The sequence below is a fragment of the Lepus europaeus genome, chromosome 6 (assembly GCF_033115175.1).
Source record: "Lepus europaeus isolate LE1 chromosome 6, mLepTim1.pri, whole genome shotgun sequence".
Lineage (NCBI taxonomy): Eukaryota > Metazoa > Chordata > Mammalia > Lagomorpha > Leporidae > Lepus > Lepus europaeus.
Genome location: NC_084832.1, coordinates 100,507,703 through 100,578,769, shown reverse-complemented (window position 1 = coordinate 100,578,769; position 71,067 = coordinate 100,507,703). Strand labels below are relative to the sequence as shown.

General features: G+C 47.1%; 1 protein-coding gene and 1 pseudogene across 1 annotated transcript; one reads left to right on the top strand and one right to left on the bottom strand.

The window, feature by feature from the left end:
- The first annotated feature begins 13,486 nt into the window (after nt 1-13,486).
- On the top strand, nt 13,487-57,633 carry GALNT8 (polypeptide N-acetylgalactosaminyltransferase 8). The gene is made up of 11 exons (XM_062195459.1): nt 13,487-13,691; nt 18,891-19,185; nt 33,459-33,625; nt 39,372-39,555; nt 40,253-40,450; nt 40,957-41,071; nt 47,610-47,795; nt 49,614-49,751; nt 50,311-50,406; nt 51,424-51,591; nt 57,481-57,633. The coding sequence occupies exons 1-11, from the start codon at nt 13,487-13,489 to the stop codon at nt 57,631-57,633; spliced, it is 1,905 nt and encodes a 634-aa protein (XP_062051443.1).
- LOC133762566 (pre-mRNA-splicing factor SPF27-like) lies at nt 21,279-27,602 on the bottom strand (annotated as a pseudogene).
- Nucleotides 57,634-71,067: the final 13,434 nt, after the last annotated feature.

Genomic DNA, 71,067 nt, shown 5'->3' with positions numbered 1-71,067 from the left:
GTACAACAGGTTTAGCCATCATTTGGGACGCCGGCATCCCATGTCAGAGTGGCAGTTTGGGTCTCAACTGCTTGGCTTTCAATCCAGTTTTCTGCTAAGGCAGTGGAAGATGGGCCAAGTACTTGTGCCCCTGCCACTGCAGTGGAAGACCAGGATGCAGCTCCAGGCTCCTGGCTTGGCCTGTCCCAGCATTGCCCACTGTGGCCATTTGGGGAGTGAACCATTGAGTGGAAGATGTCTCTGTGTCTCTCCTGTCTCTGTCAATCTGTCTTTTAGATAAACTAAAATGTCAAAAAAGAAGAGCCCTGGGCACTCCGACGTGGGATGTGGGTCTTCACAGCTTGCCAAATGCCCACCCTTCATGTATGTGTTACTTCTTTTATTCACATTTATTGGGACACTACTGTGTCCAACTCTATGCTAGGTAATGCACATCAGAGGTAAGGAGATACTTTCTCAGTCTTCAAGGAGTGAAAGTCCAGTGGAGAAGTCAGGTACAGTGGAGAGGTACAGCCAGCCAGTGCTGTTTCAAGGATAGAAGCAAAGCCACATGAGAACACAGGAAACATTGCAGTGGCTGGACAGGGAGTCAGGTCAGCATCACAAGGATGTGTGCATGAGAGCTTGCAGGAGAGGAGTTTGACACAACATAAAGTGAGAGCACAAAGGAAGGATGCTTTAAGTGGGGAAAAAACCTGGCTGGACAGGTGGCAGAGTTCCATCATGCAGGCTTTTACAGTGTCCAGCTGGAAACGGGCATGCAAAACCGTGATATAAGACTTGTGTCTTAGAAGCATTGCTCTGATTGCACCATGGAATGGGGCAGAATTGGAGGCAGGGGGAACACTGGGTTTGGGGAAGCCATTCAAACAAGACCTGCTGATGGCTTGGGAGAGTGGATGGTGAGAAGAGGATCAGTCTGAAAGACACTGAGGAAGTGGAACTGACGGGACTGGTGATCAACTGGATGTGGAAGAGGAAGGTGAAGAATGAAGGATGCTTCCAAGGCTTCTGGCTTGGGAAGCTGGCTTCCTAAGGCATGCAACTTTGGAAGCAGATCCAGTTTACAAAGGGAAGATGAACTTTGGAGATGTCTGTGGAACATGTAAGTGGAAATAATCAAATGTAGAAAGATACTTAATAAGCGCATGAAAAAGTTTAACTTAATTAGTAACCAAAGAAATCCAATTTTAAGTGACAATGAGATATTTCTCGTTTATCATATGTAAAAATAATAGAAATAATAATAACCTGAACATCAGAAAATTATTGGTTGCAGTTTTGCGGAAATGCACCTGTTTTTAGACATTTTTATTTATTTTATGTATATGAAAGAGAGAGAGATCTCCCATCTGCTGATTCACTCCCCAAATGCCTACCACAGTGGGGACTGGGCTAGGCTGAAGCCAGGAGCCAGGAACCCCATCCAGATCTCCCCTGTGGGTGGCAGGGGCCCCAGTACTGGAGCCATCACCTGCCACCTCCCAGGGTGCACTTTGACAGAAAACTGGAGTGGAGAGAATTGGGACTTGAACATGCATGGGGTGTGGGTGTGGTAAGAGGCAGCTTAACTGCTTTGCCAAATGCCTACCCCTGGTTGCAAATTATTTTTTTTTCTTTTTTGTAAGCAACTCATCACTTCTGTAGGTTGAAATCTTCCTTTTGTAGTAGCTCATACCTAGGAAACGGACATGAACAAGGTACTCAGGTGGGAGCAGGAAGGAGTGAGGAAGACCGAAGCGTCCCTGCTCTGCTAGGTCAGCGTTCGTTTTCTGTCATCTCCATCATCCCCAGATGCATCTGGATGCCATCCTAGTCTTTCAGGGGATAGTGGGAAAACCTGCTGGCATAAAGCACTTCGGAGAAAGCTGTCTAGAAAGGTAGAACTCACAGGGCCGGCGCTGTGGTGCAGCAAGTTAAAGCCCTGGGCTGAAGAGCCAGCATCCCATATGGGCTCTGGTTCTAGAACAGGCTGCTCCACTTCCAATCCAGCTCTCTGCTATGGCCTGGGAAAGCAGTAGAAGATGGCCCAAGTGCTTGGGCCACTGCACCCACGTGGGAGACCTGGAAGAAGCTCCTGGCTCCTGGCTTCGGATCGGCACAGCTCCGGCCGTTGTGACCATCTGGCGAGTGAACCAGCAGATGGAAGACCTCTCTCTTTCTGTCTCTACCTCTCTCTGTAACTCTTTCAAATAAATAAAAATAAATCTTTAAAAAAAAAAAAAAAGGTAGAACTCACCCTAGTAACTGGTAGGAGAGGGCCCTCCTGACGTAGTGCCCAGGAGAGGGAAGGAGGGGCCGAAGGCTTCATCTCTGGTGTTGGGGTGGAAGCGGGCACATAGGGAGTGGTGAAAGTTCTTTCCCAGACCCACCTCAGCCCTGATGCACAGAGCCTTTAGGAGAGCTGCTCTACCAGTTTGAAAGTCATTGCCATTACTTGTCTGATACATCGGCCACATTCCCATCAAGCTAGGATAGCAGTCGTCTGTGTATTCACCCGCACCTGAAAAGAAAACCGCACACGATGGCATACTGTGGCTCACGCTGCTTTCCTGAAAAGGGGTGAGAAGATGTAAGTGTGATAGCCTCAGAGGGACAGATGGGAGGCTAATCCCAGAGAGCTAGAAATACGACACAATCTAAATCAGTTGTTGGGTACATTTCTCTCCTCGTCTGCCACGTAATCCCACTGTGACGTGTCAAATGGCTAAAAGAAAGCACAGCAGTAGTGAGAGTGGCTCCAGACGCACCCCCGTGCTGACCCCCTCCATACCTGTGTGGAAATAGCGCTCTTCAGTCACTTGACGCCACAGAGACATATGGCCACGGCTGCGTGTGTGTGCAGCCCCTCTGCCGTCTGGAGGAGCTTCTCTCACTGTCTCTTCCTGCCTGGATGACATCATGCACTAGCCCCACTGCGGATACACCTGGAGTCCTGCCTGGGCCATGGCTAGTCCAAAGTCTGCAGCTAAGAGTTGAGTGCCAAGGAAGCCGGCAAAGAAGAAGAACACCGGGAAATCATTTTAAGCATTGAGTTAGCAGCCAGAGCCTCTGACTCTCAGGTTTCTTCAATGATGTCAGGAAAAGGAATTTTCCTGGAGTCTCTAATTGCCGTTACATACATTTATATATTGAATTCTGAAAACACAATGCTTAATTGTATCATCAGAATCTTCCATTTCGTTATATAAATATTCATGTAAATGTCTTACATGGATATACATTATTTCTCTTGGGTCAATAGCTAGGAGTGCACTAACCGGAACACAGTATAGGTCTAAGCTTAGCTTTGTGCGTGTTCTGTGAATGCCAACTGGCCACGCTGATTGTGTTGTTGGAATCTTCTATGTCATCACTGTGGAAGGCAGAACTCTAGATGAGCCCTATGACCTTTGCCTCCCGATGCTATTCTTATGATGACTTATCCTGGAGAAAGAAGATGTTGCAAGTTCAGTTAAGGTTATCAATTGGTTGGCCTCAATACAAGGACACTGTCTGAGGGGACCTGCTCCACACATCTGAGCTATTGGAAGCCATCTGAGATTCCAAGCGTGAGGAGGACGTGGGGTGTGAGTCTCATTGCTGGCTCTGAAGATGGAAGGGGCCAGGTGGCAAGGAATGTAGGCAACTTCTAGGAGCTGCTAACCTGGCTAACATGCAACAATGAAATGCCTACTTATGTGCAGGAACTGCGAGGAATTAAATTCTGTGTGTGATGTTCAAATTTCAGAAAATTGAAGATAAAGAAAAAGGTTCTTAAAGCAGAAGCAAAAACAGAGGAGCAAAGATAAGAATTACAATCTACTTCTCATAAACTATGCTAGCATGAAAATGGAGTAAAATATTTACTGTTGAAAAATACCTCCAGCTACCTAGAATTCTGAACTTTGTCAAATTATTCTTAAAAAGTGAGAGGGGCCGACACTGTGTTGCAGCAGGTTGATGCCCTGGCCTGAAGCGCCAGCATCCCATATGGGTGCCGGTTCTAGTCCCGGCTGCTCCTCTTCCAGTCCAGCTCTCTGCTGTGGCCTGGGAAAGCAGTAGAAGATGGCCCAACTCCTTGGGCCCCTGCACCCACGAGGGAGACCCGGAAGAAGCTCCTGGCTCCTGACTTTGGATCGGTGCAGCTCCGACCGTTGCAGCCAATTGGCGAGTGAACCATCAAATGGAAGATCTCTCTCTCTCTCTCTGCCTCTCCCCTCTCTGTGTAACTCTGACTTTCAAATAACTAAATAAATCTTTAAAAAAAAGTGAAAGAGAAATGAAGTCTTTCTCAAGCAAATATTCAGGGATTATGGTGCCAGCAGACAGACTTGCCTTGTAAGATATTTTTGAAGTTCTTCAGAGAGAAGGAAAATGATGCAAATTGGAAACTTAAATCCTCACAAAGAAAGGAAGAGCATTGGACAAGGAATAAAGGAAGGAAGTAAAACATTTTTAATTGATCTAAGAGATACCTGTTTGTTCAAAATGAAAGAGCAATCTTTTCATATTACATGTCATAAGATCATATGTTATAACATGTATTGTGTACAAGGGAAACGAATGAAAGCGAGGATACAAGGGACAGGAGGGAGGAAAACAGAATATTTTGTTATTAGATATTTGCACTATCTGTGAATTGGTATAGTGTTGTTTTTTTAAGATTTATGTATTTATTTGAAAGGCAGAGTTACAGAGAGAGAGAGAGAGATTGATCTTCCATCTATTAGTTCACTCTCCAAATGACTGCAACAGCTGGGGCTGGGCCAGGAACTCCATCTGGATCTCCCCTGTGGATGGCAGGGGCCCAAGGACTTGGGCCATTCTTCTGCACTTTTTGCGTTAGCAAGGAGCTGGATCGGAAATGGGGCAGCCAGGACTTGAACTGGCCGCCACATGGGATGGAGGCGCTATGAGGCAGTGGTACCAGTGGCAACCCCCACAGTATAGTGTGATCTGAAAGTGAACCTGGATTGCAGATTCTACAGCACCCACTGACAAGAAGTAAAAAGGAACTGTAAAGGAGAAGTTTAAAAAAGAGGGAAAATGGAATTGTGTAAATGCTCAACTGAAACCACAAAAGGCAAAAAGAGTGGAAGGTAAAATGGTCACAAAGGACAAGACCAACAAAGAAACTGAGACGACTAAGGGGTTATTAATCAAATTATATAATTACTTTCAAACATCAGTGATCTAACTGCGCTTATGAAGAGACACAGACCATCAGTGTGGATCAAAAAGCAGCACTCAACTGCATGCTGTTTACAAGAAGTAAAAAAACACTCATAGACTGAAGGTGCATGGGTCGGAAAAGATACACCATGTGTGGGTATGTTAAATTTAGAGCAAACTTCAGAGCGAGGAAAATTCTCAGGGACCATGACAGACACTGCATAATGATAAAGTGATCAATACTCTGGGAAGACATGACTGTTTAATATGTATGCACTTAAAAACAGCATCAAAATATGTGAGACAGACTTAGATCGCTGAAAGGAGAAATCGATGAATCCCCCGTGATAGCTGGAGACTGGAGCAGTGTTCTATCAGTGATGGACAGATCTAGCAGGCAGACAGGACGAAGTCGAACCCGTGAAACATCACTGTGCACGACAGTCACCCCATAGTTGTGTGGAGCGCTGGTATGTGTTATTTTGATCTGACTATGGTTGGTACCTGCTATCCAAGCCCTGGTATTTTAATTACAGCATTTGAGTCATCCTGTGGTCAGCTTCTATTGACTGCTTTTCCTACATTTTCTTGCCTCTGCACATATCCAGCAATTTATGATTATATCCTGAATTGTTTGAAAGCATCTGGTTTATGTTGTCTTTCCTTAAAGAGGCTGAGTTTTGTTCCAGCTCATGATGCTCTTGATAGTTGCTTTTAGGCTTTGTTAGCATTGGTTTAGAGTGACCTTGACCCTGGGATGCAGTCCTTACTCCTAAGCAGAGCTCCTCCTGGTATCGTGTCAGTATACCCTAGATGTTCAATCAGATCTTTCCCTTCTTTTTTTTTTATTTTTAAAGTTTTATTTATTTATTTATTTATTTGAAAGTCAGAGTTATACAGAGAAGGAGAGGCAGAGAGAGAGAGAGGTCTTCCATCTGATGGTTCACTCCCCAATTGGCGACACTGGCTGGAGCTGCGCCGATCTGAAGCCAGGAGCTTCTTCTGGGACTACCTCACAGGTGCAGGGGCCCAAGGAGTTGGGCCATTTTATACTGCTTTCCCAGACCTTAGCAGAGAGCTGGATCAGAAGTGAAGCAGCCAGGACTCGAACCAGTGCTTATATGGGATGTTGGCACTGCAGGCAGTGGCTTTACCCACTACACCACAGCGCCGGCCCCAGATCTTTCCCTTCTGATTTACCCAGAACCCCTGTGTCTCCCAAGGCTGTGGGACCTCTGGTTCTCCATTAGATCTCAACCCTGTAGCACTTGCTGCAGGCTAGACCTCCTGTTGTTTCTCCCTGGGCTGATTCAGCCTTGTGCTAGAATCCAGAAGGAATCCCCAGACAGACTTCTGGGCTCCTTCTTTCCGTGTAGCTCCTTTAACTTTGGTGCCATCCACTGCAAGCTCTGGGTGCTTCAGCAGTTCCCAAAGTGTGCTCTTGACCCTCAGCTTGGTGGGATTGTCACACTCTGCTTGGGGTTCACTGTCCCCTGTCATGACTGTGGAATTGAGAAATGGTTAAGTGTAGAGCTTCCTCTGTGTTTCTCTTCTCTCAGGGATCACAATCTTTGGCTTCCTATTTCCCGAAAACAGTTGTTTCCTGTATTTTTTTTTTCAGTTTAAAGGTGTTTTTGGCAAGAGAGCAAATCTAGTCTCAGTTGCTCCATCATGCCTAGAAGTCAAAAGATTTTTGTTCTTCTTCCTCAGTTACCAGCTGATTCTTCAATTTAATATAATACAAAGATATCCATCTCTCAGACCTATCAAACCAGACCTTACTTGCCTGGAATTCCAGAGTATCTTTTTCTAAATGCATCTTCTAATTTCTGGACAGCCTGAGAATTTCACCTTGAATTATTTAAAGTCTCGCTGGAATGCCTAAATGAAATGGAAGCTGAGCTGTTGACTGGCAGGTGGCAGCTGCTGGGTGAGGCGGTGCTCCAAATCTTCATGCATCAGGTAACATAGGAAGAACTGTGTTTGAAGACTTGCAGTGGTGAAGTGTGTGGACTGGCATGGGCCATATGAAAATCGCGTCTCCTCTAGAGGAGTCCCGAGGGTAGGGGCCGGATCTTCCTTAGTAGGTCACTGATGAAAGGCCACCCATGAGCGGTGAACAACAACAAAAGAAGCAAATAGACAAAACCCCTATATTTTAGTTTTGGTTCTAGTTCTCTCTCTCTTTCTCTCTCTCTCTCTATTGTTACTTTGTTCTGCAATCCACCTATGTCTACTTTCTAGCCTAATAGTTTTCCTTGGAAAATGCTCTTCTTTTATATGTACTCAGGGCAGATGAATTAATTGCAAAGAATTCTGTTTGTGTTCCGTTTCTCAGTATTTGTCAACTACATTGACTACCCCATTGGTGTGTCCCAATTTGTACTCTGTGCAAACCCATTAGGTGTCAGGATGGTCTCCAGTTCTGCAGTGAGTTTTTCCTCTTCTGTTGCCATGGTGGAAGAGATTTGTTGAAGGTTCTTGATTATTGTAGGGAAAAATCATGTTTCAATTGAGTTATAACTGAAAGCTTTATTATTCAGTAATCTTAAGATTCCTTTCTGGGTCTTCCCATCTCACTTTCCACCTCCTGGCTAAGCTGTCTGTACTCACCCCCAAAGCTATAGTATAAAGATGTGATTAAACGACTGCAAAGGAGGCCGGCGTCGTGGCTTAACAGGCTAATCCTCCGCCTTGCGGTGCTGGCACACCGGGTTCTAGTCCCGGTCAGGGTGCCGGATTCTATCCCGGTTGCCCCTCTTCCAGGCCAGCTCTCTGCTATGGCCCGGGAAGGCAGTGGAGGATGGCCCAAGTGCTTGGGCCCTGCACCCGCATGGGAGACCAGGAGAAGCACCTGGCTCCTGCCATCGGATCAGCGCGGTGCGCCGGCCGCAGCGCGCTACCACGGTGGCCATTGGAGGGTGAACCAATGGCAAAAGGAAGACCTTTCTCTCTGTCTCTCTCTTTCACTATCCACTCTGCCTGTGTAAAAAAAAAAAAAAAAAAAAGACTGCAAAGGAACGAAGACCATATGAGGGTGGTTCAGCTGCCGGGGGGACACCTGCATCCCATATTGGAGTGCCTGAGTCCGAGTTCTGTCTCCGCTCCTGACTCCAGCTTCCTGCTAATGTGCACTCCAAGAGACAGCAGTGATGGCTCAAGTAGTTGATTGCCTGCCGCCCATGTGGAAGACCAGGACTGAGTTCCCAGCTCTTGGCTTTGGCCTGGCCCAGCCCCTGTCATTGCAGGCATTCAGACAGTGAATCAATGAATGGGAGATCTCTCTCTCTTTCTGCCTTTCAAAAAGATGAATTTTAAAGATTTGAAAAAGAATGCAGCATTGTCTCGAAGGAGTATTAGCTAGTGGTCTTGTCCTCAGTTTCCTCATCTGTCCCCTTCCCTGAGGAGTCTCATCTCCTTTGTGGAGAAGGACAGGTACAAGAGAAGTCTGCAGAGAAAGAAATTCTTGCTGGTCTCTCCCGTGGAGTGAACTTCTGTCCTATTCTAGACAGCTTTAAAGTGACACAAATTATGATGCAATGCGTTTCAAGTTATTTTAATTTTGACTAGGCAGCTATATGACCTGGTACAAAATTTTAAAGTATGTGAAATGTCATGCAGTGGGAAGTCAGTCTCCTTTCTCTGAACTCCTCAGTTCTCCAATCCCCACCACCTCCAGTGGTGACCATGATTTTAATAAGGTGTCATTTCAAGGAATGATCTACTGCGGAAGTTTGTGTAGGGTTGGGGTCATGCTTTGGTAGAAAACTTTCTATTTTGCGAGTACTATAGATTCACAAAAATTTGCAAAAATAATACAGAGCAGTTCTGTGTCCTCCTTATCCAGTTCCCCCAGATTATCTATGTCTTTTTCTGAATATCTGTATCTATGTGGGTTATAACTACAGTGTAAAGGCAAACCCAGAAAAGTGACGTTGGTATGGGAGTCTGTGGTTCTGTGTCATTTTATCTCGTGTGGATTCATTCATCCACCGCTGCAGTCAAGAAACAGAAGAAGTCTTCCATCAGCACTGTATTCATACATACATAACTGTCCCAGTCTACCGGTGGTGTCGTCTTACCCATTCAAGTGAAATGTACAATGCTTGCCTTAAGTCCTTTTAACCTCTCCCGCATCTAATATAACTGTCTCAAATATCTCTGCTACATTCTTTGAGAACCAATCAGATGCTTTGTGCTTCAACTGTCAACACCATTGAGAAAACGCAAGAGGAGACAGGAAGTTTTTTGTATTTATGGATATTGTATTTATGGATATCTGTACTCTTCCTAGGTTTACTGGCAATAGATTCTCTTAGTTTTCTTGTCTGGGCATGTCTTGATTTTCCCTACCTTCATGAAGAATATTTTTGATGGATATGACATTCCACATTGACTGTTTCTTTTCTTTCAGCACTTGGAAAATGCTGGGATACTTTCTTCTGGTCTTTGTAATTCAAAGGACATCTCTATCCTTTCAATTGTTTTCCCCAATGGGTGTTGTTTCTCTCTGCTTTTAAGGATTTTTTCTTTGTAGTTTTCAAGCTTGATTGTTATGCTCTGGGAATGTATATCTTTGAGTTTCTTCTATTCGGGGTCACTCAGGTGCTTGAATCTGTAGGTTTATGTGTTTTGTCAACTTTGGGAACATGTAGCCTGTATTTCTTAATTTTTCTTAGCCTTCCACCCCCACTTTGCCCTTCTTTTTAAGGCTCCAAAGACATGAATATTAGATATTGTGTTATAATCTCTTAGATCCTTGAGGCTCTTTTGTTTGTCTTTTTTTTTTTTTAAGATTTATTTATTTATTTGAAAGTCAGAGTTACCAGAGTTAAACAGAGAGAGAGAGAAGGAGAAGCAGAAACAGAGAGGTCTTTCATCGGCTGGTTCACTCCCCAAATGGCCGCAATGGCCAGAGCTGGGCTGATCCAAAGCCAAGAGCCAGGAGCTTCTTCCGGGTCTCCCACATGGGTGTAGGGACCCAAGGACTTGGGCTATCCTCTACTGCTTTCCCAGGCCATAGCAGAGAGGTGGATCGGAAGAGGAGCAGCCGGGACTCAAACCGACACCCATATGGGATACTGGCGCTGCAGGTGGTGGCTTTACCTGCTGTGCTGCAGCACCAGCCCCTGTTATTTTCCTTTCAGTCTGTTTTCCCTCTGTGGTTCAGATGGGGTGACTTCTAGTATTCCATCTGCTATGTCACTGCTTCTTTTCTCTATTCCCTTCTTTCTGCTATAGATGCCTGTATTCATCAGCTGTTTGTTACTTCAACTAAAATACATGAAAGGAGCTACTTAGGAAGGAAGAAGCATCAACCCACAATCCAGTTTCCACCCTTGTTCCGCCAACCATTAGCATTAACCGATTAACCATCGACATAAGGCACTGGGGTTTCGATGTCTGCATGAGCTGGGAAATCAGATTCCATTCAAATCATAAAAAGGCTCATCCAGTCATCTAAAAATTTCATTTACTGCGTTTTTCAGTTCTGCTTGGTTTTTCTTCAGATCTTCTGTTTCTTTCCCGAGATTCTTTGCTGAGGCATTTTCTCTCCCGGTTGATGTACTGTATCTTTCATGTGCTTGAAGCGTGTCCATAATTACTCATTGAAGCAATTTTGCTTTAAAATCCTTGTCAGACAGTTCCAGCATCTGTATCCTCTTGGTGTTGGTGTCTGTTGATTGATTTTCCTCATTCAAGCTGAGATTTTCCTGGCTCTTGGCCTACCAAGTGCTTTTTTTATTGCATGCTGAGCCTTCCGAATGTTGCATTAAAAAAAATCTTCTGTTTTAAACGCAGACATTTCTGACTCTTGTGGGGAAACAGAGGAGCCACCTCATTACTGCCAGGTGGGAGTGAAGTCAGTTTCCCCAGTTGGCCTCTTTTGATACCTGGGCCTTCTGTGTGGGGAAGGCTGCCTCATTGTTGATAGGTGAGCAAGGAAGTTCAGGTCCCCTAAGTGGCCTCAACTGATGTCTCACCTACTGAGAGTACAGGGGTCACTTCATTAGTGGCCATTACTGACATTGTGGGGGCACAGGGAGGAGAGTTCTGGCTCCCTGCTAGAACTTCCCAGACATCACCCTGGAGGGGGTAGGAGGAGGGGTGTGGTGCTAGCAGAGGCAGAGAGAGAAAGAGAGAGAGAGAGAGGGAGAGAGAGAGAGGTTTTCCATCTGCTGGTTCACTCTCCAAATGGCCACAAAGGCTGGAGCTGAGCCAATCTGAAGCCAGGAGCCAGGAGCTTCTTCCAGGTCTACCGTGAGGGTGGAGGGGCCCAAGGACTTGGGCTGTCCTCTGCTGCTTTCCCAGGCACATTAGCAGGGAGCTGGATTGGAAGTGGAGCAGCCAAGATTCGAATAGGCGCCCATATGGGATGCCGATGCTGCAGGCCAGGGCTTTAACCTGCTGTGCCACAGCGCAGGCTCCAGACCCTAGGCTGTCTTTAGCAAGAGTCTTGTCAGCAGAGATAGGGGGTAAACATAGGAGTGTATGCTTCCCATATGGCCTTTGTTGAAGGGTTGGGTGTGACGCAGCAAGGTTTTCAGTGGTGTTTGGCTGGAGTGGGGCAGTTACTGTCTAAACCTTTTCTGTCTTGCCAGCCTACCTATTTCCTAGTCCTTTGATTATCGTTAAAGAAAAAAAAAATCCGGTGATGCTTGTGAAAGCACATCCAGGGAGACTTCATTCAAGCCCAGAGTGGTAATAATAGGGTCCATTGCAACAAGGTCTTGCAGTGGAGGCAAGAAATTGGGCCCAGCTCTGACTATAGCACAGGCAAGAGGTAACTGAGCGCCCAGGAGCAGAGCAGGGGTCAGTGGGTAGAAACAAAGAAGTGGTGGGGGGAGGGGGGAGGAGGGTGGTGGTTCTGGCGAAGTCCACCTAACAGGATTCTGGCTGGAGGCAGGCCAGGGTGGAGGAGGCTGAGAAGCCGGAGCAGATACTGAGGTTGATCAGAGGTCACCATCTAGCACGAGGTTCCTGGCTACTGTGACTTGGCAGCGTTTTTATGCTGACACTGGATTTTACAAGGAAGTGCACAGATAAACCTAGAAGAGGATTCAGAACCTGACTTAAGTTTGGCCAAGCAGAGAATCTTTGTCCCCAGAGACAAAAATTTTCCTGGGGCATTTATTGTCTGTACCTACTGGCCTTTCCAGGTTTCTGATTTCTCCAGCATCCAGATGAGGCAAAAGGAAAACCTGGGAAACTCACGCCTGTGTGCTCCGGGTCTCAGGATCTCTGTCCTGTTTGCCTTTCAGGGCCTTCTTGTGCTTGTTTTATATAATGTCCAGAGCTTTTAATTGACCTATGGAGAGGAATAGAGATCCATGTGTCTATTCCATCTTGTCCAGAAACAGAAGGGGTCATGCATTTTTTATTTCTTTGCCCTGGGATCCTGGGAAAGCTTTTCTCTTAAGGAAAAACAAAATAGCTGATTGCTTTTCATTCTGTCCTTTTTCCTAAAGCCAAAATGCATTTCTTTGTCTTAATCCACAGGTCTGCCTCTGCCCTCGCTTGTGTGTGCTCTATCTGGGGACCTCGTAGGTAGTCCGAGGGGCTGGGACCAAGTGGGAGCTATGACTGTGGAGGGACCCAATGCTAGACTGAAAATTTTCAACTTCTATCTTTTGGGAACAATTTTAAGTGTTTCATCTTTGGTGATGACAATTAGGGGATTTGTTCAAAACACACAGTTAAGCGTGAGGTGTGGAGGCAAGCGAGTTACTGGAAACTGAGGCGAGTATGGAGTTGGGCAGAGGACAAGGGAACCAGGGAAGCAGGGTCGTCCCCGGGGCTTCACCCTGGGGCTTCTTCCAGTCACCTCCAGTCAGTGAGACCCCAAGAACCAGCGAGGAAGTCTTTCAGTTCTTTGAACAAATCTATCTTGTGCACTTAGTATGTTCAGGACCCTGTGGAGTTTCAAAATCCGTGGAAGATCCTTGCTCTTGGAAAGCATGCAGTACCGCCGGGTCATTCTTGAAAACCAAAACGCAGCCAGCCAGATGGACAGACAGACAAGTGCTTCTCCCTCGGGAAGCCTGAGCTAGCTCCAGACGTGAGCATTCACCTGACTTCTGAGACAATACCAGGTGTGCCCAGGTGACCTAACAGTTGCTAGGTGGCTGCTACAGCACACTCCCCTCACCTGATGCAGCTCAGGGAGAAGCCAGGCAGTGAGTAACAGCTTTCTGGCCCGAGAACATGTGGCTCAGCAAACAGCGTGTCATTCTTGCAGCCAGCGGGCGGAGACAAGGCTCAGCCTATTCTGATCTTCCACCTGCCTGGGCAAGGACGCTGTCAGCCCCACAGGGGAAGCCATTGGCAGAAGATGATGTCCAGGAGAAAGATCTCCAAAGTCCTGTGCATCGGGCTCTCTTTGCTTGTTGCCTTCAATCTCCTGCTGATGTTTTACACCAAGGGGACTTTACAAAAGTTGCTTCTGGCTGGCGTCCCCAAGGGGCTTCATTTGCCTGAATGGGAAGGGGCAGTGATCCAGAGACTCTCCCACCTGGAGGTGGATTTGCAGCAGCTGAGTAAGTTCCCGATACTGACTTGGAGGAGAGGTTGTCCATGTACCGTTGTGTTGTGTGTGTACATGTGCATGCTATGAGATCCAGAAAAAAGGAACATGAGGGCAGAGGAATAGGTGAGAGGCTTGGTTCTTATCTCTTAGCATCTTATTTAAGCATCCTTTACATGCCTACAGATGAGAGGGAGGTGTTGAGAATGCAGGGGGTGGGGAAGATAAGCGTAAGCAGTTTTAGGTAGGGGAGCACGTGTGTGTGTGCTTGTGCACCTGCATGACCATATTTATGTGCATGTAAAGAGGGAAACTCAGGGTAAGACTCTCTGGGGTGCTCAGGGATGCGTAGACATCTACTTTCATCTCACCCTGAACACGCCTGATCTCAGAAGCCGAACAGCATCGGCCTGCTTACTACCTGGGTGGGAAGAATGTGTAGGAACAGCTCTGTGCTTCTGCTGCCGTGTCTCAGGCCCTACTGAAGAGAAGTGGCATCTGCTCCCTTAGAGGACCTCAATGGAATCCTGCCATGGCCATTGGGATTGTGTGATTCGGGGCGGGTGGTTATCTCTCAGCTTCAGTTCCTGTTCTGTAAATGGAGATGATGATAATGATGACAACACACACCTACTGAGGTTGTGAAATATATGCAACACACAACCTTCTGAGGTTGTGAAATATATGCAGAAAGCAATCTAGAACCTGCTATGTGCCCAACTGTAACTTGTTCACTAGAAGTCCAAGGTGAGACTTCAGCCAGTTCTGGGGCTTGTGTGTGATTCTGGCTCCCCATGGCACTCTCTGAACTTCATGTGCCTTTGCATCTGACCTCCCGCCAAGGGAGAGGGCTCCGTGACACCGGAACCCTGAAGGGAGGTGCTGAGGCTGTGAGTGGGCATGGGGCTGCGCGGATATGTGTACGTGGGGCTGGAGCTGGGGAGATTGTCTTTTCAAATGAGAACTGAGTATTTCCAGGGTTCTGGGTAAGGCAGAGGGATGGACAGAAAGAAAAAAAAAAAAACAGAAAAAGAGATGGGGAGAGAGAGGAAGAGAGAGAAAAGAGAAGAGAGGAGAGGAAAGACAAGGAAGGACATAAAAAATGCAGACTGAGAAGAGCAAAAGAGAGACTCCAGGGACAGCATATGTTGTTGAAACACCGTTTTTTGAAAAGCAAGTTTCGTAAGGGTTGATTCCATCAAAGTCATGTTCACCTCTTGTCTCTATTCACCATAGAAACGATAGATCCCAACACGTGCATGAGTGAGTGTCAGAAGGAGAGAAGAAAGGACAGACAGGAGGGGAGGGGGGAAGGGGAGTGACACTGAGCAAGAAAGTGACTGCAACAGAGAAGGAGGTCGCCTCCCAGGGCGGTGACCCCAGAGCCACCGCCACTCCCTGGCAGAATGCCCAGAGCACACCAGGGTGCTTGCCCAGCCTCCTCATACTGACTCAGCCTCCTCAAGTCTTGCCGTGGCCAGAGTTCTGCCCAAAGCTCTGCCATTCTTTCCTTCAGTGGGGGCAAGACAGGCTGCCAGGAGCCATCCAGGGCCACCCCGTGTACTTCACGTCCTGTCTTTGCAGTGGTGAGTGCCTCTTCCTTTGTTCTGGATGCACCCTCTGTCTGTTTACTCTGATATAATGCAGTGTCAGAGACTCATGACCAACTGACCTGGGATGAGACGCAAAATGCTTTCAGGGCCCTGTGTCCAAATCTCAACTTCTTCCGTGCCCTGCAGTGCTTCCTGAAATGGAAAGTCTGTTCCCTGTTGGTTGCTCATTCACAGTCATCTGGTTGTTCATTTGCCTTCAGGGTTCCTGAAAGACAAAGGAAAATCATAGGTCAAAAAGAATACCCACGCAAGCCATACGGACAACTAAGACCAAAAGCAAACAAAAAATTACGACAGGGATCAGTGACTATAAACCAGGTCGCTGGAATCTCCCTTGGTTCTTAACAGCCCAATGGAGATGTTGCCTGTATCCCCTTGGGGGCCTGGAACATTTCAGCGACAGAGATGGCGATAAGCTAATGACTGGATATTCTTCCTGCTGGACTCTCTGTACTTCCTCAAGTGGCCTCCAGGATGCCCAGCCAGAACCATTTCCCAGAGACCATACAACTCCCAGAGAAGAACATAGAGGGTCTGGAGGCATGGATAACTCAGTACCACGCAGTGACCTCCGTGAGCTTAGTACAGAAGAGCATGGACAATAGCCCTATGCAATTTGAAATGCTGCAAACTTTTGCTTACACTGCCAAATACATACAGTGTTCACCTGAACCTTCTCTGATGGATCCATTGCTTTTCTTCCCAAGCAGGCTTTGGCTGTCCTCTTTTGTCTTCAGCGCTTCCAGAGCTGTTTCTGCTTCTCCTTTTCTTGGGACCGGCCTCCTTATCACCTCCAAACACATTCTCCCCTAGTTGTAGGACTGCTCTGCTTCTCTTTCAGGGGTAAATCCAGCTCACATTCTGCACCCCCACCCCCCCCAGACATGTGCTGTCGCATGGCACTGAATCCACCCAGAGAAAGTTCACCCAAGGGGCTGTATCCTTGCCACGCTGCTGACACTGGGTTGCACTCATCCAGAAAAGAGAGCCGCCTTCTAATTTGCTGGAAGATGCTGCATGAACTAACGGTGACCCTGCCAGTGTGGTTGGAATCAGGTGTGGACAGGAGAGGATCAGTGGGGACGAAGCAGGTCCTCTGGCAGGGTGTCTTGATTCCCACTAGGAGATCTGAATGCTGAGCAGTGTTACCATCACTAAGCACTCAAGTGACTTTTGCTCTTTTTTACTGAGTTCATGAATTGAGCTTAATGGAGTTCAAGGTGCATATGCTAAAGCTCTCCAGCTTAAAAGGTGAGAAATAATGAATGGGGGCCAGTGCTTAAGATAGTGATTGAGATACCCTCATTCTATATTATGAGGCTTGAGTTCAAGCCCTGGTTTCACCTCTGATCCAGCTTCCTGAAGGTGGGCACCCTGGCAGGGAGCAGGTGATGGCTCAGGTACTTGGGTTGCTGACATCTCATAGGAGTTCTGGATGGAGTTCCAGGCTTTTGGCTTTGGCTTGGCCCTGCCGTGGGTATTGTGGGCATTTGGGGAGTGAACCAGCAAGTGACAGGTTCCTGACTCTATGTCTTTCAAATAAAAAAGAAATATTGGATGCAAAAGGGCTCTGCCATTTGTAGGCCATTTTCCAAACACAAAGCTTCATTTTTATGGGTCTAGAAGACCTCTTCTGTATAAAAGTTGTCTACTTGGGTCTGTCTCGTTCATTTGCGTTAAGGCAGTTTCTCAAATTGATGTGACCATTAAATTTATCTGGAGCAAATGTTAAAAATCAGATTCCTTGGCTCTACTCCAGACCCACCCAGTTAGAATCTCCATGGAGGACCTGGAGTCTGTATTTCTTTTTTTTTTTTCTTTTTATTTATTTATTTTTGACAGGCAGAGTGGACAGAGAGAGAGACAGAGAGAAAGGTCTTCCTTTTGCCATTGGTTCACCCTCCAATGGCCGCTGCGGCTGGCGCATCTCGCTGACCCGATGGCAGGAGCCAGGTGCTTCTCCTGGTCTCCCATGCGGGTGCAGGGCCCAAGCACTTGGGCCATCCTCCACTGCACTCCCTGGCCACAGCAGAGAGCTGGCCTGGAAGAGGGGCAACCGGGACAGGATCGGCGCCCCGACCGGGACTAGAACCCGGTGTGCCGGCGCCGCAAGGCGGAGGATTAGCCTAGTGAACCGCGGCGCTGGCCTGGAGTCTGTATTTCTAAGAATCATTTGAAGACATTCTTATGAGTTAAGTTAAGGCTAGTTAAGGCTAGGACATCACTGAAAGCTCCAGGTAAGTAGAATACCAGGGGTGTTCTAAAAGCTCATGGAAAAAGCGTGTTCTGGAAAGGCTATGGAGGGATTCCAAATTTTTTTGCACCAAAGTATATTTATCTTTGATTCCATTTTCCATGAACTCATTGCAGTTCCCTTGTACATAAGAAGTGATAGAATGAATGGATGATGGTGGGGAGGGGTAAGATATATTCATTTTGACTAGCCACCAGTATAGTACGATGTTTTACACATTTTATAGTACAAAAAGAATCACTTCTCAATGTGTTAAAATGCAGATTTTTGTAACTTCCCCTGCTCATATCTTGACCTTGAATCTCTGATTTTAGTAAATAAGGAAATGTGCCTTTTATCTACATTTTTAAATTTCACAACAGTGATTCTGAAGTGAGTGATTCTTGGGCCTCATTCTGAAACAAAATTGGCTTATTGCCAACATTTTTTCTTTTCTTCTTCTTTTTAAAGATCTATTTATTTACTTGAAAGACGGAATGACAAAGAGAGGAAAAGACAGACAGAGAGAGAGACAGAGAAAGATTTCTATCCACTGGCTCACTCCCCAAATGGCTTCAATAAACAAGTCTGGGCCTGGCTGAAACTAGGAGCCAGGAACTCCATTTGGGTCTAGCACATGGGTGGCAGGAGCAAAAGCACTTGGACCATCACCCGCTACTTTCCCAGGCCCATTAACAGGAAACTGGATCAGAAGCAAAGTAGCCAGGACTTGAACCAGCATTCATATGGGATGCTGGCATTGGAAGCAGTGGTTTAACCCACTACTCTACATGTCAGTCTTTACCTTGGGTCACAGTGAGTCAGTTCCTAGAGGACCCTGAACGGTGAATGGTAGATCTGTTTTGATGGAGCTGAAGAGACAGGTGTATCCCTTGACATATTTATCATATTGTCTGGGGAAAGAGCTTGGAGAGTGAACTATCAGAATGGAAATGGAGGCCGGCGCCTCGGCTCACTAGGCTAATCCTCCGCCTTGCGGCGCCGGCACACCAGGTTCTAGTCCCGGTCAGGGCACCGGATTCTGTCCCGGTTGCCCCTCTTCCAGGCCAGCTCTCTGCTGTGGCCAGGGAGTGCAGTGGAGGATGGCTCAAGTCCTTGGGCCCTGCACCCCATGGGAGACCAGGAAAGGCACCTGGCTTCTGCCATCGGGTCAGCGAGATGCGCCAGCCGCGGTGGCCGTTGGAGGGTGAACCAATGGCAAAGGAAGACCTTTCTCTCTGTCTCTCTCTCTCACTGTCCACTTTGCCTGTCAAAAAAAAAAAAAAAGAATGGAAATGGAAAGCAGTGCCCAGGTATCTAAGGGTTGAGGAAGTGTTTCTCTTTATTTTGTCCTGTTCCTTGGCAGGAGAGAGCATGAAACGGGCTATGAAGCAACAAGAAGACGCAATCCCCACCCTGCAGAGTGTGAACGAGGAAGAATACCCCCGTCAGCCTGCAGCAAAAGCCAAGGCCCACGAGGCAAAGAACAAAGCTCCAGGGAAACTCTTCCCAGACTCGCCACTCTTCCGGCAATGGGGTGAGGGTCTTTCCAAGGCCCAACAGCTAAAGGCCCAGGACCTCTTTGAGAAGTTTGGCTACAACGTGTACCTCAGTAACCAGCTGCCCCACAACCGCAGCCTCCCCGACACGCGCGACTCCAGGTGGGATGGGCCAGGCTAGGGCTCCCACGGACCTCGATGTGGGATGAGCTTTGGGAAGTGTGAAAGTCAAGGATTGAGGGAGTGGGGAATTGAGGGTGAAAGGGCTCAGGCTGATTGATCTTGTTCTCAACCCATTTGATGACGGTAGCAGACAGAAGATAACCAGATATTGACAGCCCCATGACGATGATCAGAGGTGTCAGAAAAACAGAGCATTGGAATTCTGGAGTAACAGGTGTAATGCATAATTCTTTTTTTTTTTTTTTAAAGATTTATTTATTTGAAAGTCAGAGTTACACAGAGAGAGGAGAGGCAGAGAGAAGTCTTCCATCCGATGGCTCACTCCCCAATTGGCTGCAACAGCCAGAGCTGTGTGGATCCAAAGCCAGGAACCAGGAGCTTCTTCGGGGTCTCCCACGTGGGTGCAGGGGCCCAAGGAGTTGGGCCATCTTCTACTGCTATCCCAGGGCACAGCAGAGAGCTGGATCAGAAGAGGAGCAAGCCAGGACTAGAACTGGCGCCCATATGGGATGCCGGCACTTCTGGCCAGAGTGTTAACCCGCTGCACCACAGCGCCAGCCCCCATGTAATGCATAATTCTATAGATGCAGAAACTGAGGCTGCAGAAGGACTTGTGAAAGTCCCTCCCACGTTAGCTATGCTGTTTGCTGCCCTTGTGTTTTCCTCAAGTTCTCTGCTCGGATTCCTCTTTATTCCACCTAATTTGAAGAGCCTTCTCTCTCCCTGCGCTATCTCCTTTTTCCCATTGTTTTCTGCCTCTACCACCTTCCTTTGTAATTTTAAGGAAGTAACAGCTTTGCTCAGATATGATTCATGCACCACTCAACTCATCCATGTAAAGTGCACAATTTGTGGTTTTTAGTCTATTCACAGAGTTGTGTACTGTTACCACAATCGATTTTTAAAATACTTTCATTTCAGAAAAAAAAAAACAAAGACAAAACCCCATACCCATTAACAGGTACATGTCATTTCCCCACAACTTCCTTATCCCTAGGCAAGCACTACTCCCTAGGGACTTACCTCTTCTGGCCCCGTAATATAAGGGGAATCATAATATTTGTCCGTCTGTGACTTGCACTGTTCTCTTATCATGATTGCAGGTGTTACCCATGTTATAGCATATATCAAGTCCATTCATTTCTATTGTCCAATAATCCCTAAAATTTTGTTTATTTTTTTATTTGAATGGCAGGGTTAGGGGTGGCAAGGGGAGAGAATCCTCCCATCCACTAGTTCACTCCCCAAATGCCTGCAACAGCTGTGGCTGGGCCATGTTTAAGCCAGGAACTGGGAACTTGATCCATGTCTCCCCTGGGGGTAGCAGGAGCCCAACTACTTGGACCACCACCTGCTGTCTCCCAGAATGTATTGTCAAGTAATATTCTATGATAAGGATTAGTACATTTTGTTCACTCATCACTTGGTGGACATATGGATTGTTCTAGTTTTGGGTTACTATGAACAATGCTGCTATGAAGATTCATGTACAGCTTTTTGTGTGGACAAATATTTTCATTTCTCTTGAGTGTAACTTGGGAGTAAACTTGATAGCCCATCTGATAACTATATTTAACCTTTCCGGGAACAGCAACAGTGTTTTCTCTCCAATGGTGCCTGAGAGTCTTAGTTTATCCACACATTCATACACATTTATTATTTGTCTGTTTGATTAGTCACCCTACTGGGTATGAAGTGATAGCTCATTGTAGTTTTGATTTAAATTTCTTTGAAGCCTAAGGAGGTGCCTGGTGGCCGTTGATGTATCTTCTTTGGCAATATGTCTATTCGGAGACTTTCTCCTTTTATAAAAATTGGTTTGACTTTCAATTACTAACTTGCAAGAGTTCTTTATATATGTTCTAGAGACCAGTTCCTCTCAGAAATATGATTTGTAAATGTCTTTTGTTGGTTGGGTTGTCTACTCCCTTCTTTGATGGTGTTCTTTGAAATGCAAAAGTTTTAAATTTTCATGATGTCCACTTTGTATGTTTTCTCTTCAGCTCCTTGTTCTTCTTTTAAGTCTAAAAAAATTTTTAGTAGCTAAAAAAATACAACCAAGTGGAAAATCTTTATTTTGCTAAGAAATACAAACAGGACAAAACACTTTACACATCTTGTGTTTCCTGAAGATTTAACAAGCATCAGTAGTTTCTGTGACAAGTTGTTGTCCTCTGTGGTTCAGAGAAAGCTCAGATGCCTGACAGTTTATGAAAACCAAACTTTTTTTCCTTTCTACTCACCAAGTCAGTTTTTTCAGAAGTCTTGCTGGTGTTTTCTTTGTTTGCCTCTCTGTGTTGCTGCTTAATTTTTTGTTTAAATTTGTTTATTTTTATGCGGTTTCATGTGTGTCATATGGTGTGCACACACAGCCTATATATATATATTTTGTTATTTAGTTATTTATTTGAAAGGAAGAGTTACAGAGAGGTAGAGGAAGGGAGGGAGGAAAGGAGAGAGAGAGAAAGAGCGAGAAGAAATCTTTCAGCTGTTGGGTCACTCTTCAAATGGCTGCAACTGCTGGAGCTGGGCCAGTTCGAAGCCAGGAACTTCCTCCAGGTCTCCCACGCAGGTGCAGGGGCCCAAGGACTTGGGCCATCTTCTACTGCATTCCCAGGCCATAGCAGAGAGCTGGATCAGAAGCAGAGCAGTGAGAACTTGAACCGGCGCCCACATGGGATGCCGGCACTGCAAGCAGCGGCTTCACCTGCCATGCCACAGCGCTGGCCCCCGCTGCTTAATTTGGTGGATTTCATTTTCTAGTTGCACAATAGTTCGTTCAATCTCATAATTCTTACTGACCAGGGATTTCCGATTTGACTCCATTTCTCTTCATTTAGACCCAGCTGTGTGAGTTGCATGTTTTTTGCTTAAATGTGTTTCCTTAACTTCTGAAGCTCTTTCTGTGCATGTTCAATCATGGAACTAGATTTTCATTACATACTTTCCAGACATCACATCCATGCTCTGACATCAGTTCCAGATTCTCAGTTCGAACTTGGTGCTCTAAACTGGGCCATAGAATTGTTTACACATTCTTGCCACGCAGTAATGTTATTTTCTGACTTGAGAATGGGGCTGGAAATCTCATATTGTTTCACACTGAGCAGAGCAATTGCTTTGTGGAGCAGCCAGTCTTTCAAATTCATTTCTCAGTATGTCAGTTTCCAAAGCAGAATAAGCCCGGGCTGTCAGGTAGCTCAGTTAATTTTTAGTGAGTCGGTATCCCGGAGTTTCCTCCTTCACCAGGGCTGCAGCCACTTCCCGCCCACCAGGCGCTTTATAACCTTGACAAATACGATAGCAGGTAGTGCGTCCACGCCTACCTCCCTGCTGGGGCACACGGGTTCACCTTGCTTGTTCTTTAGATGTCATATCTAAGAGACCATGGATAAATGCAAGGTCACAAAGAATTAAGCCTGTGTTTGATTCTAAGGGTTTTACAATTTTCTGTCTTATGTTAAAGTTTTTGGTCCATTTAAAATTATCCTTATTACACAATGGACGTAGATGTTCGACTTAATTCTTCAGGGTGTAGCTAGCCAGCTGTCCTAGCGTCCTTCACTGAAGAGATCACTCTTTCCACATTAAACTGTCTTGGAATCCTTGTCCAAATTAATTGCATAAAAATGTAAAAGATTTAATTTTGGATGTCAGTCCTGTTCTATTGATACGTAAGTTTATCCTTATGACATCACACACTGTCTTAATAACTATGGTTTTGTAGTAAGTTTCCAAATTGACAAATGTGACTCTTACAATATTTTTCTTCTTTTTTCAAGATGATTTTGTATATTCTGGGAGCTTGCATTTCCATACAAATTTTAAGCTTAAGTTGTTTACTTTTGCAAAGAAACCAATAAGGTATGATTGGAATTGCATTGAATTTGTAGCGTATTGCATTTTAACAATTAAGTCATCCAATTCCCAAACATGGGAAATCTTTCCATTTATTTAACCCTGCTTTAAAGTCTTTCACAACATTTTGGATTTTGAGAATATGAGAATTTTGAGTAAAATTGAATTTTGAGAAATGCAAAACATTTCTTTGCATTTGTTTGCTAAATTCATAAATATTTCTTCTTTTTGATGCTATTAGAAGTGGAATTATTTTCTTGATGTCATTGTCACATTTGCATCCTAACTATAGAAACGCCCTTATTTTTTACATATTGATCTTGTATATTGGAACTCTAACTGTGTTAGTCAGCTCCCCACTGCCATAGTGAGCTAGCTGAGGCAGCTACATTGATAAAGGGAAAACGATCCTGGTGACTCACCTCTTTCTGTGTGGCCCCTGGTGATGCCTTTCCTGCCAGTAGAGTTCACAGTGGCCCAGGGCATCATACGGCAAGGAGCAGGGAGCGCACAAGTGTCTCCATCCCTGCTTATATGACACCAGCACTCAGCCACGGGCTCCGCCCTCGTGACTTCACTCAGTCTAGTCACTTCCCAGCTTACAACATCACAAGTGGATTACACTTCCGCCCTTTGAATGGCCATTGACTTACGACTCTGGAGTTTAAGCTGCTGTGCGAGGTTGGAGCCAAAAATTCAAACATTCAAACCACAGCACTTATTATATTCATTTCTTAGTTCTAATAGTTTTTAAGTGTATTTTAAAAGCATTTCAATATATCAGATTACTTCAGCTGCAAAAAAAAAAAGTTGTACATTATTTTTTCCAACATGATGCCTTTTATTTCATTGTCTTCCCTAATCGCCTGGCTAAAACCTCTGATAATGATAGTTCATAGGATACTTCCTTTAATTCTCATTATATGGGGGAAAGCATTTAATATTTCACCATTAAGCATGATGTTAGGGGCCAGCATTGTGGTGCAGTGGATTAAGTCACCACTTGCAATTCCAGCTCCCATACTGGAGTGTAGGTTTGAGTCCTGGCTGCTCTACTTCTGATGCAGCTCCCTGCTAACGTGCCTGGGAAAGCAGCAGATAATGGCTCAAGTACTTTGGCCCCTGTCATCCATGTGGGAGACACAGATGGAGTTCTGGGCTCCTGGCTTAGGCCTGGACCAACCCCTGCTGTTGCGGCAATTTGGGGAGTGAAGCAGCAGGTGGAAGATCTCTCTCTCTCTCTCTTTCTCTCTCTCTCTCCTTTATCACTCTTTCTTTCAAATAAATATTTTTTTAAAGTGTGATGTTACTTCTGAGTTTCTGTAGATTAACAAAAATCCCATTCTAATCCTAATTGGTTTAGTGTTTCTCTCTTTTATCATGAAAGGGTGTGAACTTTTGTCAATTTTTTTTCTGTGTTTTTTAAGATAATCATGTGATTTTGGTCCATTATCTATTGATATTGTGTAATGCTTTACAAATTTTGAGATGTCAACTCAATCTCATATTCTTGGCATAAATGCTACTTGGTCATGATATACAATCATTTCTGTATGCTGTTGGCTTTGGTTTGACAGTATTTTGTTGTGGATTTTTTTTATCTCTATTCATAAAATATATTGGTTTTCATTTCTTTGTGATATTTTAATCTGCTTTTAGTATCTGGGTAATACTGGCTTCAATGAATGAACTGGTAAGTATTTCCCTATTTTCTATATTTTGGAAGAGTTTGTGAGGATTGGTATTAATCATTTTTAAATATTTGTTAGAATTCATCAGTGAAGCCATCTGGGCCTGGTCTGGTTTTGGTAATTTGTTTAATTGCATATTCAATATCTGCTTGATGTCAGTCTGTGCAAACTTACATTTCTTGAGTCAGTTTTGATGATTTGTATCTTCCTAGAAATTTGATCACTTCCCTATGTTATCTAACTTGTTGGCAGACAGTTGTTTTACATATTCCCTTATAATAATTTTCATTTCTCTGAGGTCATTGGTGATGTCTGACTTTTTTAAAAAAAAAGATTTATTTTATTTACTTGAAAGATTGACAGAGAGAGAGAGAGAGGGTTGAGGGGAGAGAGATCTTCCATCCACTGATTCAATCCCCAATGGCCCCAACAGCCAAGGCTAGCCTAGGAGCCAGGAGCCATAAACTCCAACCAGGTCTCCCATGTGGGTGGCAGGGGCCCAAGTACTTGGGCCATCCTCTGCTACTTTCCCAGGAACATTAGCAGGGAGCTGGATAAGAAGTGGAGCAGCTGGGACTCGAACTGGTGCCCCTAGGGGATGCTGGTGCTGCAGACAGTGGATTAACCTGCTGTACCACAGTGCTGGCCCCTACTCCTCCTCCTTCTTCTTTTTAAAGATTTATTTATTTATTTGAAAGTCAGAGTTACACAGAGAGGAGAGAGAGAGAGAGAGAGAGAGAGAGGTCTTCTATCCGATGGTTCACTCCCTAGTTGGCCACAACAGCCAGAGCTGTGCTGATTCGAAGCCAGGAGCCAGGAGCTTCTTCCAGGTCTCCCATGCAGGTGCAGAAGCCCAAGGACTTGGGCCATCTTCTACTGCTTTTCCAGGCCATATCAGAGAGCTGGATTGGAAGTGGAGCAGCAGGGTGGGTCTTGAACTGATGCCCCTAAGGCATGCTGGCACTGCAAACAGTGGATTAACCTGCTGTACCACAGCGCTAGTCCCCTTCCTCTTTTTTAAAATGTATATATTTACAGTCAGAAATGTCCTTCTGCTTTCTGCTTTAGTTGTATTCCATAAGTTTTGGTATTTTTCTTTCTAATCATCTTAAGGTATTTTCTAACTGCCCTTGTAATCCCTTCTTTGGCCCATTAGTTATTTTAAAATATGTTATTTGGGGCCTGTGCCATGGCTCACTTGGTTAATCCTCCGCCTGTGGCGCTGGCATCCCATATGGGCACCAGCTTCTGGTCCCGGTTGCTCCTCTTCCAGTCCAGCTCTCTGCTGTGGCCCGGGAGGGCAGCGGAGGATGGCCCAAGTGCTTGGGCCCTGCACCCGCATGGGAGACCAGGAGAAGCACCTGGTTCCTGGTTTCAGATCCGTGTAGCGCCAGCCATAGCGGCCATTTTGGGGAGTGAACCAACAGAGGGAAGACCTTTCGCGCGCTCTCTCTCTCTGTCTGTCTGTCTATAACTCTGTCAAATACTTTAAAAAAATGTTATTTAATTTTCACATTTCTGTGAATTTTCAAAGCTTTTCCTGTATCATTTCTAATGCAGCTCGAGTGGGCTCAGAGAATCACATTCTGTGTGAATACAGTTCTTTACATTAACCAAGGCAGGTTTTATGACCCAGCATCTGGTCTACCCTGGAGAACACTGTAAGAGCTGTTGAGAGGAATGTGTATCCTGCTGCTGGTGGGTGGGGTGCTCTATAGATGGTGGTTAGGTCTGTTTGCTTTATGATATTGTTTAAGACTGCTGTTTCCTTGTTTGCCTTCCACCTCAGCATCCCATCTATCACTGGAAGGGGGATTTTCAAGTCTGCGACAATTGTTGGATTGCCTATTTTGTCAGTTTTTGTTTCATACCATGTAGGTCGCTGTTGTGAAGTATATAGATTTATAATTGTTACATCTTTTTGATGGATTGACCTTTTTGTCATAAAGCCTCCCCCCTTTACCACGGAACATTTTTATTTTAACATCTATTTTTTTCTGGTGTTAGTATAGCCACTTCAGCTTTCTTATGGTTGCCGTTTACATGATTAATCATTTTCTGTATTTTTTTTTTAATTTTTTGACAGGCAGAGTGGACAGTAGAGGGAGACAGAGAGAAAGGTCTTCCTTTTTGCCATTGGTTCACCCTCCAATGGCCGCTGCGGCTGGCGCATCTCGCTGATCCGAAGCCAGGAGCCAGGTGCTTCTCCTGGTCTCCCATGCGGGTGCAGGGCCCAAGAACTTGGGCCATCCTCCACTGCACTCCCTGGCCACAGCAGAGAGCTGGCCTGGAAGAGGGGCAACCGGGACAGGATCGGTGCCTCGACCGGGACTAGAACCCGGTGTGCCGGCGCCGCAAGGCAGAGGATTAGCCTGTTAAGCCACGGCGCCGGCCCCATTTTCTGTATTTTTACTTTAAACCTATTTGTATTCCTTTAATCTAAAATTTATTTCCTGTAGACAGTATATACTTGGGTTTTTAGGACAATTTTTACTTTTTGATTGAATTGAATGTTATTATTGATATAGTTGAATTCCAGCCTACTCTTGTTTTCTTGAAATTTATTTTCACTTTATTTGAAAGGCAGAGAGAGACGGAGATGGAATTAGGCAGAGAGAGATCCTCCATCTGCTCTTTTACCACCTGCCCCAATGCTCGTAAGAGTCAGTTCTGTGCCAGGCCAAAGTCAGTAGCCTGGAACTCCATTCCATGGAGTCTCCCACTTGGGTGACAGGGACCCAAGGACTTGAGCCATGACCTCTGCCTCATAGAGTGTGCCTGAGCGGGAAGCTGGTTTGCAGAACTGGAACTTACTCTGATGTGGAAAGCAAGAGCCCCAAGCAACATGTTAACTGCTGTGCCAAATGCAAACTCTTGCCCCTCTATTTTCGTTTTCTGATGTCTCAAGATTTTTCCCTGATTCTTTCTTTACTTACTTTTTTTTTTCACCAAATGAATATTTTCTAGTGTAAAAGTGTAACTCTCTCAGTAATTTTTCGTTTTTCTTTAGTTATGTTCTTGGTGGTCACTCTTTCCTATACATCTTATCAGAAGTTATAGATTTATATTCATTTACATTGTATGAACTATGGAGTGGTTACTCATATGTGGCTCTATTCACACTCCCTCTTCTATTTGCTGCTATTACTGCACATATTACATACCATCTATACAGCATAAACCCCAAAGTACATTCATATAATTTTATATCAATTAAAGATGAGAAAAAAGGAGAGGAAGTATAAGTTACAGAGTTTTTTGTATTTACCTTCTTATTTACCATTTTTGTTCTGTCCATTTGTTCCTTGGGATTGAGTTTACTGTCTGATGTCATCTTCTTACTTTGATGCAGCTTCGCTCCCATCTACCTCCCTTGCGCTGCTACTGTTAAATATATTGTATCATTCTATGCTATCGGCCCAATAATACAATTACAAATCCACATTTAAAAAGATTGATTCATTGATTTGAAAGGCACAGAGAGATACGATCTTCTACCTGCTGGTTCACTCCCTAATTGCCTGCAATGGCCAGGTCTGGGCCAGGAGCAAGCCAGGAACCAGAAACTCCACCCTGGGCTCCCATGTGAGTGGTAGGGCCCAAGTATTTGGGGCATCATCTGCTGCCTTCCCAGGCACATTAGCAGGGAGCTGGGTCAGAAGTGGAAGAACAGGGACTCAACTGGCACTCCAGTATGGGATGAACATAGCCCAGCCCAAAATGTCAGCACCACGTATTTTTATACTATTGCTTTTCTTTTCTTTCTTCTTCTTCTTCTTTTTTTTTTTTTTTTTTTGACAGGCAGAGTGGACAGTGAGAGAGAGAGACAGAGAGAAAGGTCTTCCTTTTGCCGTTGTTTCACCCTCCAATGGCCGCCGCGGCTGGCGCGCTGCAGCCGGCACACCACGCTGATCCGAAGGCAGGAGCCGGGTGCTTCTCCTGGTCTCCCATGCGGGTGCAGGGCCCAAGCACTTGGGCCATCCTCCACTGCACTCCCTGGCCATAGCAGAGAGCTGGCCTGGAAGAGGGGCAACTGGGACAGGATCCTGGTGCCCCGACCGGGACTAGAACCCGGTGTGCCGGCGCCGCAAGGCGGAGGATTAGCCTAGTGAGCCGCGGCGCCGGCCACATACTATTGCTTTTCAAGTAAATAAAGAGAAGAAAGGAGAAAAACATGCACTTAGACTGTCTGTTAGAATTGCATGATTGCTTTTGCTGGTATGTGTGTGTTTGAATCCGGTCTGGAGTCTAACAGACTTAGTGTTTCTCATAAGGCGGATCTGCCAGCAACAGGTGCCCTCAGTATTTGTTTACCTGCCAGTGTCTTTTTGTGTGTGTAAGCAAAACATTTCTTTCTTTTTTAAAAAATATTTACTTATTTATTTAAGAGGCAGAGTTACAGAGGGAGAGAGAGATCTTCCATCTGCGGGTTCCCTCCCCTAATGGCCACAACGGCTGGAGGCTGGAGCTGGGCCCATCTGAAGCCAACAGCCAGGAACTTCCTGCAGGTCTCCCACATGATTGCAGGGGCCCCAGGGCTTGGGCCATCTTCACTGCTTTCCCAGGCCATAGCAGAGAGCTGGATCAGAAGTGGAGCAGCTTGAACTGGCGCCTATATGGGATGCTGGCCCTGCAGAAGGTGGCATAATGCACTACACCACAGCACCAGCCCCAAGAAACATTCTTTCAAAAAAACTACCAAGGGCCTGCCATTTGGCCTAGGGGTTAATTTGCTAGTTGGGAAGTCTGCATCCCATATCTGGGGTCCTTGGGTTCAAGCCCTGACTCTGGCTCCTGACTCCAGCTCCTTGCTAATGTAGACTCTGGGAGGTGATGACTCAAGTGGTTAGGTCCCTTATGTCCAAAATGGGAGACCTAGATTGAGTTCCTAGCTCCTGGGAATTTGGGAGTGAACCAGCAAATGGCCACTCTCTCTGTCTCTGTGCTCCTCAAATGAATACAATAAAGAAAAATAAAATCTACTAAATCTGTGTAAGCAATCTGTGGCATTTGAGCTGTGACTTGCTCCCTCCAGTCCACCCTAAATCTATCTGATGGAAATTACTCAAGTTCTCTGCTCTGGAAGGGGGTGGTTGAGAAGGGGAATCCTTATCCTTGCAGTTTCCAGTGTAAGGTGGTGGTTTCTCCCTGGGAAGGTTAGGCCAACTGCATCTCTCTACTTCCCCCATGATGTCATGCAAAATCTCTCTTCCTAGTGGAGGTGAATGAGACCACTGTGATTTCCATCTTCTGTCCAGTACCATCCCTCACCTAGCCCTACTCCTAGGTTACAGTTTCAGCTCTAGGTGCATCAGGCCAAGGATACTGGGCTCCAATTGCCCCTTCTCCAACTTACAGAGTGGAAGTTCCATACCAGAATAGACAAGCTGAAAATCTCAAGGGCTTCACCACCTCCTTCCCCTCTCCTCCCCTCCTCTCCTCTCCTCTTCTTCCCTTTCCCTGCACTTCTCTCCTCTCCTCTCCCCTCTCTCCTCTCTCCTCTGCAGAGTCTGCCTATAGAGCAAGGTGTGTCAGGAGAAATGGGCTGCTGTCTTTCCAGGAGGAAAGGCAGGATGTGAACCTTCCTAGCTCTGTTTAAGGGACTGATCTCCTTTGGAGCAGAGCAAAAGAGTTTCATGCTAATGGTGTGGTCTGAAATAGTGGAAGTCTTAGTGGAGAACAGTTAAGGGGGTGCTCATAGCTTTGTGACACTAGAGGTACCCAGCAAAATGGCAGAACAATCAGGTATTTAACAGAGAGAATGAGGGGAAAAGACAGCCAGAAAGAGCCCTTCTAGGATCACACCCATCCCAGTGTGGTCTAGAATGTTGTGTACAAGCACCAAGTGGAACTCACTCAAGAACAACCAGAGCAGGATACTGGGGAGATTTTAAATCATACCTCAACTTGCACACAGATCCACCAACCAACAGCTGAATCCTTATGGCACCAGGGCCTTAAGCCCAATCTCTGAAAAAACACCATTGGAACAATGAGCTATTCTGCTCCAGGGGCCACTCTTAGGATGCTAGGCTCACAAGTAAAACAGAGGTACATACCATGGAATAATGTTTCTATCATTATTTCTCCAGAATATGTTTCCCAAGTCTCTATACTCATGCCCCATCTCCACTTTCTCATTCTCTTTTCCTTTGGACTCCAACTACAATCATGTACTGCTTAACAATGGGACAAGTTCTGGAAAATGCATTGCCAAGCACTTTTTTGCAAGCTTTGTAGTGTACTTACCAGAAACTAGGATGGCTATGACATCACTAGGTAATATAACCTTGTAGGACTACTCTTGTATATTTGGTCTGTTGTTGACTGAAATGTCATTATGGGGCATTACACAAGAGAAATGAAGACATATGCCAATACAAAAATGTGTACAAATAACACTGTTCATAGCAGTGTTATTCAGAACAGCTGAAAGTGGGAACATTCTCAGTGCCATTCAGCTGGCCAATGGATAAACAACATGTGGCATATTCATACAGTGGAATATCCCTTGACAATTAAAAAGGGTTGAAGTATTGACATGCTTTCATGTTGATGAACCTTGAGAACGTTACACTCAGTGAAGGAAGGTAGTCACAAAATCCCAAATATTGTGTGTTTCTATTTGTGTGGAAAGTCCATAATAGGAAATTCTATAGAAGCATAAATTAGACTAGTGGATGCCTATGGCTGAGGGGGCAAATGTGGAATGAGTTCAGGAGAAATGGCATAAGACTGGTAGTGGATATGGGGTTTCATTTTATGTGATGAAAATATCATAAAATCAGATAGTGGTAATTGTTATTCTGTCACTTTTACAGAAAACCATTGAATTGTACATTGAACATTTCTTTAGTTTACTTACTTGAGAGGGAGAGAGAGTGAGCACATGCACATCCATTGGTTCTCTCCTTTGATGCCCAGAATGACTGGGGCTGGATCAGGGCTACATTCAGGAGCCTGGGAACTCAATCTCGACCTCCCACATGGGTGGCAGGAACCCAATTACCTGAGCCATCGCCACTGCCTCCCAGGATCTGCATTGGCAGGAAACTGGAATCAGGAGCCAGAGCTGGGAAACAAACTCAAGCGCTCTAGTGTGGGGTGCAGGTGTCCTGATGGGTGTCTTAACCACTAGGCCAAATACCACCCTGTATTCATTTTTTAAATTGGTGAATTTTGTTGTATGTGAGTTATATCTCAATAAAGATGTTTAAAAAGTAGAGAGCTCAGGGCTGGTGCTGTGGTGCAGCTGGTTAGCCACTGCCTACAACGCTGGCATCCCAGATGGGCACTGGTTTGTATCCCGGCTGCTCAACTTCCAATCCAGCTCCGTGCTAATGTACCTGGGAAAACAATGGAGGATGGCCCAAGTCTTTGGGCTCCAGCACCCACCTGGGAGACCCAGATGAAGCTCCTGACTCTTGGCTTTGGCCTAGCCCCTTCCTGGCTGTTGCAGCTATTTGTGGAGTGAACCAGCAGATGGAAGATCTCTCTCTCTTTCACTCTGCCTTTCAAATAAATAAATAAATAATAAATAAATAAATAAATAAATCTTAGGAAGAAAAGCAGAGAACTATTGTCCAATGAATATAAAGTTACAGTTAGTTATCCAAGATGAGTAAATTCTAGATATCTGCTATACTACTACGTAGTGCCTATAGTTAACATTGAAGTGTTGTACATGGAAATCTTTGCTAAAATAGCATTCATGTTGTGTCCTTAACACACACACACACAGAGCAAAGGGTCACAAGGAAACTTTTGGAATTGGTAGACATGCTTCTTACCTTGATGATGGCAGTTGTATCCTGGTATATGTGTATGTCCAAACTCATCAAATTGTATATATTAAATATATACTTTTTATATACTGATTATATTTCAATAAAGCTGTAACCATAAGGATAAGCCAGCACCTAGAATATGGTAAATATTTAAGTGTAGGTTATGACTTTTAAAAAAAAATTCTCTGGACAGGTTGCCTACTTTTTACAGTGGGGCAGCAGAGTGTTGTGCCAGAGGGGACTGAGGGTCTGAGAACACGGGGAAAGGGGAGTGACAGTGACAAAGGCTGCTGCCACAGAAGCTGATTTGGGGATGCAAGAGGAAGGGGGATTCCTTTGAGGGAATGCTGAGCGCTCAAGTGGAAATGTCTACTGAAGACTAATAAAAAAGGAGGTGGACTTTGTCCTCATAGCAGAAGAACTTTGTTGGTTTTAAACTGTTTTAACTCATTTATTCGAGAGGAAGAGAGATAGACAGAGAGCTCTCATTTACTGCTTCACTTTCAAATGCCTGCCATACCTGGGGCTGAGCTGTGGATGAAGCTGGAAGCCCGAAACTCAATCCAAGTCTCCTATATGGAAGGCAGACGCTCAGCCACTTGAGCCATCACCACTGTCTCCCAGAGCCTGCATTACGGGAGGCCGAAGTCAGGGGCTGGAGGCAGGCATTAGACTCAGGTTTTCCAGTATGAGATGTGGGCATCTTGACCGCTAGGTCACATGTTTCCAACCCTGACAGTAAACAGATATAAAATCTCCTTGCTACTGTTATAAGCAGCTGAGAGTTTTCTATACTAGTGCGTTTGAGAGTTTGGCGAGTTGATTGTTATAATATCACGAATAGTGGAGGGGAAGAGTGGACAGCAATGTTGAAGTTATGATCAAAATAATATGGTTGCAAAATGGTCTCTTACAGGTGTCTTCAGAAGACGTATCCTTCACCACTCCCATCCCTCAGTGTTGTTCTCATATTCGTGAATGAAGCGCTGTCTATTATACAACGGGCCATCACCAGTATCATCAACCGGACCCCCTCTCGACTGTTGAAGGAGATCATCTTGGTGGACGATTTTAGCTCAAACAGTGTGTATTTTGATCAAAGAATCCTTGTAAAAATGGCCACCTATCATTCTGCTTTGCTGGAAAAGGGCCGATGCTTAAATCTCAGGACACCTTGAATTTCTTTTATTTTTTTTTATTTTTTTTGACAGGCAGAGTGGACAGTGAGAGAGAGAGAGACAGAGAGAAAGGTCTTCCTTTTGCCGTTGGTTCACCCTCCAATGGCCGCCGCGGTAGCGTGCTGCGGCCGGCGCACCGCGCTGTTCCGATGGCAGGAGCCAGGTGCTTCTCCTGGTCTCCCATGGGGTGCAGGGCCCAAGGACTTGGGCCATCCTCCACTGCACTCCCTGGCCACAGCAGAGAGCTGGCCTGGAAGAGGGGCAACCGGGACAGGATCGGTGCCCCGACCGGGACTAGAACCCGGTGTGCCGGCGCCGCAAGGCGGAGGATTAGCCTGTTGAGCCACGGCGCCAGCCGACACCTTGAATTTCTGGTAGAGGGAAAAGAAAAGGGTGTATTGAGGGCTGATTTGTGCGGAGCACATTTAATCTTCACAGAGTCAAGTCAGAGGGTCATTGCCTCAATTACAGAAAAGGCACGTAGCACACAGAGAGATTACATGATGTGCCCAGATTGCACGGCAAATCCGGTGGGGCTGCATGACTCCCAAGTCACCTGTGCTCTTGCCATGCATCACTATGGAGATCGGAGAGGAAGAGGTGGGAGGGGGCCACAGGAGGACCTCAGACATCAAGAAGGGGTTCAGAGTCACTTCTGATGACAAAAAGACCAATCTTCCTTGAAAAATTTAGCCTGGAGGAAAGAGAGCTTAAGGTGCTGAGACCTCTCACAGCGGCAATGTCTCTTGCTCCGTGTCCCATTCCTGGTCTAGCCTTCCTTAGGAAGACACAGGCACAAGTCGGGAACAGTGTACCTGAGCCCTCACTCTGTGAGTCCAGAACCCCAGCTTTTTCCTAAAGCTCTATGTCCTTGGGTACCTTAACTTCTCCCTACCCTGGTTTCCTCCTATGCAAAACATGGATGGTGACCACCATAGTTATCTCATCAACTGGGGTGAGAAGTAAATGAGATAGTGATAGCAGTTGACATAATTTGTTCTAAGTGTCTTCCATGTATTAATTATTTTAATCATTACAACAACCCTGTGAGGAAGGAGCCCTTTTGTACGCATTACACAAATGCAAAAAGCTAAGGCTCAAATCAGTCAAAGAACTTGCCCAACATCACACAGCTGGTAGGTGACATAACTGATATCTGACAATAAACTTCAGAGTCCTGAGCCCAAGTTCTAACCACTATGCTTACTGTATTATACATGGATTATGGGTAGCACTTAGCACATGGTAACTTCTTAGCAAGTGTAGCTCTTAATTTTATTAACTTTGGGAACCAAATAAAATAAGTTATAACTAAGTTACAAAACCAGAGGTTTGGGCTAGCGATAAGAAAGAACTGTCTGTGCGTGAGGGCTGAGAAGTCACGGCTCAGTGGAGGGGACAGTCCGTTCCTTATCTTGGGATCTTCAAGTACCAGATAAGTCATTGTAGCTTCCAGCTCTCTCTCAGGGGAGAAACACACGCAAAATGACCACGTGAGCTTTCCTCCTCGGATTTTCAGACCCTAAAAAACAACTCTTTTCATCCTTTACACACCTTCATCTCTCATCCACTCAGTGTAACCAAGTACAATAAGAAGGCCCAATTCCTAGAGCAAAATCCTTCTGAAAACCAGAGAACAGAGAATGGCTGAGCCATTCTGGTCATGGAGACTGATACCAAGTTCTACCTGGTTTTGCTAGAAAGAAGCAGGAACTTGGTGGCGCTGCGGCTCAATAGGCTAATCCTCCACCTGAGGCGCCGGCACACTGGGTTCTGGTCCCGGTCGGGGCGCCAGATTCTGTCCCGGTTGCCTCTCTTCCAGGCCAGCTCTCTGCTGTTGCCAGGGAGTGCAGTGGAGGATGGTCCAAGTGCTTGGGCCCTGCACCCCATGGGAGACCAGGAGAAGCACCTGGCTCCTGCCTATAGATCAGCGCAGTGTGCCGGCCGCAGTGGCCTTTGGGGGGTGAACCAACGGTAAAGGAAGACCTTTCTCTCTGTCTCTCTCTCTCTCACTGTCCACTCTGCCTGTCAAAAAAATTAAAAAAAAAAAAAAAAGAAAAAAAAGAAAGAAAGAAGCAGGAGCTTGATTAGACAGATCTCCACCCCGAACACCTGAGCCCCGTGGTTTCCCTTTCTGTCACCCTGAGATGACCTTAGGCAAGTCCTCTCATCTCCCTAGGATTCAGCTTTTGCACCGGGCAAAGGCAAGCACTGAGATGGAAGACTGCTCAAGAGATCTTTGTCCAGGAAAAAAAAAAATAGTTCTGTAACTCCTGTTCGTGAAGGGGAGATCAGACTTAATTAAAGATTTTTTTTTTCCTGTGAAACAATAGCATCAAATAATACAAGATAAGAAAACACAGGGCAGGCATGAAAAGAAGCCGACCGAAGCTCCCGGCTGTTCTAAAGCACAAAGGCAAAGACAAAAATGGAGAGACGAGAGGAAGAAGAGTCTTTGTAAAAAACAATCTGAGAATGGGACATCTTATTTATGTAATTTTTAAAAAGATTTATTTATTTGTTTAAGAGGCAGAGAGAGAGAGAGAGGTGACACATTCCTAATGGTTGGGTCTAGAGCCCATTTTTGTTTCCCATAGAGATGATCAGAACTTGTCAGTATTCCCTGGGTGGTGTCACCGGGACAGGAGTTAGCTTCTAGTTCATGAACTGTGGAAACACCAGCCAGACTGAGCCCACAATGGGCATAGCCCACATACGCGCTCGATGCTAAACTGAAGAGAGTAACTGGAGGTCTCTACACCTTACGTATATGTCCATGTGGTCCTGGGGGCAAGTTGCTCAACCATGCTGTATCTCAGTTTCCTCATCTCTGATGTGTGGGGAATAACGGTGCCTTTCTAATAGGGTCATTCTGGGGATTCAGTGGCATGCATGAAATCCTCAGGACAGGGCTGGGTCCCACCAGGTGCAAGCTCATAGACTGATGTCAGTTCTTGCTTGCCTCTGTGTCATTTGTAGTAATGTGCAGATGCAAGAACCTGTTAGTAGGAGTCTGCCCCCTTCTTTTCCAAGTTGTTTTATGTAACTCATTCAAAGGTTTAAACATCAACATAACTATAAATCTAAGATTTTTAAGAAATTGTATCAATGTAGGTAGGATCCTGTATTTCTCCCCAATTTCAGGCACTTTCCACAATCAAGCAATTATTTCCTGAGTTTTTGTCATATGCACTGTACTGGAAAGAGGATGTCAGAGATTTTAAGAAGTCCTCTTTTTTATTGGTGAAGCAAGCTGCCCCTATGGAAAAAGACCTCAGCATGGGAAGAATGGTATGGTAAATTGAGGGAGATGTCAGTGAGTGCAAGAATGCTCAGACGGGGCTGGGATGAACCAGGGAGCACTTGGGGGGTTGGTAGGTTTTGAAAAGGCAGAGGAAACAATGGAAGACTTGACAATTGGAGTGGAGGAAAAAATGATGTAAGCAAGGAAGCAGAAGCCAGAAGCACTCTGAGCTGCTTAGCTTGGAATAAGGGTTTGGGGAGGGGACTAGGAGAGCAAGACTGAGAAGGGAGTATTGGTTTACCTTAGAGGCTCTGCTGAGGCATCTTTCAGTCTTGTGCCAGATTATAGGCATTATTTCTGAGGGGAGGAGGATAGGACTCAGACTCTACAGCTCATGGAATTTTGGAGTTGGAATAGTCCTGGTAGATATTGGATACCTCTCTCTAAACTGAGGCAACAGACGTCCCCAAATGGGAGGTGACACCGTATTAGGTAGTGACGTAATAATAGTCTATATATCCAAGTCGATGGCACCCCCTGCTGACTACTTCCTAAAAGCAGTGCTTGGGTGTGTGTAGGGACTGGCCATCTTGGCTCCTCCCAGCTCACTCAGAGGCAATCGACCCTACATCCATTGGCTCTTTTTAGCACCCTCAGAAATTGAGTCAATCACTCTCAAGTGCAGCCGGGAAAGTTCAAAATGGGACAAATGTTAGTGTTAAAGTCAGGTAGGCATTGATTCTAGCCCTGACCATGCTGTCAGGGCTAGAATTTGTCTCACAAATATACTATCTGGGGGGCCAGTGCTGTGGTGCAGTGGGTTAAAGCCCTGACCTGAAGCGCTGGCATCCCATATGGGTGCTGGTTCTAGTCCTGGCTGCTCCTCTTCCCATCCAACTCTCTGCTATGGCCTGGGAAAGCAGTGGGGGATGGCCCAAGTCCTTGGGCTCCTGCACCCATGTGGGAAACCTGGAAGAAGCTCCTGGCTCCTGGCTTCCGATGGGCTCAGCTCCGGCTGTTGCGGCCATCTAGGGAGTGAACCATCGGATGGAAGACCTATCTTGCTCTCTCTCTGCCTCTCTCTGTAACTCTGTCTTTAAAAAAAAAAATATGCTATCTGGATAGGAACCAGAAAACATCTCACCCCTTGGCTGGGGGTTGAGGGAGAGGAGTTGGAGGGAGGGCTGGATAAACCCAATCAGGCATACACATAGTTCTTGAGGCAGTGTGACATGTGGTTAGAGACAGCATGGATTCACATCTAGGGCATACCACTTACTGGGTGTGTGACTTGAAAAAGTTCCTTATACATTCTGTGCCTCAGTTTCTTGTTCTGTAAAATGGGAATACTGTAGCACCTGCCTCATAGGATTTGTTGAGCATTAAATGAATTAATACTGTCAGTGAGTGACTCATGGCTGTTTGGTTAGGTACTTTGCACACTGCCTGATGATTTGCATGCAAGTTGTTTTCATACATGTAGCAAAATCAATTGGTAGGCTGAGTCAAATCACAAAGGCAAAGACATAAAAAGGGAGAGAAGAAAGGAAGAAGAGGCTTTGTACAAAACAATCTGAGAATGGGGCATCTTATTTATGTAATTTTAAAAAAATACTTATTTATTTATTTAAGAGGCAGAGCAGAGAAAGAGAGAGAGAGAGAAAGAGAAAGAGATCTTCCATCCGCTGGTCCACTCCCCAAATGGCCACAATAGCCGGAGCCAGGAGCAAGGAGCTTCTTCTGGGTCTCTCACAGAAATGTAGGGGCCCGACTCCTTGAGCCTTCTTCTGCTGCTTTCTCAGGCCATAGCAGAGAGTTGGATTGGAAGTGGAGCAACCTGAACTCAAACTGGTGCCCATATGGGACACCGGCACTGCAAGTGGTGGCTTTACTGGCTACACCACAGTGCCGACCCCATTTATGCAATTTTTAGAGTAGAGTACCCACTAAAAGAAGTCAAACTAGTCTGTGTTTTCTGTCCCAGTTGGTCTTGGAGTAAGTTAACTAGGAATATCTAAAGCAACTACTTTCAACTGTTTATGGGTTCTCTACAAAGTCTTGAGAGTTGTCCCAGGCTGGCTCTGTCATGTTGTTCACCAGCAGTTGCCAGAATTTCTCACTATATAAAATGCACTGTAACAGCGACTAGCACCTTCTGATCTATATTGATGCTCTATGATAGTTTCACTGTGAGAGAAAGGAAACTAGGAGTGGTCATGTTAAACCTCAGAGTAGAAAGAGGAGAAGTAGTTGCAGGTGAAATGCTACCTATTTTTTCAGCCACGACTATAGAATTGCTCACTCTAACCCGGAAGTAATGTAAGCATTATTATATAATGATATGAAATTTCCATATCACACTGATTATTGCACTCAGAATTTCTATAGGTATACATTTGGTTGGCAGGAGAATTAAAGGAATATTTGGATGAGAGGATCAAGCTTTACAATCAGAAATACCCAGGGCTGCTGAAAATAATTCGCCATACCAAGAGAAAGGGTCTTGCTCAAGCACGCAACACCGGCTGGGAAGCTGCCACGGCTGATGTGGTCGCCATCTTGGATGCTCATGTTGAAGTCAATGTTGGATGGTGAGGTTCCAGGAGTTTTCTTCTTCTGGGAGAGGGAAGAATGGAGATCCTGCAAGATACCTCATATTATACAGTATAGTGTGGAAACAGGCAAGGTCAGCACCTTAACCAAAGGGGAGATCCAAAGGCAAGATGCTTTCACTCAGGTGCTTGGCCTTGCTAAGAGAAGTAGCATAGTTTTAGAGAAAAAAACAATTGACTGGGAGTATGGATAACTGGATCCTGATCCCAACTGTGCTAAGTATTTTGTGATTTTGATTAAGTCCCATCACTTAACCAAGTATCAGTGTCTTCATCTGTGAAGTGAAGACATCCCTCATTGGTGAAGCCCAAGGTTGTGCCCAGTCTTGAAACTGCATGATACAAAGAGAGCTGTGTTCTATGGAGAAGGTAGAGCAGCACAGCCAGCCCTGAGAGATAATGTAAATTTAGGCAGAAAAATGAAAATCTTTGCTCACAGTGGCCTGGACGTGGTACCTAGGAACTAATTTCAATTTTTTTTCATGACACAGGCCGGTTGTTAATATCCCCATTTATGTCCAAAGCTGCAGAGATTATCTGAATTTTGGAGAGTCCTACTCTCCAACCAGAGCATTAGGAATGGAGAAGGCACCCAAGGTCAGGGCAAGATGCTTGGAGCAGCTTTATCTGCTCACCCTCTTACTCACATGAAGCTTGCCACACCCTCTTCTTCTAGGGCAGAGCCCATTTTGGCTCGGATTCAGGAAGATCGCACGGTGATTATTTCTCCTGTGTTTGACAACATTCACTTTGACACCTTCGTGCTGGAGAAGTACGACTTGGCCGTGGATGGGTTCAACTGGGAACTGTGGTGCCGCTACAATGCACTGCCACAAGCCTGGCTTGCTCTCCATGACACCACTGCTCCAGTGAAGTACGTCTCGGGAGGCTCAGGGAACTTGGTTAGCACACGGGGAGGTAGGAATGAGCTGCGCAGGTTTTGTTTCTCTTTGGTGGTAGTAATAGGAGTGGGGTGGAAAGGAGTGGAGGAGATGGAGTCAGGGACAAGTAATAGGGGAAAAAATCCAATAAGCTGATCCCAGATAAGAATTCATAACTACTTTGGGCTCTCCAGGGCCTTTAGGTAAAAATCAAGCAAAGTATTTAGCATTTTAGAAAATATTCTGGCCATTTCTAGTAAGATCAGGCAATGAAGTAGGGACACCAAGACGAAAAGATGTCATTTGAATATAACTTAAGAGAAATTATGGCAGCTCAGTGAGCAGGGGAAAGCCACATGCACTTAGCCCAGGTTGGGTTCAGGGAAGAGCCTTGGGATAAGAAGAGCCTTTACATAGAGTTTAGAGGACAAACCATCGTTGGGTTTCCCACCCCTCCTCTCCATGCTGACCTGCTCCTCTCTTACTCTGAGCTACACAGGAGTCCTTCCATCATGGGCATCCTGGCTGCCAACAGGCTCTTCCTGGGAGAAATTGGAGCCCTGGATGGTGGGATGCTGGTCTATGGAGGAGAAAATGTGGAACTTAGCCTGAGGGTGCGTACATTTCCCTTTTCTTTAGGGCACAAGGGGGTAGGGGAAATAATGGAGGGATAGAAGTATCTCTGGAATTGTAGAACCGGGGTGAATGCCATTGGCTCAAGAGGAGGGCAAATTCCCATGTTTCCAGGGCACTAGGCCAAGGAGGGGAAGCTAGAGTGCAGCTTCCTGGGATCATCTTGCATCTGGAGGCTATGGGCTAAGCAGGTGTTGTCCTTACTTGACATGAAGAATCCAGGCATTTTCTAAGCATCTCCTGCAGTAAAGTGACTTTGAGGCAGACAGCATTCCATAATATTGGTCAAAGCAGAGAAAACTAGAGTGGGCAGAGGGACCAGGGAATGCAGATGTGCGGGCAGTCAGTGTAATTCCGCATGGACAACTGGGGTAGCTGGCATGATGACATGGATTTGGGTTGGGATATAGTCTCACCTTGGACAAACTGACAGGGCTGGGTAGTACAGTATTGAAATCCTCAACCCAGTTCTAGTTCTGATCAACTTAGTGTAGAATGATCCTGGCTTCACACTTCAACATTGATGTCTCTTGTCATCAAAGTCTCTTGTCCACCCCTGACAGCTCCCCATGCTTGTTTAGGTCAAGTGAACCACGAGGGAATTCAAGGCATAATCTAAGACAACTGGGGAAATTCCAAGCACAGATTCATACTCCATCAGTGTATCAGTTAGCTCTGACCAAAACTCAAAGTGCTGTGTGACAAACCACCTCAAACTCAGTGGTGTAAAGCAACAATAATTGATGCTCACGACTCTGTAGGTCCAGCTGGGCTTGGATAGATGGCTCTGATCCACACAGTTCATTCTGGGGTTCAGGCCAATGGCACAGCATCTGCCTAGGGAAAGAGTACTCTTCTTAGGTTGCATTAAAGGTCAAGGGGAACCAGGTGAGATTTATTAACGCCTGTATTTGGAAGTAGCATTCTTTTCCTTTTTTTTTTTTTTTAAAGATTTATTTGTTTGAAAGAGTTACACACAGAGAGAAGGAGAGGCAGAGAGAGAGAGAGAGAGAGAGAGAGAGAGAGAGAGAGAGAGAGAGAGAGAGAGAGACAGGTCTTCCATCTGCTGGTTCACTCCCCAATTGGCCACAGTGGCCGGAGCTGCACCAATCCAAAGCCAGGAGCCAGGAGCTTCCTCCAGATCTTCCCACATGGGTGCAGGAGCCCAAGGACTTGGGCCATATTCTACTGCTTTCCCAGTCCATAGCAGAGAGCTGGTTAGGAAGTGGAGCAGCTGGGTCTTGAACTGGCACCCATATGGGATGCCGGCACTGCAGGTGGCAGCTTTACCTGCCACGCCACAGCGCCAGCCCCAGTAGCATTCTATTTCAAAGCCAGTTGTGTGGCCAACTCCAGGGAAGTGAATAATTGGTACCAATAGATTAAATTCATCATTATAAATTTAGAACAGATTTTATGCATGAAAAATCCCTTCCACAGTATTCTTTTAGCTCTTCTTTACAATCTGTGGCTCTCATTAATTAGAAGGCTTTGACCTTAGGTTTGCAATTAGTCTTGATAGTCAATCCTTATTTCATCCTTCAGTGTAAGAGTGAACTCTTTTTTGTGTAAGATTTATTTCTTTGTTTGAAAGGCAGAGTGTGAAAAGAGAGAGAGAAAGGCCTTATATCTGTGGTTCACTTCCTCAAATAACTGCAAGAGCAGGGGCTGGGCCAGCCTGAAGCCAGGAGCCTGTAGCTCCATCTTGGTCTCTTATGTGGGTGGCAGGGACTCAAGTACTTGGGAGATTGTCCACTGCTCTCTCAGGTGAGCTGAATCGGAACCAGAGCAGCAGGGAGTTGAACTGGCACTCTACTATGGGATGTCAGTGTGACAGGCAGCAGCTTAGCCTGGTGCATCATAATGCCAGCTCCAAGGGGCAACATGAGTATTTGACATCACGCAGATCTGTATTGGGAACAGACAGACTGCTCTGCCACTCAAAAGTGGGTGTGGTCCTAGGCAACCCACAGCCCTCTAAGCCATACCTGTAATGTCAAGCACCTGGCATGGTGAATGACACCTGCTCAATAAATGGTTAACAATAAAAATAACAATAAGAATGCCAGGATGGCATTGGAAAAAAGTCTGGACTTGGGTGCTTGTATTTTTTAAAAGATTTTGTTTATTCATTTGATAAGTAGAGTTATAGAGAGAGGGAGAGACAGAGAGAAAAATCTTCCATCCGCTGATTCACTTCCCAAATGGTTGCAATGGTTGAAGCTGTGCTGATCTGAAACCAGGAGCCAGGAGCTTCTTCCTGGTCTCCCATGCAGGTGCAGGGGCCCACGCACTTGGGCCATATTCTACTGCTTTTCCAGGCCATAGCAGACAGCTGGATTGGAAGAGGAGCAACTGAGACTCAAACTGACACCCATATGGGATGCCAGCCCTGCTTAGCCCACTATGCCACAGCGCTGGCCCCTGGACCTGGGTTCTAATCCTGGCTCTACTAAATCGTGGTGCACCAAACCTCTGTAAAATGGCTTTTTCTCCCCTCTCAACTCAAAATTCTGTGCCTGAGTCTAGGTGATGGTTGGTCCATTATAACCTAGAAGAGCAGGATAATTTTCTATCTAGGATGTATTCAGTTTCATTCTCTTCAGTTTCTTTCCAGTTGAAGCTGATGACACAACAACCATATGTTACACCCATTTAGGAACCACCCTGGACCCCCGTCTACATTAGCAAATGAACTTGGACTCTGATCTGGGTTCTACCTTAGGCTGTAATTGTTCTTTGGCAGAGAAAACTCACGTTCTGTGTGTCAATGGTCTTGGTCAGTTCTCCTGTTTGTGAAGTGTTCTCAATTAGTGAACCTCATCAGGAGGATGGTGTGGTCAAAAGGCAATCAGGAATTTGAAAGGATTTTTATAAAGGTATTAAGAGTATTCATTAAGCTTCTGTGACAGAGGCCAAAATAACAGAAGCTTCAACAAGATAGAAATCAATTTCTCTTTTCCGTAACAGCTTAAATGTAAGCAGCTGAGCTGTGACGGGGCCGTTCTAGGGCGAGGGGAACCAAGAATCTTCTACTTCTTGTTTGTGCCACACCGCAGTGCATGTACACCCAGTGGGCAGGAGGAGAAAGAGGAACGAGCGAGCGTGTGCCTCCCTTTCCAGGGCATCCCCTGCAAGTCGTGCACAGCCTTTCTTCTCATGTCCATGGGCCACCCTTGCGAGCCGAGGAGTCTGGGAAACAGACTTCAGTTAAGCCGGTCCTGTGCCCAGTTCTTCCCTCCACAACCACAGATGGAGAGGAGACTAGATAGTAGGGCTATATGTAGTCTGCAGTACAAGAAACAGTCAAAAAATAAATAATGCTTTTGTATACAGTCCTGGAGACGAGGCTGGTTACACTGTGCCTGGGTGTTCCCCACCCACCAGAGCTTCAGACACGTTGCGTTGGGAATCCAGTTCCCCGGCCCGGGTCCAAATGCCTGCATACTTCTGGGTCCTTCATGCTTTGCTTCCCTCCCTCCCCCTCCCCCGCCTCCTGGCTGGCCCTCTGTATTTACTTTGCCATCTGACACGTTGAATCTGCTGCGTCAGTTTTCCACAAGAAATCTTGTTCTTTTAACACTGTGCAACCTTCTGTAGACTTCGATGAGAACACAGAGTGTCAGGAGACGAGGGTTCCCCTCCCTGCCTCTTTGTCTTGGGTAGACCAGTTCTCACATCCAATGCCTTGGTTTTTATGTGACTATTTATTTTCCTTTTAAGACTTCAAAGAACTTGGGTAGGACCTGTCTTTCTAGGACATCACAGTTGTTTAGATTCCTTTACTCTTTTTTTAAAAAAATACTTATTATTTTTTTATTATTTGACAGGTAGAGTTATAGACAGTGAGAGAGAGAGAGAGAGAGAGAGAGAGAGAGAGAAAGGTCTTCCTTTCATTGGTTTACCCCCCAAATGGCTGCTACGGCCAGCGCGCTGCACTGATCCAAAGACAGGAGCCAGGTGCTTCTTCCTGGTCTCCCATGCGGGTGCAAGGCCCAAGCATTTGGGCCATCCTCCACTGCCTTCCTGGGCCACAGCAGAGAGCTGGACTGGAAGAGGAACAACCAGGACTAGAACCCGGCACCCATATGGGATGCCGGAGCTGCAGGCAGAGGATTAACCAAGTGAGCCATGGCGCTGGCCCCTATTTTATTATTTCAATTGTGCTTACTTATGAAGTACAATGTGATAACTCACCAAACACATTCGATATGGAGGATCAGTTCAGGTGAGTTAGCATCTCCATCTCCCTAGACATTCAAAAAACTTTTTGATTAACACTAATGATGCATATTTATGGGACAATGCGACATCTCAAAAAATATAAACCAGACACAGCAAGACACATATTTCATATTCTCTTATAATATGTGGAAGCTGAAAAATGTCGATTTGAACATAGAGGCTGGGAGGAATGGAGGGAGGCTGGGGTTTGTCTAACCAGCACAGTTAGACAGCAATAAGCTCCATGTCTCACACAGCTTAGTGGGGTGACTATAATTCCCAACAATCTGTTATGTATTTTCTAAACAAATAGGAAGAGCTCGAGGGTTCCAGTCGTAAGGTAATGAATGACAAGCAGAGGGAACTGTTATCACCCTGGTTTGATCAGTGTACATCAGAGTGCTTTTCTGACATCTCGTGGCCATGGTAATTATGGTGCTCACTGAGGTGTATAATTGGAGAAGGGGATGAGAAGAGAAAACAGGCAGCTGTGGAGCACCTATTGTATTTCCAGTGTGGAGCCAGAGCTTAACAGGTGGACTGCTGGGTTTAGAATCTGACTCTGTCCTTTGCGAGCTGATAAGCATGAGCAGGTGACTTCAGTGGGGTTTATAGTGCTACCTGCTAGCAAGGGCGGGATTCACGGGCAGGTGGAGATACTGCATTGCACAAAGTTATCTGTTGTCACCGTGAGTTGGAACTTCAAGTTTCCGTGTGTGTGCATGGAGGGGGGCAGGGAGGGAGGGAGGGAGAATTATAACAGGTGGAATTTGGCAAGCGGGAACAAATTGGGAAAGTAAAGTTGGGAAAACACTGGGCAAGATTAATCATTAACATTATTTCCATGAATGGCACCCCTGACTTGAACTTGAATTTAAAGTTTCTTGTGTTACAGTTAACTTTTCTCTCCTGAATCCCTGTGGAACAACTAAGAAAATTGGAACCAAGTTATATACAAATTGTACAGACACTCTGATGTATCGGTTGGACCAACAGGGCCCAAACTACTCTCTCTCACCTCAGGTGCTCCCCCTGGTGTGGGAGCGGTAGGTTGCTAACCTTTGCAAGATGGGCTAATTAGCTTCCAGAACCTACAAATCATTCAGGTAGCCACGAAACTATGAAGGGCAGTCAGGGGACATAAGATATCTACCTAATCTTATTAGGTCTTTCATCTATCAGAGTAAAGACCATATGTTTCCAGATTTGTATGTATTTATTTTAAAGTCAGAATTACAGAGAGAGAGAGAGAGAGAGAGAGACAGGCAGGCAGACAAACAGTCAGGGAGAGAGAGATATCTTTCATCCACTGGTTCACTCCCCAAATGGCCACAATGGCTGGGGCTGGGCCAGCCAGGAGCTTCCTCCAGGTCTCCTACAAGGGTGACAAGGGACCAAGCACTTGGTCATCTTTTGCTCCTTTCCCAGGCATATTAGCAGGGAGCTGGACTGAAAGTGGAGCAGCCGAAGCCGGTGCCACTGCTCAATAGGCTAATCCTCCGCCTGCGGCACCAGCACACCGGGTTCTAGTCCCGGTCGGGGTGCCAGATTCTGTCCCGGTTGCTCCTCTTCCAGTCCAGATCTCTGCTGTGGCCCAGGAAGGCAGTGGAGGATGGCCCAAGTGCTTGGGCCCTGCACCCTCATGGGAGACCAGGAGGAAGCACCTGGCTCCTGTCTTCGGATCAGTGCAGTGCGCCGGCCGCAGCACGCCGGCCGCAGTGGCCACTGAGGGGTGAACCAACAGAAAAGGAAGACCTTTCTCTCTGTCTCTCTCTCTCTCTCACTGTCCACTCTGCCTGTCAAAAAAAAAAAAAAATGGAGCAGCTGAGACTTGAACCAGTGCTCAGATATGGGACACCAGCATCGCAAGCTGTGCCACAAAGCCGGCTCCTAGAATGCATGTGCTGGCAAGCATGTTTATACTCATCAAAATATTAAGGAAGGGTATTTCCAATGAGATTATAAGTCATGACACTTCTTGATCAGGAATGAGTTGTGGACTTCTGTGTGACAGCGTCATCACAAAGTTAGTGTTAAAGCAAGAGGCACTCAGGACCTCACAGCTTGTGTGGGTCAGGGCTCCATCGGCAGCCTAGCTGGATTTCTGCAAGGCTGCAGTCACAGGTTGGTTTCTCATCTAGGCTTGGCTGGGGAAGGATCTACTTCCAAGCTCGTGTGGTTGTCGCCAGCATTCGATTCCTTGAAGTCTTCCAGAGTGGGGACACACTTGGCCTTTTGCTGGTTGTCCATTGAAATCCACCCTCGTGTCTTACCTTGTGGTCCTCCCCCTGGCAGGTGTGGCAGTGTGGAGGGAAGATCGAGATCTTACCCTGCTCCCGGGTTGCTCACCTAGAGAGACACCACAAGCCCTATGCCTTGGACCTGATCCCTGTCTTGAAGCGCAATGCTCTTCGAGTGGCTGAACTCTGGATGGACGAGCACAAACACATGGTCTACTTGGCCTGGAACATTCCTGTCCAGGTTTGTTGTGGAATGGAACGGACGTTGGGAAGAACAAAGGAAGCAGAGGCAGCAGTGAGGCTGGGGAATGGGAAGGGATAGAGCTAACGTGCCATCCAGCCCTAAAGACGTAGGGCGCGTTCCTAGTGGTGTGGCAGTCATGATCCCCGGCATTCGTGTAGCAATGCTGTGTTCCAGGCACTGTCTAATGAGCTGACTCATTAACCGCCCCCGCATGCCTACGGGGTATGTTTTATAGAAATGGCACAGAGAGTTGGAAGAAACCTGTTTAAGGTAATAGCAAAGATTCATATGAAGGAAGTCTGCTTCTTCTTCTTCTTCCTCTTCTTTTAAATATTTATTTATTTATTTGAGAGGCAGAGTTACAGGTTACAGAGAATGGGAGAGGTCTTCTATCACCTGATCACTCTCCAAATGGCATCAACAGCAGGAGCTGAGCTGATTCAAAGCCAAGGGCCAGGAGCTTCTTCCAGGTCTCCCACACAGGTGGAAGGGCCCAAGTGCTTGGGCCATCTTCCACTGCTTTCCCAGGCCTTAGACAGAGAGCTGGATCAGAGGAGCAGTTGGGACATGACCTGATGCTGACATGGGATGCTGGCACCACAGGAGGAGGCTTAGCCTACTGCACTACAGCACAGGCCCCAGAAGTCTGGCTTCTAAATTCTATGTTTTTCATCCTTCTATAATGAGTGAGTCCTTGCCAGGGAGTTTTGGACATCAGGAATTCACTGTATTATGAGTACATACATGTGGCAGGCAGGATGTAGGGAAGGGAGAAGAAACGGTGTAGTTCTGTTAGGTGCATGTCCTTGAGGAAGACCTTCTTGGTAAGCTCACTCTTCAGCCCCCCGAGTTCAGCGTGGTCAAGCCTACTGAGCTGTCTTGGCCTGTGGGGCTCAGTCTTCTCATTGTTAAACTCTTCACCTGCATTGCAGGAGACTCTAAAGTAGACTCCAGAAAACCAGGGGGTCAGGGTGGCAGGAGGCTCTGGAATGGATCTAGAAGGAAAAATCTGGAATTCACATGGGGTCAGGAGCCAGGTCAACCCCAGCATCACTAGGACTGGAAAAGGTAAAAATGTTTAGAAATGCCTACTCCTTCCTTATGACTCCAAGTAGTCAAAATCCACTGATCTGCAGTGAGCTCATTGTTTGAAGAGATGGGCAAGAATTTAATCTGGTGTCCCGGTATACCAAGCTGTGAGAGGAAAACAAGAGCCCTCCAGGACATTCTTAGCTGTCTGTAGAGCGATATTGCGTCTTTCCTAAGCTATCAAGGGACTTGGCCATAAATCAATGAACTTCTACAAAGGATGATGGGAAACAAACACTGAGGAGAATTCTGAGAGGAGGCAGCCCTAGTGACAATTGCTGCAAGTCCTTCTCAATTTGGCCTCTGTGGGCCCCCCCCCCCCCCCCCCGCACCCCATGGCCCGAGGTTGCACTTCTACAAAGTCCTATCTAACCTCCAAGCTGGATGCCAGAGTATTCCTTTTGAAAGCTTTTTCTAGCCATCATGGGGAGTCCTGGGTGTCTCATCATTTCAGACAGGAGTATCAGCTCGTGGTGATGACAAATAAACCCGAGTGGTTCCACTGTGCAGGCCCTGCAAGTGCCTTAGAAACCAGGAAAGGTTACTGGGGCTCCAAGTTTCTCCACTTTCCCTGGAAGTACAAAATATCAGCCTACGTCAGACCAACACTCAGGCCAAGACTCGCAGGCCAGGGCTCAGTCCCCTTCTGTGTGGTCCACACCCACTGGCGGAGTGGAAGCAATGGCTTGGACCAAGGCACAGACAGGCTCCGTGTTTTGTTTACAGAATTCTGGCATTGATTATGGAGATATCTCTTCCAAAATGGCACTCCGGGAGAAGCTGAAATGTAGAAGCTTTGACTGGTACCTGAAAAACGTGTATCCGATCCTTAAACCAATCCACAGCATCGTGGGCTATGGACAGGTGCGTGTCATGAAATCACACCTTGGGATTTAAGTGCTTGGCTATCAAAGACACTGTGACCCCATCACATGACTGCTAGGTGGAGCATTCCCAAATCTGCCCTGCCCAAGACCCCTCCCCTCTCCTCACCCTTTCCTCAGCTTTTTGCGCTTGGACTCTCATTTCCCAACCTCTTTTGCTTCCCCATTCCCTCCTCTTTTCCTTCTCTCTGCCTCTTGTCCCCTGCCAACTGCAGCCTGTGTCCCCACCTCTCAGTTTCTCAGCCAATCAGGGTGTGTCCCTACTTCCTGGTGTCTCAGCCAACCAGGGTGTGTGGCGTGTCCACCTGCACCTGACCCTTCTGTGGAGGTGCCGTGATGGTCTGGGGGTGCCATTCCCCACAAGTGGGTGTCTCAGCAGCACCTTCCCTAAGCATCTGCCTGTTCCCCAGTGCTTAGCAAAGGCCTTCCAGCATCCCAGGCCCCTGGTGTGCTGGGAGAAGCACAGGAACTTGGCGAAGCTTGGGGCTCTCTCTCGGTGCCTCTCTCTAATCGAGTTTCTGTGTGTTTTGTCTCTTCAGATGAAAAACTCATTGGATCAACGTGTCTGCCTGGATCAAGGGCCCATTCCAGGCAACACCCCGATCATGCATCAGTGCCACACTTTCAACCCACAGGTGCCTCCCTCCCGTCTTCCCTGCCCCCCAGCCTGACACTGTGGGGACTCAGCCCCTTGTAGCCCTTGCCAGATTTCGACTCTGTGTTAGATGATGGGGAAGCAGGAGCTGAGAAACCAGAGTGGAGGGTGAGGGTGAGATCCAACCTGCCTCTGGAACTGAACACCTCATAGTTCTTGCAAGCCAGGAGGAAGGTGGTTCCATTTTTCTACTTTGGGGACAGACTGAGGGCTGGGCTCTGTCACATGTACTCTAGCTGGTGACATTGCATTGCCAACATCTCTAATTTCTTCCTTGTCTCCTCATACCTCCGCCTGCCCCTGCCTCCCGCTCTGCTGCCTGTGTGCCCCAAGTGACTGGTGAAGCTACCTGTGCTTCTCCTGCAGAGCAGGAAACACCGGGCAGGAGATGACAGAGGCTGACTGGGGCTCTGTCCACCGTGGGGTGGGACAGATCTGACACCAAGTGGAGAGGGCAGCCAGGAGACTTTTTTTTTTTCTACTGAGAGTGCTCACATTTATCTAATTTATCTACTTTATGCAACCTTCCCATGAGGTGTGCATGTCTGAAACCATTCCCAGTGAACAGATGAGAAAAACGGAGACACAAAAACAGCCAACCTACCCAACTCCCCAAGCAATGTAGTGTCAGATTGGGAATTTGCAAAGTTTCCTGGCAGCAAGCCCCTCGCTGGGACTTTATGGTGACAGTTGCTAAAGTTGTGATTTTTTTTTTCTTTCTTCAAAGGCAAGCTTCCCCATCCATGCAAGCCAGGATTCTGTTTGAGACCTTGTAGAGAGCGAATCAGGCTCAGAGACTTGCCCCATGCCGGGTGTCTCTTGATGTCTACTGGGGGCTGGAAACAAAGAGGCAGAAGCAGCTCCTATTGCCAAGAAAGTGCAGGGCTCCCCTTGCTGCAGAGTGTCCAGGGGCCCCGTGAGCAGCCTTCCTGTCCTCTGTCAGGTCAGGGCCTCCCTGTTCACTGTGCCTGAGCTGGATCCCTTGACTCTTTTCCAGAATGTCTACTACCACCTGACCGGGGAGTTCTACTTGGGACCGCTGATCGCAGAAGCCAGAACTGATGACCGCTGCCTGACAGATCGTGGTGATGGGGACAGACCCACACTGGAGGCATGTTCCATCGCGGCCCAGAATGGGTGGCACATATACTGGGATTTTACACAGGTGTGTTGTATGTTTTTTTTTTTTTTTTAGGTAGGCATTTTTAAGTATACTATGAGGGGTTCAGATTTAGTTTTAATAGGATTTTAGGAAAATTACTTTCTGGGGCAGAATGTAGGGAAAGGATGGGAACAGGGAATTGATAAGAAGCAGCGAGTCTCTTGAGGAAGACAAGGTTGGGTAGAGAGGAAGAAACATGGGAGTCTTCTGAGAGCCTCATGGTTGAGAGTTTGGGGTCCAGTCCGAGAGTTGTCGTTTCAGCAGGGTCCTTGGGCTCCCTGAAGCTCGGATTCCCCATCTGTAAGGTGGAGATAATGTCTGCTTTGCAAGCCCGTGGTCGTGTGTGTTAAGCAGTCGGCTTGGTGCCTGGCATGGAGGTGTGTTGGGTAAATATCAACCATTGTGATTCGTGTCAGTATTAGTGGTTATCAGACTGTGTGGAGCCCCAGGCTGAAACCTAACAGGAACTTATGTCAAAACCCTACCACTAACTTCTACATCAAATGGCCAGGTATAGAGTGGAAGGATCCAGAAGGATTCACGGGAAAATGACATGAGGGATTTGCATGACCACAGCCTGCCTGCTCCAAAAGCCGTCACCCCTAGGCCACCTTGGTAGGACAGTGATGTCCCGATGAGTGTAGGTACTGCCCTGGCTGTGACTCTGAACACGCTGGCACTGTGTCAGGTGAGGTGGGACATTTTATTTAAGAGCCATGGACAATCTGGCTGAGCAGTTCCTAACTTTGTCAAGCTAATGAGCCCTTCGAGAATTTGCTGCCCATTCTGGGTTCTGTCCCCAGGAACATATATATATATATATATATATATATATATATATATATATATATACATATATGTAGCTGGAGCTGCTTCCCTTACAATGGCAGAGGGGTTTTGCCTTGTAGACTAAGTCTTCCTGAAACTGGACAGTATCAAGTAGAAGGAGGAGGGTAACGTCTTCTTAGTCTCTGGTGTCTCTCTGTAAGCTCCCATTATATGGGACTTCATGGAATTCAATGAAAGGCCATGCTCCCCCTTACCTTCAGCCCCTTTGCGGGTGTTATTCCGTCTCCGCTCACCTCTCCAGCAGGCCACCTGCAACGCTTCCCTCCAGTCTGGGACACTGGCTCCTTTGGGCAGCCTTCTGCACTCCCACGGGAGTAGAAAAGGTGGATCCTCTGGGTATTCTCCCAGCCCCTCTTGTAGCACTTGTCTCATCGTCTTTGTTTTGAAAAATTTATTTATTTGTTTTCCTTTTTATATGAAAGGCAGAGAAGCAGAGAGATAGAAAGATGGACAGAGAGAGAGAGAGAGAACAAGATATCTCATCCATCCTGCTTCACCCTCCACATGCCCACAACAGCCTGGGCTGGGCCAGGTTGAAGCCAGGAGCCCAGAACTCAGTTTTGGTTTTCCTTGTGGGTGACAGGGACCCAACTGCTTGAGCCACCACCTGATGCCGCTCAGCGTGCACATCAGCAGGAAGCTGGATTGGAACAGAGGAACTAGGACTATATTTTTAAAGATTTATTTATTTGAAAGGCAGAGTGATAGAGGGATAAGGAGGGGAGAGAGAGAGAGAGAGAATTGGTTCACTCCTCAAATGGCTGCAATAACCCAGGCTGGTCCAGGCAGAAACCAGAAGCCCAGAGCTCCATCCGGGTCTCCCTAGGGGGTAGCAGGGACCTAAGTACTTAAGCCATGTTCTTCTGCCTTCTGACACGCATTAGCAGGGAACTTGAACCAGTGCTCCAAAGTGGGGTGCTGCTGACACAAAGGGCAGCTTGGTTCACTGCATTGCAACACCTCGCCTCCCACTCCCCACCCCGCCCCACCGCCTCCAGGAGCCAGGACTTGAACAGGCATTCCAATGTGGCCACTTAACCTGTGATCCAAATGCCCGCCTCTTGTCTTTCCATCTCTCACGACTGCCTGCTGGCCCACTTCTGTGTGTCACTGGGCTGTGAGCCAGAGGGCCAGGCCTGGGTTTTGTTTGCTGTTCCCTGCCTAGCATCTCACACTACACCCAGAACATTGCAGGCAATCAATGAGTGGCCTCAGAACAAATGAAAGATTGGCGGATCTGGGAAATTTTGCTCTGAGAGGTGAGCCTAGGGAAAAGGTGATGTTGCCTTCATAAGGAAGAGGAGTGGACATGTTCAGTGTTGCTGGTGCCAAAACTGCCACAAATGCCTGGTGATGATGGAGGAGGCCGATGTAGACTTAGCATGAGGTGCTGTCCTACACTTAATGGGTTCACTGCCAAGGGCAAGCAAGGTGCCTTTTAGCATCTGGCAGGCAGAGGGATTTGACGTCCTCAGTGGTGTCTTCTGTGGACAGTAAATACTACTGCAGCTTCACCTGGTGTTAAGAAATTAATGTGCACATATTAATGTTATAATTTTTAAAAACTGATTTTTCTTTAAGCTCTTAAATTCAAATTACCAATCTTAGGATTCTATCTATAAGCCTAGCACATTTTAATAATCTCTTGTATGATACTTTTATAGTTAAACACATGAAATCCCCCTTGAACATTTTGGATGGTTGTAAATTTCAAACTATCCATTATATCTTCTTCCTTAAGAACTTAAATTATATGATTTTACATTTACTGATTTTTGAAAAAGATTTATTTCACTTATTTGAAAGACAGAGTGTCAGAAAGAGAGGGAGAGACAGAGAGAAATCTTCCATCTGCTAGTTCACTCCCCAAATGGTCGCAATGGCTGGGGCTGGACCCAGTGAAGCCAGAAACTCCATCCGTGTCTCCTATGTGGGTGGCAGGCACCCAAGTACTTGGACCCCTGGTGCATTAGTGGGTAACTGGATTGGAAGCAGAGCGGCTGGGACTCAAATCGGCACTCAGATATGGGATGCCATGGTTGTGGGCGGTGGCCTGACCTGCTGTTAAGCCAGCCCCCATTTAGTGATTCTTACATTGTCTTTAATGTTTCAAAGGTGTTCACAAAGTCAATAAAACATCAACTGAATGATCACAAATGTGACCATTCAACATTTTGAAGCTAGTGTCACAGGTTTAATCTCTAAGATACTGATTTTTATTACACGTAGTTAAATACTTAAAAATAGTAAATATACACAAAATCTTCAGCAAAGGCTGTATGTTTGAGTCCCTTCCCGTCTACACTCTGTTCTCAGTTTCCTGGGAATTAAAGCTAGGACGAATCCTGAAGAAATGCTGATGGTGGGGGCAGGCATTATGGCATAGCACGTTAAGCTACAGCCTACAATGCTGGCATCCCAAATGAGCACCAGTTCATGTCTGAGCTGCTCCACTTCCAAGCCAGCTAATGCAGTAGAAGACGGCCCAAGTGCTTGGATCCCTACATCCATGTGGGAGACCAGGATGAAGCTCCTGGCTCCTGACTTCAGCCTGGCTCAGCCCTGACCATTGTGGCCATTTGGGGAGTGAACCAGCAGATGGAAGATCTCTCTGTGTCTCTTCCACTCTCCCTCTAGCTCCACCTTTCAATTAAATTTTTTGAAAAGAAAGAATGACTCATTCCAAACATTTTGAAGGTTGCCTTGGTTGACTGAAGCTGCTGAGAGAATAGAGATTTTAGCTGGGTCTGGGATCTGGACTGCAAGGCATCAGGGAAGTTCTGCCCAGCACTCAGATGTCCAGGCTGGGCCCCTTTTCATGAGATGTGTGAGCACCATCTCTGCTTCAAGCCACAGAGAAGTCAAATAATTTGCTCAAGGTCACAGCACAGCAGATGTCCAGGGTTCAAGCACAGAGTCACAACCACGGTGTGCTTGCCTCATTGCTTGGGAATTTGATTCTGAAAGGGAGAGAGGCACTGGATGTTGGTTGAAAAGGATGGTAGAGTTAAGGCTTGGGGTTTTTAATGCTTCTCTAATGTTACGACATTTGAATAATCTTAAAGTCAGTGGAAAACTGATCTATAAAGAGGGAGGAAGCAGGAGCCACTGCTGTGGCATAGCAGGTAAGGCCACTGTCTGTGATGCTGGCATCCCTTACTAGGCACCGGTTTGTGTCCCAGCTGCTCCACTTCTGATCCAGCTCTCTGCTGTGGCCTGGGAAAGCAGTGGAGGATGGCCCAAGTGTTTGGGCCCCTGCACCCATGTGGGAGACCAGGAAGAAGCTCCTGGCTCCTGGCTCCTGGCTTCAGTCTGGCCCAGTGCTGGCCATGGCAGCCATCTGGGGAGTGAATCAACAGATGGAAGATCTCTCTCTCTCTCTCTCTCTCTCTCTCTCTGTCATATCCTCTCTCTATAACTCTAACTCTCAAATAAATAAATAAATCTTAAAAAAAAAGAAGGAGGATGCAGAGACGAATGTTAAGAATGACTGGGCTCAGAGTACAGAGGCTGCTGGTGGGAGACACAGAGCAACTCCTTGGAGATAGTCAAAGAGGCAGCATCGTGGAGGCTGCTGGCAGCTTTGGGGTGAGGGGACAGATTGACAAGAAGTGTGGCCTTCTGACATTGAGGAGACATGAGCATCAAGGCGTGGAGCCCAAGGGCAAGGCCTGCTGGGGAGGCCCGGAACAGTGATGCTGAGGAGGGAGCCAAGCTCTGAGGCCAGGCTGCTGTGGGCACGGTGGTGAGCCAGGCTGCTGGGTCCTGGGGCCTGGCCAGGAGCATTCTGTGGTCTGGAAGCAGAGGCTGCGAGAAGGGAACACTGAGGGTAGGGAAGCTCCCAGAATCGGGAGAGGCACATGAAATGACCCATGCTGGGTGGGCGCCCTCTGGAGGCGAGGCTGGTGGAGGTGAGGGGGTTCAGAGGCAGGGAAATTTGGAAGAGCAGAGGTCGCTGGGAACTTTGTGATTGAAATAGAGGAGAGGAGCTGGGTGCAGGGCCTGGTGGTTAAGCCACCAGTCTCAATCCTGGCTCTGCTCCAAGTTCCAGCCTCCTGCTAAATGCACACCCTGGGAGGCAGCCGTGATGACTCAAGGATCTGGGTCTTTGCCACCCACATTAGAGAACTGGATTGAATTCCCGGCTCCCAGTTTTGGCCTGGCCCAGTCCCAGCTGTTGCGGGCATATGGGGGCATAAACTAGCAGAGGACAGCTCTGTCTGTTTCTCTGCTTCTTAAATAAATAAATACATATGTAAACATTTTTTTAAAAAAAGAGAAAGAGATGGGAGACAGGGAGACAGTGGTTGGAGAGGAATCAGAGATTTGATCCCAGAGCTGTGACCCTGCCTGGTGTGGAGACCCGTGGTGGCGGTTGATCCGAAGAGGGACTGTGGCTTCTGAGGGTGGCAGCAGAGGCCTGGTGGATGAAAGGCAAATAAGCTGCTGCAGGCACTGATGGAGAGGCTGGGAGTGAGTCCTGCAAAGGAGAGCCGAGAGCAGGCCCCAGGGAGGTGGGCGCTTGGGCATTCGACCAGATCATCCCACTGCAGAGAATTGGAGATGGGGAGGAGGGAGCTTGGGAGTCGGAGCAGCAGGAAGCTGACCCCTGAGCGCTGGAGGGCACAGGCTGAGATCCCCCAGAGGAGCTTCTGCTCCAGGCTGACTTGGTTTTGGAGGAGGGAGGGGAAACACAAGGCGAGTGATGCTACTGGGTTTCACAGGGCAGAGGTGAGGACGTGGGAAGGAGGCCATGTTGAGAAAGGCCCAGGGCTCCCAGACCCCTGGGTGCACACTTGTCAGTGTCCACCCCATGCTTCATCCCAGGAGAGGCCCGCAGGGTCCTCTGAAGCCAGTGCAGCCTTGCTAGGTGGGTTTTTGGTTCACCACTAGGCTGGTAGAGAGAGCATGGGGTGATTCGGTTCTGCACGCTGCCTTCTCGTCCCCTGCTGGCATCTCGGATCCCGGCACGCAGAGCAGGGGCAGGCAACATGACCCACTGCCAGTGTCTTTCACACCTTGGTTCTGTCTTTCTCTCTCCAGGGAAGCGCGGTCATCAACAGGGGCACCAAACGGTGTCTGGAGGTGAAGAAGGACCCTTCAGGCATGTTTGTGCCTGTGCTCCGGACCTGCACCTCACAGGCATGGAAAATTCAGCACACCCTCAAAAACTGGGGCCTCCCTCCAAGCCAGTGAGCCTGGGAGAGGCTGCACTGGGGACACCAGCTCTTCCAACTGGAGCAGCTCCTACTCTCAATGATGCTCAAAGTGGGAGAGGGTGAGAGCAAGCAAGTGTGCGTGTGCGTGCCCGTGCACGTGTGTGTGTGTGTGTGTGTCTGACTTCAGCGTGCAATATCCAGGGGGTGCCGCCCGTGCACGTGTTGGGTGTCTGCAGGCGGCCAGCGAGGAAGCTCCGATGCCTCCTCCCTCACTTCCCGTGGAAGGTCGTGATGTATTTCAGACGCCATTCTTGGAAACTCCTTGAAATAACCAGCATCGTCTGGAGAGAGGGAGGAAGACGGAAGGTGGTCTCTGACTGCTGCCAGCAGTGTTTAGCCTTCCTGGCTGACAGCTACTCTCAGCATCTGCCTGCACTTCCTCCCGCAGCCCATCTGCTCGGAGGTGCCCCAGTCTGCCGTGGGGCTGTTCCACGTGAGAGGCCGGGCCCCTGCTCAGGTGGCATCAATACCTCTGCTTGCTGAACTGTCCTGGGGCATAGAGCACATGGGCTCTAGCACACCCTCCACCCGTGCCCCCACAGCAGTTTTCTGGGGATTACTGCTCTCTCCTGAACCTCAGGGAGTGCAGAGGCGAATGAAGGAGAGAAGCCACCACACCCACTCAGAGCTCTTCCGAGGGACCGTGCAGAGGGAGCAGGAGAAAAGTGGAGGCCCAGCCAAGTCTGCTTCTAAGTGGGTCGTGGTGCTGAGTGACTTGGTTACCCATTTCCTCCTACTGCCCCCTGCGAATGACGGTGAAAATTAGGCTTGAAACTAAGGGACGTCGCTTTTGGGGGTGCAAAGAAGAAACTACAGGCAAGAGTTTAAAAGCCAGCCAGCCTCTCTTCTGGGTAAATCTCTTCTCCCAGTTGGTGATTTGGGAAGGTATGTCCAGGACTGCCTTTTGGAAGATCTTGGAGGAAGCAGAATGTGTGTTCGTGTGTGTGTGTGTGTGTGTTTGGTAATTTTGTGGGAGAGAAACCTGGCAGATACCTTACCTTACCCATCAAATATGCCCCTTCTTCACAGAGATCCTTTTTCCCCTTAGTCTATGTCGGGGTTACCCAGGAATCATGAAATTCCCCATTGGCCTTAAGGGGGACAGGCACTAGCAATTGAGCACAGGATTAAATCAATCAAGACCTCTTTTCAACTGGGGCCGGCGCTGTAGAGTAGCCAGTAAAGCCACCGCCTGTAGTGCTGGCATCCCGTGTGGGTGCTGGTTACAGTCCTGGCTGCGCCACTTCTGGTCCAGCTCTCTGCTATGGCCTGGGAAAGCAGTGGAAGATGGCCCAAGTCCTTGGGCCCCTGCACCCACGTGGGAGACCCAGAAAAAGCTCCTGGCTCCTGACTTTGGATCAGCCCAGTTCCAGCAGTTGCAGCCATCTGGGGAGTGAACCAGAGGATGGAAAACCTCTCTCTCTCTCTGTGCCTCTGCCTCTCTGTAACTCTGCCTTTTAAATCAATCAATAAATCTTTTTTTTTTTTAAAGAAAGACTTTTTTCAAGAAAACAAAGTTTTCAAAGTCTTAAGTGTGCAGCTGGATAAAGATTTCACAAAGGGCACATCCATCCCAAGAACTGAAACAAGCCCACAGAGAAGAGTTTATTAGGAAACCATGCAGGCTCAACATGAATGTCCAGAACATGTGTGACTTCTCACTTCTGCCTGGCATGCAGCAAGCAAAATGCAATCGATGGTAAGCCCTGAAAAGATCGTGAACCTAGCAGAGAAGTGGACACAAGCCACCATATCCCGAGACATCTGGGAAGGTGTCTAACCGCACTCAGAGAGAGATTCAAGTTAAAACCACTAAGACAATTTTCACTGAAATTGGGGAAAATGGTAAAGTATGAAAAAACATTCTTTTGTCAGGGCTGTGGGAAATAGGCAATCTCATTTGTTGGTAGCAGAGACGAAAACTGGTATAATCTTGTTGGTGGGGATATTTGCTACAATCTCAAAGTACTATGGTATATTTCCTATTCATGCCAGTAATTCCACTTCTAGGGATTTATCTCCAAAAATCAAAGAATACTTATATACCAAATAATTCTCTGCAGTATTGATTGTAAATGAAAAATGTTGGAAGCAAACTATATTCCCAAACATCAGAGACTGGTTAAATACATCCAGCAAATAGAGTTCTATGCAGCTATTAAAAAAATGAAAAGGGCCGGCGCCGCGGCTCACAAGGATAATCCTCTGCCTTGCGGCGCCGGCACACCGGGTTCTAGTCCCGGTCGGGGCGCCGATCCTGTCCCGGTTGCCCCTCTTCCAGGCCAGCTCTCTGCTGTGGCCAGGGAGTGCAGTGGAGGATGGCCCAAGTGCTTGGGCCCTGCACCCGCATGGGAGACCAGGAGAAGCACCTGGCTCCTGCCATTGGATCAGCGCGGTGCGCCGGCCGCAGCGCGCCGGCCGGCGGCCATTGGAGGGTGAACCAACGGCAAAAGGAAGACCTTTCTCTCTGTCTCTCTCTCTGTCTCTCACTGTCCACTCTGCCTGTCAAAAAAAAAAAAAAAAAGAAAGAAAGAAAAGGAAGATCTCTTTGAACTGATATGGAGTGATTTCCAGTGTATTTCTCTTTTGTTTGATAGAAAAATAGGATTTATGATATGTATCTTTTAGATAAGAAATAAGGGGAAAACATATATGTGTCAATATACAAGTTTCTGTTGGCTCTGTACAATGAAACATAAGGAAGATAAACCAGAAACGATGAGCTGGGTTATGATGGGTGGTTGTGGTTGGGAACGGGGCAAAGGACTGGAGAAAAAGTAGGATAGAAGAGATGTGGATACTTCTCTTAAGTATGTACTTTTTTTTAGAACCATGTTCCATATATTCAAATATATGGATTATGAACCGAAACAGGTGACTCTAACTTCATTTTAAATGAACATACACAGAGCGCACTTAGCATCAAGCATCCAGATTTTGGTTTCTAAATATTTTCCAATAAAAGGAATTAGGGCTCCTTGGAGAAATTGCTAATTTTAGGGCTGGGGCCGGGCCATCTTCCCGTGTTAGAAAGTAAGGCGCTGCTCCGAGAACAGTGAGGACACATCCCATACCACAGCAGCCACGTAAGAAGGCGCTATCACCAGACAGACTGGGGTAAGCTGTGCATTAAAATCCATAATTATGTTAATATATTATAATTATTATAATTATGTTAATATATTATAAGCCATAAAATCCATGGGTCCATCCAGTTGAAGGAACAAATGCATGAGTGAATGAAAAGAAAGAAATCTTTTCCTTATGGTAGGATGGCAACTAATAAAGGCAGAAGTTACCACATAATTAGAAAACCACCGTCAGTACCCACCACATTAAAATCTTTCAGGCAACAGTCATTAATGGGGGCTGGCGTTGTGGTGTAGTGGGTTAAGCTACCTCCTGTGGTGCTGATATCCCTTATGGGGGCCTGCTCAAGTCCAGGCTGCTCTGCTTCTGATCTGGCTCCCTGCTAATGGACCTGGGAAAGCAGAAGCTGACCCAAGTGTTTGGGCTCCTGTATCCACATGGGGGACCCAGATAAAGGTCTGGCTCCTGGTTTTGGCCTGGCCCAGCCTTGGTGGTTGTGACCACTTGGGGAGTGAACCAGAGAATGGAAGACCTCTCTCTCTCTCTTTCTGTCTCTCTCTGACTCTGTGTTTCAAATAAACAAATCTTTAAAAAAAATCATTAATGGGGCTGGCGCTGTGGCTCACTTGGTTAATCCTCCGCCTGCGGCACCAGCATCCCATATGGGCACCGGGTTCTAGTCCCAGTTGCTCCTCTTCCAGTCCAGCTCTCTGCTGTGGCCCAGGAAGGCAGTGGAGGATGGCCCAAGTGCTTGGACGCCTGCACCTGCATGGGAGACCAGGAGGAAGCACCTGGCTCTTGGCTTCGGATCAGTGCAGTGCGCCAGCCGTGGTGGCCATTTGGGGGGTGAACCAACGGAAGGAAGACCTTTCTCTCTGTCTCTCTCTCTCACTATCTGCCAAATTAAAAAAAAAAATCATTAATGGATGTTAAAACTAGTGTGTAATGAGAAACAGTATACACATCAAAGAAATCCGTGGAGATATTTATTCACCCCTAAGGGAAAAACAGTACTTTTGTGAGAGAGAAACCGGGAGATACCTCTTAACTGAGTGACCCACGTGAACAACACCTGTTCTTGGACAAGTGGATGCCTTGTGCCTCCCGCTACGATGCGCCAGAGAACAATGCCATTCCTATGGTGTTCCTGCTCAAAAATCAGAACCCAAAGCTGTCATTCTGAGGAACCCAAAGTGAGGGGCACTCTTCAGAGATGTGGTCGGTGTGCTTCAAAATGTCAAAGTCATAAAGACTTTGACAGGCCAGCGCTGTGGCTCAACAGGCTAATCCTCCGCCTTGCGGCGCCGGCACACCAGGTTCTAGTCCCGGTTTGGGCACCGGATTCTATCCCGGTTGCCCCTCTTCCAGGCCAGCTCTCTGCTGTGGCCCAGGAAGGCAGTGGAGGATGGCCCAAGTCCTTGGGCCCTGCACCCGCATGGGAGACCGGGAGAAGCACCTGGCTCCTGGCTTCGGATCAGCGCAGTGCGCCAGCCACAGCGCACTGGCCACAGTGGCCACTGGGGGGTGAACCAACGGCAAAAAGGAAGACCTTTCTCTCTGTCTCTCTCTCACTATCCACTCTTCCTGTTAAAAAAAAAAAAAAAAAGACTTTGACAAAGACTGGCTGAGAAGCTCATCTAGATAAAAGGGAAATTGCAGAGACATGACAACTGCGTGTAACATGCGGTCCCGGGTCAGGTCCTGGACCCCAGGGCCTATTTTCTTCCTTTGGTTTTAAAGAATGGTAGTAATTGGGGAAATTTAAAACATGTATGGTATCAATGTTATTTTCCTGATTTTCTGCATTGTATTCTGGCTGTCTAAGAGAATGTAATGGATTTTATCAACTAGTCACCAAGGGGCCAGTGTTATAGCATAGCAGGTAAAGCTGCTACCTGTGACACCAGTATCCTATATGGGTGCTGGTTTGAGTCCTGGCTGCTCCACTTCTGATCCAGCTCCCTGCTAATGGCCCTGAGAAAAGCGGCAGAATATGGTCCAAGTGTCAAGCTCCTGCCTCCTGACTTTGGCTTGGCCCAGCCCTGGTCATTGCAGCCATCTGGGGAGTGAACCAGCAGATGGAAGATCTCTGTCTTTCTCGGTAACTCTGACTTTCAAATAAATAAATAAATAATTCTTTTTTTCTACAGAGTCATTGAATGGAGTGGAGAAAGAGATTTTATACAGGCACATAGATGATAGATAAATAGATAGATGGAGGAAGGAATGAGGAAGTAAAACTAGCAGTGTGTGTCTGGAGGAACAGCAAAGAACATACGAGAACTCTTTGTACTATGTGCGCAACATTTTTGTAAATCGGGAATTGTTAAAAAGATTTAAACTCAAATAAAAATCCCTTGCCTAGATATAAAGTAGTATCTCATCCATGGTTTTTTCCCCTGTGGCTTCAGTTACCTGTGATCAACAGCAGCACAACAATATTACACAGACTATTCCAGAAACAAGCGATTCATATGTTTTAGATAACTTTTATTACACCATGCGATTGTAATTACTGTATTTTATTGTGAGTGATTGTTGTTAATCTCCTAGTTTGCCTAATTTTTATAAATTACTTTTTTAAAAGATTTATTTATTTGAGAGGCAGAGTTGCACAGAGAGGGAGAGACAGAGAGAGGGAGAGAGAGAGAGAGAGAGAGAGAGAGAGAGAGAGAAAGATCTTCCATCTGCTGGTTCCCCAAATGGCCACAACTGCCAGAGCTGAGCCAATCTGAAGCCAGGAGCCAGGAGCTTCCTCTGGGTCTCCCATGTGGGTGCAGGGTCCAAAGCACTTGGGCCACCTTCCACTGCTTTCCCAGGCCATAGCAGAGAGCTGGATTCGAAGAGGAGTAGCCGGGACACAAACCGGTGGCATGTGGGATGCCAGTGCTGCAGGTGAAATCTTAGCCTGCTATGCCACAGCGCTGCCCCTATACATTACATTTTATCATAGGAATGTATGCATGTATAGGAAAAAGCATCGTGTGTGTGGTTTGGGGACCGGCATTGTGGCACATTGTGGCACAGTGGGTTAAGCCACTGCCTGCGGCCAGTCCCAGCTACTCCACTTCTGATCTAGCTCCCTGCTAATGCACCTGGAAAGCAGCAGCTGATGATCCTTCAAGTACTTGGGCCCCTGCACCCACATGGGAGACCAGGGTGGAGTTCCAGGCTCCTGGCATGGCCTGTCTCAGTGCCTGCTGTTGTGACCATTTTGGGAATGAACCAGTGGAAGGAAGGTTTTCTCTCTCTCTCTCTTTCTCTCTCTCTCTCTGTAACTCTGCCTTTCAAATAAATAAAGTAATTATTTTAGAGAGGGTATATACAGGGTTTGGTACCATCTTCTTGCAGGTGTGCACTGGGTGGTCTTAAGTGCAGCTCCCTTGGATCAGGGAGGCAGCTGGGCATTAAATATGTGCAGCTGTGAGCACTGGAGCCTCCTCTAACTCGGGTGCCCATCCTTCATTCTTTATTGACCCCTGTGATTCTCCCACCCTCACAGGATCACAAAGCTCCTTTAGAGGCCCCGTCCGCCAGGCAGCTTCCAGAAGGGCTAAGCCTCCTCCGTAGCCTGTCAGTTACAGCCAGAGGGCATTGATTGGCTCCCTCGATCCTGAAACCTGCCCCTTACTTGTCCAATGCCCTGCACACAATTCTGCCTCTCTGGTCACTGTCTCTGTCCATCCTCCATCAGCCAAAACACAAGGAGGTCATCTCAGTGACTGCCTTTAGTTTCATCAGGAGGTTGTTCCCTTGGCAACCAAGTTAATGAGTCACCAGTTCCTCTCTCTTAGTTTAAGGAACACTGAAGCCCCAGTGTAAGTTAAAGTTACCTGGCAAACAGCAGTAGACAGGACAGGCGTTCACTGGTGGATGACCTTGGGTTGGGGTCACCAAACCCCAACCGAGGAATAACTGTTTGCCCCCGAGAGTTAGGTTTCTGGAGCTGTGGTCCCTGTGGCTCGGAGAGCGATGATCCCTAGGACACCTTACCTCTGAGGTTCCGGGTGGCTGTGCCTGATTCATGCCTCCTGCGCTCATGGGGAGCAGCCACGCCTGTAGCAGCCTTAAAGAACCACCCTGGGCAGTACCAAATGCTTCTGAATGGCAGCCTCATTCCCTCTTGGCATTCCACCTGCTAGAAACCCAAGGGATCCGGCTTGACACTGCCCCTCTCTTGCCTGTAACCGGTGTTTCCTCAGGGTTCTGGCCTGGAGATTCTGGGGTCACTGCCCTCCCAGGCCTGGCCTGCCACCACCTCCAGGCTGTAAACGTCATCCACAGCAGGCTTGAGTCTCCCACCTTTGTCACTGGAGTGAGACCTGGGGATAAAGGAGTGAGGACTGTCCCTTAGCAAAGTGAGGCTCTCGCAGCCTTGTGGCTAATCTCTCAGAGGTGCTTTTTCACTAGTAACACATTTTTACCATAGGAAATACATGTTTAGTGACTTTCCTGAATCAAGGATGTTTGTAAAGTGCTTTTTATGGAGATTAACTGAAGCATTTGCACTAGAATTGGTGGGTGAAGTGGATGCTCAGGACTTCACTAACGTTAAGGAGCCAGGCGTCTCCCGCAAACATTTTAACAAATGTAGTTTCAAGGAGTGCGTTTGTCTCAAGATTAAAAATCTATTGTCTTAGAACTATAAAAATCAAATCTCAATATTACCAGAAAGCTACTGGGCCTTATTTGTTTTCGTTTCATGTATTTATTTAAGAGACAGGGAAGGAAGCAGGGAGGGAGAGAGAGCAAGAGCGAGACCTGCCAATTGATTCACTCCCCAAATGCCCACAAAGGCCAGGGTAGGGCCAGAGAGTTCCTGGCAGGAGTGCGATCCAGATCTTCCAGGTGGGTGGCAGGAGCCTAATCGCAGGAGCCATCTTCGCTGCCTCTCGGGGTTTGCATTAGCAGGAAGCTGGAGTGAGGAGCTGGAACCAGGACTTCAATCCCGTACTCCGGTATGGGATGCAGGTGTCTGAACTACTAGGCTGAACTCCCACTCCTGTGTGGCTTTCTTACCAAAATAACCCAGGCAGAACTCAACATCAGGATGATGAGAAATATGTTCGTTTTTAACTTGCATTGGTGAAAACAGACAAGTCAATACTTCCTGATGTCTTCCTAGTTTGACAAGCTGAACAGCTAAGTTAGAACTTGTCCTTTCAAATGCCTTGTCAGCCTTCTTCCTCCGTTTTGTACGGATTCCTCACTAACTGCTAACTGGAGCTGGTGGCTCTATTGCCAACACCTCTTCTAGCCAAGGCTAAATTGAAGATGGGGCCTAAGCTTTCCTGTTTGCATCGGACTTTGTCCTGGGCTTGGCTGCAGCCTGGGTCCCAGCTCTGCCCCCCTCCCGTCACGCCCCCTGTCCTCTTACAGAGAGCCTGCTGGAGGCCTTCCCAGGGGGCCTGCCCAACACCTTGACTAGTGTCTCCTCCCGAGAATTGCTTTCCTTCCCAGCATTGCTTGGGAAATTCTTCTTGTTCCCAATCCCAAATTCCAAGAAAAACAAGTTGAAAAATTGGGAAGAGAGGAAATAGCTCTATAAATTTCCTGTGAGAATGAAAGCTTTGCAAGTGACGTAAGATGTCACTGGTTTGAAGGAATTCATTCACGTCAAACGGAATGCAAGAGCAGGAAACATCGACACAGTCCAAAATTAAGGTTGATATTTTTGGAAACCAGGACAGGAGTACGAAGAAAGAAACCAGTCACGATCTGATCGGTTGGTCGTCCTTATATATAGCAAGCAGCATGTTATAAATATGTCTCTGTGACTTGCCTCTAATGGTGAGTAACTGTTGAAAATAAAACACATTAGTGAGGTTTTCTGCCCGGTACATGGGTACTTCAAAAAATTCACGGAAAGATGGGATTGAAAAACAAGTGTGTTTTGGTGCAAAAACTTCAAAATCCATATAGTTTTTTCTTTTCATAATACACATTTTCCGTGAACATTTTGAAGACTCTCATATACTTCAAACATATCTTCATGCAAACTTCATGAATGGTATTCTGAGACAAAAATACCTTTTTCCTTAAATTGCCCATTTGTTTCTAACACTGTGAATCCAACAGGGACATACAGATGTTGTAGTATGTGAACATACACAATAATGTTTCCTGGCATCATTTTTCCCAGGTTTAAATATTTGCTACGGACCACAATTTTTGTGACTACTACTTCATATCCCTTTATTTATGAGAAGATTTTTAAGATACCTATACTAATGAGTAAAGATATGCTTCATTTTAGAAATACTTCAAGAATAACTTCTACTTTGGAGAATTCCACACTGTTGCTGTTCCTTTCCGAATCCCAGTGACAGTGTCTCCTGGGAATCTGTTGGGAAGGGCACCCTAACTTTCCTTCCACCTGCGGGGCTGTCACCCTCAGTTTTTTACTCTGGGTTCTCCATTCAACAGTAGGAGTCTTCCAGGTACTTACCAAAGTGCTGTGTTTTGCCTTTTTTGGTTCACCAAGTGTTTCTCAATGATTCTAAAATCACTTTTCCCAGCAGGCTCTAGTGGTCTTCTCAGGTCAGCTTGTGTATGTGCTGTGGTTGGCCATGGGCAGCATGGCTGGGAGGTCCGAGGCCTGAGCACGGGCTCTGGTGTCTCCAACACTGAGGGCCCAGCCACTTCTTCATCTTCTAGGGCTTCTCTACGCACAGGTGCTCTGCTTCCTAAACCTGGGGTTCTGCCCTCTTCTGCCTCTCTAGCCCAGTCTGGGTCGGATGCTGGGTCAGCCCAGAAGAGAAGGGTGGGCACACAGTCTGCTGGTGGACTTGTTTGCTCCCCTAGGCTGGAGAATTTCCTCCTGAGTCTGTACCTTAGGGAACAGGGGAGATAGAGTGAGGGAGAGAAAAGTGTTGCCTTGTGGGCTTCGCAAGTAGCAACTGCAGAGCTGGTCTGGGGACCACAGGGGACCATGGGATGGGTATGGTTGGAGGTGAGGCTGTGTGGGGACCAAAGGGGCCTCGAGAGGAGCCCGCACGCCCCGGGCAGGGTCAGCAGAGCAGCAGACCCTGCGGGTGGTGGGAGGGAGGGGTGGTGGTGGTGGCAGCAGCTGTAGCAGGGCCCAGCGTTTGCAAATCAGCTTCCAGGAGCTGTGAGCTACGGCAGGGCACAGATCCGTGTGGAAGCTTTACAGCTCGGCCCAGGGTGGCTGGCAGAGAGCTGGGGGACGAGGCCTCTCCTTATTCGCCTCCCTGCAGGAGGGCTCCGGGTCAGCACTGAGCCTGAGGTTTCGTCCTCTCCTGGGCCTCATCCCCATCCCCAGCTGTTAGAGCTTTTGTAGCCAGTGTTACCTGGGCTCCAGCGGGCCAGGCACAGGCCGCTCATCCATCAGTGCCCACCCTGACCTGTGTGGACTCTCAGTAGCCAAGCCAAACTCCCTTCAAGAAGAAGGGGCGTGGGGCAGAGAGGAGAGAGAAGGAGAGAGGGGCCAACCCAGCAGCCCCTAGGTCCCAGCGAGCTTTTCCAAACATCCTCTTTCTGTAGAGAGGCTGCTTCCACCCAACAGGCAAGGGAGGGAAGCCGGGGTGCCCAGGAGAGGGCGGCCGGGGCCGGGCGGCACCTCTCAGGGTGAACAGACCAGCGGCTCAGCTCCTCCCTGTGTGTGCGGTCCAGTCCAATAGACAACTGTTCTGAGCTCCAGCCTGCCCCAGCCTGGAGTGGAGCTGTCTGGCAAATCCAGGCGTAGACAGACTTCCCCGAGACCTGCTTTGGCAAAGCCCAGCCCTTGGCCAGCTACCCTCACTCATCTCCATTCCATCTTTAGATCCTTTTGGCTCCAGACAAGATTAAAGGTCCCTGCTGTTCTTGGCCAGAGGCCTGAGACAGAGAGAGAGAGAGAAAGAGAGAGACAGAGAGAGACACAGAGAGAGATTGATTTGTGGGAGTCTTTTTATGATGGGCTCCTGGTCACTGGAATTTGAAAACCTGGCTGTGAACACTTAGACAAGGCCAACTGTTGGCACTGTTGTAACAGGATCAACTTCTCTGCCTGCCCCCTTTTAAGTCCAATATGGAAAAACTCTACTTGGCAGTTATTTTCCCTTGGAATAGCAACAAGGAGAGAGACAAACACCCTGAGTTTTCAAAAAAGCAAGCTTAACGGGGAATCAGGGATTGACTGAGGATGTCATTTTAATATTTAAGTCTTCAGCTCTGTCATCGTATCTCTGATATTTGTGATTATAAATAGGTCTCCAGCCTGGATTTAGAAGTCAGTTCTAAAACCACAGCTGAGATTTTTAAGTGCAGTGAGAGATACACGGCCAGAGAGAAGGTTTAATTAAATCCATGACTCAGAGAACATGCAAGGCCAAGGTAAATGTGCTCCCCCACAGGTGTGGCTCCTACGACAAGAAAGGGGCCCATTGCTGACCCTGAAGCTGGGTGGTCGCCATCCTGCCTGGAGGGGACCTTGTAATATTCAGTGTTTTTCTGTGGAGAGTGAGCTTGCTCAGAGAACAGATACCCTGTTTACTCTTGCAGACTCAACCCTCCTGCCTCCTGCTACTGGGGTAAAAGCTAAGAGAGAAAGGAGCCCTGGACTCCCTCGCTGCTGTCCTTTGAGGCATGCCTGGCCTAGATACAGAAGGGGCGTGCAACTTCAGTGATGTGCTTCTGGGTTTTGTAGGCTCCTTGCCCCCTGCCCCTCCCACCCCCAGCCCTGATTTCCAGTTCTTGTCTCACACTTGGCAGAATCAAGTTGAATGATGCAAGACCACTGGGGATCGGGGGTGCGGCTGGAAGGAGAGAGAGGAAGCTCTGGCTCCAGGCTTCCTGGGACAGGGGGGACTAGAGGAGCTGAAAGGGGGGCTCAGGAGGCCTGAGGCTGCTGCAAGGATGTGGGTGGAGCCTGGGTAGGGTGAGAGAGCAGGAAGCCACTGGGATGGGCTCAGTGAGAGAGAGTGTCGGGCTGCAGGCAAACACACCAGCCCCCGGGCCCGTTCCCTCTGCTGCCTGCTCCCCTAAGAGTGCGGAGCAACACAAGCGTAGATAAGGCCGGACTTCTATTTTCCATTGTAAAAGGAACACATGCTCGTTGTAAGCATTGCCCAGACACACCAGTGCAAAAAAAAACAAAACAAAAAAAACACAAACACCAAAGCCAGGCGTACTGTAAAGGCCACGCATACTCAACGCTTCCAGGAGATAATTATACATTTCTCTGTATTTCCTCTTCATCTTGTTTTTCTTTGAACAGATGTGTCAGAATACATTTATATATTTTATCAAGCAAGGACAATACTTTATATAGACAGTTGTAGGTTGGCTTTTTTAATGCCGTATTTTCTGCAGGAATCCAACATGATTCATCCATCCATTATGTGTGGGTAGGGAGGAGTCTTCTGCCAGTAGTACAGATCTTATTTTTTAAAAGTTTTATCTACTTGAAAGGTACAGCAATGAAGAGAGAGAGAGAGAGAGAGAATCTGCTTGTACACTTCCAAGATACGTGCAATAGCCAGGCTGAAGCGGCTTGTTTGGGCCCTCATCTGCTGCCTCCCACATTAGCACATTAGCAGGGAGCAGAGCCAGGACTTGACCTAGGTCCTCTGTAAAGAAATGTGGGTGCCCCAAGTGGTGTCTTTTTTTTTTTTTTTAAGATTTATTTATTTATTTGAAGTCAGAGTTACACAGAGAGAGAAGGAGAAACAGAGAGAGGTCTTCCATCTGCTGGTTCACTCCCCAGTTGGCCACCGCGGCCGGAGCTGGGCCAATCTGAAGCCAGGAGCCAGGAGCTTCTTCTGGGTCTCCCACATGGGTGCAGGGGCCCAAGGACTTGGGCCATCTTCTACTGCTTTCCTAGGCCATAGCAGAGAGCTGGATCGGAAGTGGAGCAGCTGGGACTCAAACCAGTTCGCATATCGGAGGCGGTGGCTTTACCTGCTATGCCACAGCGCCGGTCCCCAAGTGGTGTCTTAACTGCTATGCCAAAAGCTTGCTCCAAGGTCCGGGTTTGTGTTCAGCAGAGCACGCCCTCAGCTTCTCAGTGCCACAGAGGGCTTGGCTGTTTCCAGAAGAAGGAAAGTGGAGGGGACAGGCTGTTCCTCGGGGAGCCGCGGGCAGGAACCCAGATGGTGGGAGCTGCTCTGAGTGGTGGAGTCAGGGCTCTCCAGCCCCATCCGAAGGGAAGTACCTTGACCTAGGAGGATGCTCCTACGAGTCGTCGGGTGGCTACTGAGCATCCATGGTGTGCTGAGCCCTGGGGCTATGCAGAGGCACACTGCTGTCTGTCCTCCTGCAAACAAGCTGACAACAGTGGTTCTGGCAGCCATGCTTTCCCGACAGCGAAACCAAGACTCTC

Coding starts and splice junctions, on each gene's coding strand:
- GALNT8 (XM_062195459.1), top strand. CDS start 13,487: ATGATGTCCAGGAGAAAGATCTCCAAAGTCCTGTGCATCGGGCTCTCT. Junction 40,451..40,956: donor GACACCACTGCTCCAGTGAA/GTACGTCTCGGG, acceptor TGAGCTACACAG/GAGTCCTTCCATCATGGGCA. Junction 50,407..51,423: donor GCCACACTTTCAACCCACAG/GTGCCTCCCTCC, acceptor ACTCTTTTCCAG/AATGTCTACTACCACCTGAC.